The sequence below is a fragment of the Notechis scutatus genome, chromosome 4 (genome assembly GCF_049901735.1).
Source record: "Notechis scutatus isolate UNSWTSFEM ecotype Mainland chromosome 4, rNotScu1.2, whole genome shotgun sequence".
Classification (NCBI taxonomy): Eukaryota; Metazoa; Chordata; class Lepidosauria; order Squamata; family Elapidae; genus Notechis; species Notechis scutatus.
This window is the reverse complement of record NC_142012.1, coordinates 111,389,271-111,461,359: the sequence shown is the minus strand read 5'-3', so window position 1 is coordinate 111,461,359 and position 72,089 is coordinate 111,389,271. Positions and strand designations below refer to the sequence as shown.

General features: G+C 36.2%; 1 protein-coding gene across 2 annotated transcripts; it reads left to right on the top strand.

Annotated features, from left to right (window-relative positions):
- Positions 1-27,837: 27,837 nt before the first annotated feature.
- WDR11 (WD repeat domain 11) lies at positions 27,838-71,068 on the top strand. Of its 2 annotated transcripts, XM_087964433.1 has the most exons (30): positions 27,838-28,084; positions 29,955-30,066; positions 30,616-30,769; positions 39,532-39,705; positions 41,358-41,544; positions 43,162-43,327; positions 45,265-45,382; positions 45,917-46,112; positions 47,737-47,840; positions 48,459-48,476; positions 49,289-49,459; positions 50,824-50,908; positions 54,660-54,766; positions 56,570-56,645; positions 57,339-57,447; positions 57,721-57,845; positions 58,383-58,530; positions 58,858-58,964; positions 59,522-59,636; positions 60,116-60,287; positions 63,382-63,490; positions 64,052-64,114; positions 64,468-64,533; positions 65,468-65,645; positions 66,437-66,532; positions 66,675-66,840; positions 68,972-69,069; positions 69,405-69,550; positions 70,384-70,464; positions 70,762-71,068. In XM_087964433.1, exons 1-30 carry the CDS (start codon positions 27,999-28,001, stop codon positions 70,913-70,915), a joined length of 3,687 nt encoding a protein of 1,228 aa, XP_087820559.1. In that variant the 5' UTR covers positions 27,838-27,998; the 3' UTR covers positions 70,916-71,068. The 2 variants fall into 2 exon arrangements, with proteins under 2 accessions (XP_087820559.1, XP_087820561.1); XM_087964435.1 differs by lacking the exon at positions 48,459-48,476 and having other exon boundaries at positions 27,897-28,084.
- The last annotated feature ends 1,021 nt before the right edge of the window (positions 71,069-72,089 follow it).

Genomic DNA, 72,089 nt, shown 5'->3' with positions numbered 1-72,089 from the left:
GAAGTCAGAGCTTTCTTTGCCACAGGGCATCCTTTGTGCCCAACCCACCTCCATCAGGAGAGTGAAAAATGTTTTCCTGCCAGTTTTGAAGTAAGATTGAATTGCCAATTTGCTGGTTTATCTGTGTACATGAAGCCAATTTTGTTCACATTTTATTTGTTTCAGTGATGCTTGTCATGTATGAAACATTTTTCTTATGTCTGTTCCCTGTTTGAATGTTAAGTCTGAAAGAATTTATGTAAATGTTTCCCTCTAGTACACTCATGGTTTGATTCAACATTGAAACTGCACCGAAAAAGCAAGTTTTATGTTTACTGCTAAAAATTAATGTAGAAATAAAGAATCTCTCAAGAACCATCACAACTGCCATGAACAAAAATGTTCTATACTTACAAATATCTGTCAGGAGGATATGGGGAGAAAGTCAATGTGACATTTCTGAAATAATATATTTATTAGTATACTGAAAAATATCATAGGGTTACTAAGGAACTTGTGAAAAATAGTTGGACTTACTGTAATTGATACAATAGACTTTATTATACAAAGGTTAACTGTGTCTTTACTTTACTTTACTCCTACTCACCATTATCCCCAGTGAAAATTGAAGTTGTGATATCTAATAAGAATGGGCAAGGCTCTGATTTTATTCTCCAGAATTCCTTAAATCAAACTGAGAATAGTAGTTATCAATTCTGGCTTTTTTTCCTTACCTGAATTAAGCAAACAACCAAAGAGATTAGTGATTAGCCTTTATTGAATTTATGTTTTCAAAAAGATAATAAAGTAAATCCTAATTATTGTCTGCCACGTGCATAACCACCATGAGTAGTTTGCATTTTTATGGCTTCCGGCGGTGATGCCTTGGTGAAAAGGTGAAGGGAGAGCGGTCTCCGTCTCTGGATCCCATGTTTTCACTTTTGGGGCCTTTCGGGGCATGAGGAGCCTGGAGAGCCAAGCGGACAAGAGGGGAAGCCAGGAAGACGGCAAGGTGAAATGCGATCGCCAGCTGGCAAGAAGGGAACCCCCTGAAAACCCAAAGTGAAAGTGTCTGTCTTTTTATTATGGCAGACCCTGGGCCATGGCTGAACCATGAATGAGGAGGAAATGAGAAGATTATCGACAGAAAGTGTCATTGAAGTTAAAATCCCAAAGTTGCAACTGTGATGATTTGCCAAAAGTAAGTTTTAACTTGTTTCCGAGGAAAAAAGAGCTCTAGTGAGGCGGGGTAACCCCATAGTACAGGCGGCGAGACAGTAAGAAAGAGCTGTGATTCAGCACTTTTTACAAATGGAAAGAGACTGAAGGAGAGGGGGTATAAGTTGGAAGTGAATAGTTCTAGGAAGCTGAAAGGTGGAGATTGAAATAAGACGAGAACTGGTGGGAGAAGAAGAAAATCCAGGGAAGCCAGAGGAGGAGGTGGTGAAAAGAAGATTCAGAAAGGTTATAGGGGAATAATCATTATGACGCTTAGAAGCACATTCAGATCTTCAAATTCTTATCAGAGCTTAATGTTTAACCAAGGTCTGCAGATGTCCCATTGGCATTGTGTGCGTATGAATGTTCTTCACAGGACATTTAAAGCATTCAACCCTCATTCTTGAAGAAAACTCATGTTGCAAATTGGCATAAAATTTTAACGGATGTGAAATATTGATTTGAATTTTCTTCTTAGTTAAATATGCTTATCTCTTTGTTTGATAGCTGAAGAAAATTATTTATTTTTCCTTCAAAAAACATTTTCTCAAAGCATAGAGAATTTTTCAGTATCTGAAGCCGCATATATGTGTACTTCTAGTCAAAGAAGTTGGTAGTGCAAAAAAAAAGTCAAGCAGGGTTGGTATTATGTGTGGAGTTTTGTTCATAATTGCTCAAAGTATGGACAAGATAAAATAGCTTCTGATTTGAAAAGTTCAAAAGAGTAACATTGCACAAAGAGAAATCATGAAATAGTAACCAGAACTCATATTGAAGGTTTCTTCAAATTTGACATATCTTCCATAAAAAGATCTCAGAAGCACAGTTTTATTTATTTATTCATAATTATGTAGCTGGTCATGTCACAGTCAAATGACTCTAAACAGCATACAACATGTATAAATTAATATTAATGTTAGTATTTAAAACTTTAAAATGATTTTAAAAAACTACAAAAAGCAGAAAAAAAGTAATTAGGTGAAGAGGTAGTGTTAATTATGCAGGGGCCAATTCAATAATAAATACCGTACCTTTTTTAAAAAGCAAAATCTTAAAATTATAATCCTATGCAAATTGATCTTGAACAGGGATGTCAAAGTCACGATGACACAGCATCGTCACATGAAGTATCGCAACTTTTTCCCCCTTCGCTAAACTGGGAATGGGCATGGCCAGTGCGTGACACATCTGGGCCATGAACTGCAAATTTGACATCCCTGATCTAAAACCAGATATCTTTACATCCTATGTATTATATATTTTTTAAAAAATTACAGTTGACATATAAAACTAATACAATATATTGAAAGAAAAAGAAAAAATGGAAAGTGCAGAAGAAAAGTGAGATACTGAAGTAGTTGCATTGTTATTAATTCATAGCTTCTTAGCTTCATGTTTGTTCTCTAAAACTTATGGTTACTTTTAAGATTTTTAATAATAATTCTTTTTATATATTAATAGTTTTTAGTCTTACTATGCATTGCATAACAAAAGTCACTTGTTTCTGAGATGGGCAGGAGTATGAATTTGACCAGTAGTAAATAAATGGAAACCAGTATAAGCAATTTAACAACTTATCACCTCTTAAATACAACAAAAAAAATTCTCATACCATATCTCATCTCTTATCTATACACAGATCCTTAAAATTCCTCATTCAGTCCTGGTCATCAAAAATCTATTAAGATTACCAGAAAGAGCAATATAATTTACTTGATTAAGTAAATCTACTTTATATTCTTTTAACAATCTTAACATTTAATCCGTTAAAATACCATCCTAGAGCTTGTCTTATTTTCATTTTTCTTCGTCATTCTCATAAAATTGTTCAGTACTTTAACAGTTCTTTTTTAAATCAAATATAAGGAAATTATCCAACTCACTCTTTTATTTTGCTACTTGTATTTTCCTTTTAATTATTAAGATATGAACCAGTTTCATTTGCTTCGTTTTATGTTAGTAAGTCAAATTTAAGTGTGCTCCTTTAATTATAAATTTTATTTATTCTGGTTCCCTCTAGTAATCAAACATTCAAATTCCCAACCCATCATGTTCTCTTCTTAGAATTCAAACAGCATTTTCCCATGGAAATCCATCTCGACTTTTAGTGTATTTATAAATTTCCAAAATCAATGTTGTAATCATCCTCTTGCTGTTTAAACCAATAACGTTTTTTTAAAAAATGTTCTTAAACTTTAACTGTGCGCTTGTTGTAAATCCCTTGGCACACTCAACCCACAAGCTGATTGTAGAAACCTCAATTTCTGTAGTTTACTTAAAAGCAGGGATAGGATTCTATCGGTTTGGACCCGTTCAGGTGAATTGGATGTTAAAGTTACATCTGAGTCACCAAACCGGTATTTCAACTGACTGGCTGGCCCCACCCACCTCACCCCACCAGGAGCCTCCAAATGGCCCATTTTTGATGGAGGTAAGTGCAGGGTCTATGCGGAGGCTCTTGGAGGGGGAAGACGGGCCTTCCAGAAGTCCAGAAATGGGCCTGTTTCCAGCTTCCAGAGGGCCTCCAGAGCCCAGGGGAAGCCATTTTCTCCCTCCCAGAGGCCCAGCGGAGGCCTCTTGACCCTTGGGAGGGTGAACAATGGCCTTCCTGGAAAATCAGAAGTCACAAACGGGCCTGTTTCTGGCTTCCAATGGTCCTCCAGAGCCCAGGAGAGGCTATTTTCACCCTCTCAGAAACTTGGGGGAAGCCTCCAGACCCTTGGGAGGACAAAAACGGCTTCCCCCAGGCTCTGGAGGCTCACTGGAAGCCATAAGTTCTGGAAGGCCATGCCCACCATGGCCACGCCCACCCAGCAACTGGGCAGCAAACTGGTTGCTGGGAGTTTTGAATCCAACCTCTGCTTAAAAGCAGATGTCTGCAGTGCAAGTGGCACAATTCCATGATCTTTCCTTTATCTCCTTGATCAGCAGAAATCAGTCTGGCTGCCCCTCTAACTGCAATGATGTCCTTATTTCTTCAGAAATGTCTGCTTTGCTTTGCTTTGCTCATTGGAAATCCACCTCTAGACTATCCCAGGCTTGATATAATTTCAGTCAGAGCTGTTGGAAGATGGATTCCTTCAGTAACAACCTGCTTGGTGTCCCTGAAATTGAAACTCAGATACAGTTGGCTGACCATGAATGTGAGGTGTATGCTTGATTGCCCTTTCATTAGACAAGAATGGTACCTTTCAGTTAGCACTGCTAACAATTCCATGGAAATGTCTTGTTTTTATAGCAATTTGTGATAACTATATAAAAAGAACACAAAATAGAGAATGCATTATTGTTTACAGAGTGGAAAAATCTTTGAACTAGGCGGAACTATGATGATAAAATCCTTAAAATCAATATCAAATAATATAGGAAAGTAATTCTTTAATTAAAGTTCAAAAATTTGAATGTTTCCTTAATGTTTTCTTTTAAAATTAAACATTCCAAGAAGGGTGAAATATTAGAATGAGAAGTCACCATGGAATAATAGGGCTGGAACTCTGAAAAAGAGTCCAAAAAGAAGACAATTATATGATACCTGCATACCAACACCAAGAAAACTGCCTAGCCATGGCTGTGAAGTAGCCAGAAGTTGAACTTGGCTTGGAATCACTGCATCTGAACATAAGTAAAACAAATAGTAGATTGCTTAACATTTCCAGCTCTAATCATGTTTCTATTCCAATTCTCCATTTGTTCTGTTACTAATAAAAGAGGTCACTTCCCCAAACTTCTTGGACATGGTAAAACAACTGAGCATACATTGTTTAACCAATTAGGGAAAACTGTATTGATTAATCAATTAGTTAAATTGGTATCCAGCTGAGAATAGAAGTGTGAGATGGAAAGGCTGCATTCCATTCTAAAAATACTGCACAAGAACTGTTATAAAAAACAGTTATAATGTGTAAACTGATCTTAAGATTGCAATTGTAAAGTCCTACTGAACTCAGATCAACCTGCAAGTATGCAGGATTGAGTTGCTACATATGATGTACAATATGCATGTAATAAATGGTTGGTGACTGTGGACTATTTTTCTAAGCAAATTTGCTTTCTCTTTGGTTATTAGCTGGATTATCCTCATTCTCAGTTATTGCATTAATCAATCTCAGTGGGTACTTATGAGGCTGTACACTAAAATTTCACAGATTTAGAAGAGCACTCTTAGCTATTAATCATGTTGGTTAAGAGAGAAACTGAAAACATGTCATACCTCAAGATCAGTTTTCCTCACTTGAGGAAAAGGGCATATCCAGGGGTGGGTTTCTACCAGTTCTGTCCACCTCTGTAGAACCGGTAGCTCTGAAGAGCAGTTTAAAAAGCAGGAAAAAAGTCCTTTTTCAAAGGCTGCTTCTCTGCACGCAGCATGCTGATGATGATTTATAGAATAGAATAGAATAGAATAGAATAGAATAGAATAGAATAGAATAGAATAGAATAGAATAGAATAGAATAGAATAGAATAGAATACCTTTATTGTCATTGCATTCTATAAATACAATGAAATTTGAAAGCTACTCCAGCAAAGTGCCCCAAACACCACATCACAATCACACTACAGAGTATTTAAACATTAAAATAATAATAATTAAAAACCTAGTCTAAAACCTATCTAAAACATATAGTAAGTTAGATAGTTTTAAAATGCCAGTATATACATAGGGCTAAATCACATATGCATTGTTTGATTCAAGACAATTATTGCCTTGGAAAAGAAACTGTTTCTGTCTATTAGTCCTCATTTTAAGAAACCTATAATGTCTCCCTGATGGTAACAGTTCGAAATATGAATGTCCAGGATGAGAATGGTCTGTGGAGATTTTTAGTGCTCTAGAGAAGAGTCTGGTCTTCGCAATCTCTTCCAAAGAAGAAAGAGAGCAATCAATGATTTTTTGTGCTGTGTTTATAACTCTCTGGAGCATCTTCTTATCCACTTTGTATCCAGCATACCACACCATTACAGAGTATGCCAAAATGCTCTCGATGGTAGAACAGTAAAAAGTAACCAGCAACTTTTCACCCAGACCACTCTTTTTCAGCAGCCTCAGAAAGTGCAGGTGGGGTTGGGCCTTCTTTGCAATGGCCATAGTGTGGACTGACCAAGTAAGGTACGGCAGCTTCAGCCTAGTGTTATAAAGGAAGCATCCCAAGTTCCATTCTTGCACTTCCAAATTTGAGTACAATAGCAAAACTTATTGTCCTCTCTGACCCAACAAATTTTGCACAGACAGGAAGCTAAGTCCACCTATGCTCAAGATTCCAGTATATGTGTTTATCAAAAGTTAGAAGACACATGTAGAAGTGCTTGCCTGTGCTAACAAACAGCTGAAGCAAGCGGAGCTAGTTCAGACTAATTTGCTGAAGGAAACCAAGCCTAACCAGGATCATAGCAGTGGGTTAAAAATATCTTCTTATAGTTAGCAAGTAATGTAAGAAGGACAAAACGCTACTGAACAATGTTGTTCCTAGAATTCAAATTCATCTGAATCCTTACTACAAATAAATACCTGGTGTTGAACCTGGCTTGTATTTTAAGTTTATTTACTCCTGTGGATACTATGCTTCTAGTGACCTTGCTTCTGTGTTCTGAACTTGGACTGGTGATAAAACTACAAGATGTGGTTGATAGATTTATTGCAACACTATCCCACGTAATAAGTTACTGTTTCTAGCTGCTTGCTGCTTTTAAAACCATGTTTCCTAGAAAGAACCTTTAAAAATGATAATGCAAAAGTTTAAAGTCATTGTACAGCTTTAGTCAAATTTGGATGTAAACAGTTGCTGTGATTCTTTCATAATGTCTTTTTTTACCCTTTGCTATAAATTTATCAGATATTTTCATCACTGAGTACCCTGCTATGCTTAACGATCATGGTTTCAACTTTATAATTCTTGAAATCTTTAGGAAATATGATTGTTATTGTTATAAAGTAAATATGATTGTTATTGTTATAAAGTGGTAAATTGTATCTTAGATAATTAATACTGCTGCATATTCTGAGAATTTCTCACTATCAAGAAGTACTTATGGTTAAAGTTATGATTCACAAACATTCTAGGAGAACTTTAAGACATGTAGACTTCAACTCCCCAAATTCCCCAACCTGCAATAATAATGTATGCTTTCAGAAAAGAAGCACCCAACCGAAAAATTTGTATTATCAACATTACATTGAAGTCATAAATCTAAATCATATTGCATAGTTTCTTATGTTTTACCTTTGATGGTAGATCTCTATTTGCACAATTAGGTAACTACTGGAAGCAATCGGTATTATGCTCTGCTTTGGAATGTTTATGATATACACCAAATTCAGGCTTCCAGCTTCAATCTTGTTTTTGTTTTTAAACTAAAGCCTTGGTACATGTAAGTTGACATTTTACTTAGCATCTTTACCCACTCATCCATAACTGTAGGACAAACATACTTGATAACTTTTTGCTCCATATCCTTTCAATATGGTCTTCATCTTGTCTCCACACAATAAGTAAAAAGAGTTAAATCTCCTTTAGCTATTTTGATTTTAAGGTTATTTTTACCTTGAGTAAGTTATAAATATTGATCCCTTCAGAATATATAACATCTGAAACCCTTTGATGATTGTCCTGTCATCCTAATGGATTACTTTAGGTGAACTAGGCCCCTCCCTTGCTTCCAATGAACTCTGGGGTGCTGCCGTTTCTTTTTTACTCAGGAGTTCAGGCTATTGAATGCCAGTACCACTCTACTGGAAACTCCCAGGAGCCTGACAGAAAACTGATCAGCAGCAAGCATGAATTTTTTTAAAACCTGCCTTTTGCAAAGCCAAAATTCACCCTTTTAAGACACAGCTGACCCAGTCACCGATAATTTCTTTGGCATTTGGTTGAGAGAGCATGAAACACTTGTGAAGTAGGCTTGGACTTGGCTGTTTTAAAAAAGTCATTAAAACTGCATTCTTTTACTGCTTCTCAACTAAATGACATGGTTATTTCTTTGGTCATGGTTATGGTTATCAGATTTGGGGTGCAAAAGTCTGGATGATACTGCAAGGCAGCAAAAAAAATTCAGAAAATTCTCACTCTTTGCTACCAAATAGATCATATGGACTGAAGAATCTGTATAGAGCAGAATTAGTTGACCTTGTTTGCTCTAGGCTGGCAATGAGGAGGCTATGCATATATCTTGAAAAGCCAGGCTGAGCCTTACTAAATAAAGCAAATAACCTCTAGTCTGTCTCCCATAAGAAAGCAGCAAGAGGCCAAGCTGGATATTGACAGCCAGAGGCTGAGGTCTTGAATTTGCTATAGAGAGTCCACTCAGAACTGACTATGTTTACCAATCAAAAGGCTCTGGAATATTCAGCCGGTCACCCAGCAGTTTATATGAAGTCATTCTGAATGAGGACTGAATGAAAGCATTTTTTTTTGCCTTCATTGGGAGATGGACTATTTAATATTTGCAAATTCTTAATTAGATTGGCTAGGGATGGTGTGAAAGTGCCTTAGATTTCTCTCTCACACATTCATAGTCTGTCACACACACAATCTTTCCTTTTTCCCTTGAGCTATTTGCTAATGCATCTCAGCTGGTTGCTTACAATGTAATTAACATCCACATTAGTTTTGTAGTCTACTAAAAGCTTTGAGAAATAATAACACTTCAGCTAAGAGGGAAGAAAAATCTGCCTGAGAAAAAGGAGGAAACCAGAAGCCAGTTTCACCCACTGTGGTCAGATGAGAGTTTTCTAGGTACAAAATAAAAAGATAAGCAGGAGGGAAATGAGGCAGAGAAACATAACCCCAAGCTTCTCCTTACTAATTAAATCAAGTAAAAACTTTTTATTTGGTTATGTTTAGTTTTCCTATTCAGAAACTGTTAAAACATGCTCCACGTTCATCAAGAATACAAGGCCATCAGAATGAACAACAAGGTATTTTATTTAGTATTTAGTATTTATTTGATTTGTCAATCACTTACAAGATACATATATAAGGATAAATATAGTTTTGAATACATGAGATAGATACTTATAAGAAAAATAAAAAACAATAGGACAGGGATGGTAGGCATGATTGGTGCGCTTATGAACAGGCCTCTTAGGAAGGGGTCGAGGTCAATAGTAGACAGTCTAAGGTTAAAGTTTTTGGGGTTTGGGGAAGAAACTACAGAGTCAGGTAGAGTATTCCAAACATTGACCACTCTGTTGCTGAAGTCGTATTTTCTGCAGTCAAGTTTGGTGCGCTTAACCTTGAGTTTGTATCTATTGTGTGCTCTTGTATTGTTATGATTAAAGCTGAAATATTCATTTGCAGGTAGGACATTGCAATGTATGATTTTATATAGATTGGACCGGAGGCAGCGTAGTTCTAGGTTTTCTAGGTCTAGAGTTTCAAGTCTGGTGGCATAAGGTATTCTGCAATGACTAGAGGAATGGAAAACTCTTCTTGTGAAATATTTCTGGACTTTTTCAATTGTGTTAATATCAGATACATGATATGGGTTCCAGACTGATGAGCTGTATTCAAGTATAGGTCTAGCAAATGTTTTGTATGCTCTAGTTAGTAGTGTGATATTACCAGAGAAGAAGCTACGTAGGATTAGATTAATAACTCTTAATGCCTTTTTGGCTATGTAGTTACAGTGGGCTCTAGCACTTAGATAATTTGAGATGAGTACTCCAAGGTCCTAGACAAAGTTTGGATTCTCAGCAAGGTCTTGACTATTTATCTTGTATTTTATTTTCTGATTTTTTCTGCCAATATGTAAGACAGAGCATTTATTTGTTGAGATTTGAAGTTGCCATTTGATTGGCCATTCTGATACATAGTCAAGGTCTTTTTGGAGGGTAGTAGTATTGTCTGTGGTATTGAATAGCTTTACATCATCAGTGAAGAGAACTCAGTTGCTCTTAATATGATCACAGAGGTCATTTATGTAGAGTATGAAGAGAGTTGGTCCTAAAACACTGCCTTGGGGGACACCACTGTTGACAGGTACAGAATTTGATAGGACGCTCCCAATTTTGACTATTTATTTATTTATTTATTTATTTATTTATTTATTTGATTTGCCAATTGTTTACAAGATAATAAGTATAAGTGTATACATAGTTGTGAATACATGAAATGGGTACATATAAGAAAAATAAAAGAAGAATAAGAGAAACAATAGGACAGAGACGGTAGGCACATTGGTGCGCTTATGCACGCCCCCTACAGACCTCTTAGGAAAGGGGTGAGGTCAATAGTAGACAGTCTAAGGTTAAAGTTTTTGGGGTTTGGGGAAGAAACTACAGAGTCGGGTAGAGTATTCCGGACATTGACCACTCTATTGCTGAAGTCGTATTTCCCGCAATCAAGTTTGGTGCGGTTAACTTTGAGTTTGTATCTATTGTGTGCTCTTGTGTTGTTATGGTTGAAGCTGAAGTATTCATTGACAGGTAGGACATTGCATTGTATGATTTTATATACCATGCTTAAATCAGACCGAAGACGGCGTAATTCAAGGTTTTCTAGTTCTAGAATTTCAAGTCTGGTGGCATAAGGTATTCTACAATGAGTAGAGGAGTGGAGAACTCTTCTTGTGAAATATTTCTGGACTTTCTCAATTGTGCTAATATCAGATACGTAATGTGGGTTCCAGACTGATGAGCTGTATTCGAGTATTGGTCTAGCAAATGTTTTGTATGCTCTAGTTAGTAGTGTGATATTACCAGAGAAAAAGCTACGTAGGATTAGGTTAACAACTCTTAATGCCTTTTTGGCTATGTAGTTGCAGTGGGCTCTAGCACTTAGATCATTAGAGGTGAGTATTCCAAGGTCCTTTACAGAGCTTGGGTCATCAACAAGATCTTGACTATTCAGCTTGTATTTTATTTTCTGATTTTTTTTGCCAATATGTAAGACAGAGCATTTATTTTTTGAGATTTGAAGTTGCCATTTGTTTGACCATTCTGATACATAGTCAAGATCTTTTGGTAGGGTAGCAGTATTGTCTGTGGTATTGAACAGCTTTACATCATCAGCGAAAAGAACGCAGTTGCTCTTAATATGATCACAGAGGTCATTTATGTAGAGTATGAAGAGAGTTGGTCCTAGAACACTGCCTTGGGGGACACCACTATTGACAGGTACAGAATTTGATAGGACGCTCCCAATTTTGACCATTTGTTGTCTGTTTGCCAGGAATGCTTCTATCCAGTTATGCAGTTGTCCAGAGATACCATAGGATTTTATTTTTAGGAGTAGTTTGTCGTGTACCACTGAATCAAAGGCTTTACAGAAGTCTGTAGATTGCGTCTATTGCTTTGCCCTGATCGAGTTGTGTCGTCCATATGTTTTTGCAGTGTAAGAGTTGCAGATTACAGGATAGTTTTTTTCTGAAACCAAATTGTTTATTGGAGAGTAGGTTGTTTGTCTCTAAGTGGAGGATTATGGATTGGTTAATAATTGATTCCATGACTTTACAGGTGACGCAGCATAAGGAGATTGGTCTGTAATTTTCAACTAGGCTGGGGTCTCCCTTTTTGAAAATGGGGATGATTGAGGCTTGTGACCATAGGTTAGGCAAGGAGCTGGTCCTGAAAGATTTTTCAAAGATTATGCTTAGAGGTTTGGCTATGGCAGTGGATAGCTTTTTTAAGAAGGAGGCACATATTTGTTGTCTGTTTGACAGGAATGCTTCTATCCAGTTATGTAGGTGTCCAGAGAGACCATAAGATTTTAGTTTTAGTAATAGTTTGTCATGTACCACTGAATTAAAGGCTTTATAGAAGTCTATGTAGATTGTGTCTATTGCTTTGCCCTGATCGAATTGTATAGTCCATATGTTTTTGCAGAGTAAGAGTTGCAGATTACAGCATAGTTTTTTCTGAAACCAAATTGTTTATTAGAGAGTAGGTTGTTTGTCTCTAAGTGGAGGATAATGGATTGGTTAATAATTGATTCCATGATTTTACAGGTTGCACAATTTGGGAAAAGAAATAGAGAACAAAAGGAAAGAAGGTTAGAGCGGCATCCCAAATCTTCTGTGCTCTTTTCCCTCCATTGTTGAGAGATGTGGAAAAATACAGAAGCAGAGAAGGCCTGGTTGGCTGCAACCAGGAAGTCAGCTTCCATATCTGAAATACTGATGGAAGAGCTTAAATCTATCAGAAAAAGTACTGAAACATGAGTTCTGAAAGAATTCAAGTTCTTATGGCTTCCTTAGGAACAGCTGAAAGAGACATAAGTGTGCATGTGATCTAATTGCTACATATCCATAATATGATACATAGCAGTTCTCCTCCTCTTTAAAAACTATTAAAGTGCAATTCACAGAATCTCCATGAAATACACTCAGACATAGTATACAGCTGCTACCATGATTGAAGGATCTTTCTCCATTAGCTATAGTAGGATTGGTGAAGGCAAACAAAGTAGAGATATCTAATAGTTGCTTTTCTTAATTTGTCCCAGATCAAAACTCCAGAGTTTGGAAGTTGAAAAAACATCCTTTTAAAAGTTGTTGGTGTTGAAGAGTTCTGATAGCAATAGCAATATGCACTTAGACTTATATATGGCTTCACAGTGCTTTACAGTGTTGTCTAAGTGGTTTACAGAGTCAGCATATTGTTCCCAACAATCTGGGTCCTCATTTTACTGACCTCAGAAGGATGGAAGACTGAGTCAGCCTTGAGTCGGAGAGAGTTGAACTGCCAAATTGCTGGCAGCCAGCAGTCAGCAGTAGCTTGCAGTACTGCATTCTAACTACTGCACCACCATGGCTCTGATGAATTGGTTACATCAAAAGATGTGTCTTATTTTAGGGTGAAAAGGTCCATGAATTTGAGACACAGCTGATATAAGAAAGGAACATTTGTGCTAAAAAGTTAGCTAGGGCAGCCCTAATCTCAGAGGCACCATAATGTTAACTATCTAACTTATTAAAAATGGATAGAAATGGGATCATTATAGTATTTATTTTGCCTCACTACATTTTTACTCTTCAAAGTGGCTATAAAAATAGCAATTTTGCAACTACAATAGCAATATTAATTATATATGGCAAATCTCTATTCACCACTGTCCTTATGGTTTCAGAATCAGGGATAACCCTACTTATAGTAACTTTTACTATAGTGGGGCAATAGTCTTGAATGGCATAGGTCAGGGCTGTCCAACCTGAGGTCCATGGGCCTCATGACGATGTGAGTTTGACACCCCTGGCATAGGCTGAAGGAGGAGGCAGAAGCAAGGCATTAGAGAATATATTATGTGATAGATAGCAGGGCTATTCATGCTTTTTCAAGTCTCAGAAGCTGTTTGTAACCCCACACCAACTTCCTAGACCCCCTGATCAAGAAGTTGGGGCTTCTGAAAGTTAGCTAACAAGTCAAGAGACTAAGGGTAAAAATGTTGAATACATTTAGCCATTTGCTCCAGTTTCACCTTTCAGGTGACATCCACAGCAATATTTCTAAATGATTAAGTGGGAAAGGAGAGGAAGTGGGGGGGGGGGGGAGAGACTCTTGCAGATAAGGTTTTTTTCCCCTAGACTACAGAAAAAAATTCAAGCTATCACAGAATTCCATGAAAACCTCAACATCCTAAACTAACCACCTTCCTTCAGATTTGATGGAAGATACTTTCCCTCCAATACCTCTGCATATGAAATTGTGAGACATCATCTTGTCCATCATCTCAAGAAGTGACATGTGCAATTACTATATCTCAATCTGTTAACTGAAATCCTAACCAGGTGTTCACTTGCTTTTGTGAGTAAACATCATGTGAAGGAAAAAGAGGCAAGTTTCTTACGGTGAGCAGAAAGATCTGCAAGAGAAGGAGATGGTCTTATACCTACCTATTCAGCAGCTGCATGTTAAAAGTTTCTTCTATGACTAAGAATATGCTGTAATTACATAGAGGCTTCTAACCAGCAGAACGTGAGTAGTAATTCTTTTCTCTATATGGCAAAGCTAGTGTCCCAAAAATATTTAGACTGAAGATTATGCAACATTCTTGCTTTTCTAAACAGCTTTGGTGTCCACATTTCTGCTAAATGTATGCCTAGTTTTTCAGATAATACAAAATTCTGCAACAAGCTATGGTTTAAGGAAGGAGAAGAGAGCTCTGTTCCCTTCATCAGTTCAGTGGTGAGTATTGTTGCTGCACTTAATACTGGGAAGGAAAAGCAAAAAAGATCAACAGATATCAGTTGGTCATCTCTGCTGTTTCTCCACTGATGTCATGGAGAGCACCACTGGTAGAATGTCTCATTGAAAACTATGTAACTAACAACCATGTGCTTCTAGAACTAGGTGCCAAATTCTGATATAAATTCTGATATTTGCTATTATTTAGAGTTTTACACACAAAACCAGTAGCCCTAAGAGAATATTTTGTCTTAATGCATTATATTTTAAAGACCAAAATCATGACAAGTGTTTTAAACTTGGTTCTAAATAGTTAAATTGGGAGTAGTATAGATTTTTTATATCTAACTCATACACGTGGGTACTGATCTTATTTATTTCAAATAGCTAATCAAGCTACTGCTGTTGATAAAGTTATCCGTCATGTCATTTTCATTCGGCAGATCCTACAGAAAATGCCTTGACATGCTTTGTTCTTCAATTATGATGGCACTTGAAAGGTTGATTTGAAATTGATTTTCTATCCATACACTTTTGTTTCCTTCTCTATACACCAGTTTTGTTAGTAACAAATATGTCAAATTCTTATCTTTGGTTTAGTAACATTATGGCATCTGAAAATATACAGAGATCCTACACTTACTGTTTGCCTTAAGTTATTTGAAATATTTAGAAGTCTACTTGACAAAATGAAAAGAAAATTGTAGTGTTCTTTATTAGATTTGACTAAAATCTATTTGTCATTTTGACCTCTAGCTTAAATATTAGAGAAATGTAACCATAAATCCCAGTAGTCAGAAATCTTGACAAATTTCCTCGGCTGCAGTTATACCAATCAAGAAAGAATTAAAACAGCTGAGATAAACTCTGGATGCATTTGAAAGTGGAATCAGTATTGTGAAGATATATTTGCCTGGCCTTGTGGAACAAATACATAAATAAATCTGAGTGATTGCTACTGAGGAAAAACTGTCAAGCCACACCTTCACCTTTAAAAATTTGTGAAAGTAAACACTATATCAAGTGAGATTTGGGAGGCTGGTTGAATCAAGAGTTCCCACAAAGTATCTTCCAAAAACATACAAAGCTGCATTGTACAAACATAAATATCGCTTTTTAAATTATTTTGGCTACACAGGAGCTGAAATAGAGAAATCAATAAGTTCAGCCACTAAACATAAGAAATTGCATGAGAACATGCAGTTCCAAAACTGGTGCAGTATAAAAATTCTTTATAGAAAAGTGCTCAACTACTCAAATAACAGGGCTATAGAGATATATGAAAAAAGTCAATGACATCTTAGCAACAGACTCATTTCTCCCAATATATTAAGAATTTGTGGTGGGAACTTGTTTTCTACCTGCATAGATTGGAGAAATTGATATATGAAATGAAGATAATGAGAAAGAGCTCTCATTATACCATTCCACAACTACCACAGAAATAAAAACAATCACTTGACACTAAAATGTTTTTTCCCCAAGTTTCTGAGGAAAGCTTGGCATTGATGAGATGTTTAATAACATGATTAATATTATATTCATGTCATTGTAGGGACTGGAATGAAAGTGCTCAACCTTTAAATTTTATTTTAGTAATTAAACAGGTGTATTAAGGATAATATACCAATTTTCCTTCCTAGATCCATAGAAAAGCATACTGTGAAATGTTTTCAATTCATTTTCTGAAGATCTTCTGAACTACAAAGAAAAGATGGAAAGCTGATTGCAACATGTAGGTTCCAAATTGTCCATCCCTGCCTTAGAATAACAGTGAAGAAACTTATATTGTAGTCAGACATTTTCAAGTACTAATCACACATTATGTCTGGGTCCAACATACCTGGAAGCACCTTGTTAAGGAAGGATGATATTCTAGGATTCATTTTTATCTTCCAATTCTCTACCTTGCAAAGCTTAATGAAAAAAAGATACCAAATTGCATCACAATTTTGCCAGTATTATTACATGAGAGGTCTTTGTAAACATCAATTTTGATGAAAGCTGTTCTGTGGTGCACATGCCTTTGGTATAAAATTATTTACTGATGTTTATTTTTGTCCCTCTTTGAACCACTTTAGTGGCCTACAAAGCATAAAATGCTATTCTATAACTGCATTGAAAATCAAGTTTGTCACTGTTTCCAATTCTTCGTTTACCTTCATACAGTAGGTTTCTGTCAAATGTAATGTTCCTTGCACTGCTCTCTCTCCTCATCACTGGCCATTGGAGTTAGATTGTAAATCAAAGTTTGTGAAATGGTATATAATTAATGGGTGTACTGGAGTTGTCATACCTAGGAAGAGTGAAAAACAGCTAAAATAAGGATGGGAATTTTCCAATTTATACATCAGATTTCTCATCCAGGCCTAAAGAAAAAGTGAAGACACAGCAGAAGGACCTGAGATGCTTTCAGGACATTCCTTTATTCATGGTCTCAACTTCGCCAGCAAGAAAGACCAATGCTAAACCTATCTGGCTCACTTCAAGGTTTGTATGGTTTCCTGATGTAGTTTTTCATTATAGATTTCTTTATTCATATTTTTAAGTCTGTTTAAAATGAATGACATAGGAAATCATAGTCTTCCAGTCTCTGATGCATTAGCTTTAGAGTATTGTACCACAAGTTGACTTAATTAATGGTTCACTGAACCCACTGACTCCAATGCACATTGTATGTGAGTATGCACACTGTTTAACAACTACATGGACAGAAGTTTAACTGTATTTGAAGCAGTATTTTATAATATAGCTAAGGTTATTTGCTTTATTTTTTGTATTATTATATCTTCAGTATGGTTGATTCAGCCCTAGATCTTGCCAGATATGGTTCCTGAAGCTCTGTTGTTCTTGAATTTATGTCTGCTTCACAACAGATAACAGCTAGACATGACTATTCACAGACCAGCCAACTGGGACATGATTAGTACAGGACAAAATTGTAGCTTAATGCAACCTGAACAGCAGGATGTTTATTTTGTAAGAACTGAATAACATTCTACAAATGAGCCTGATCTGCCCTAAGGCTATTACATATGATAGAAGCAAAAGTCAGTTGTACTTTTGTAAATTATCTATGGTTTATTTCCCATTTTTCCCTCATGTGTTTTTGAAAGAAAAGCATTGTTTCTATTTTTTTAATGTTTAGGAGAGGAAGGCTGCATTAAGTAACAAGCAGAAATTTTATATTACTTTAATAATGATTTTATATGTTGATGGAATAATTGCTGTTCTGCTTTTTTTTTCTTTTTTGAAATTCTGTCTAAACGTCTCCACAAAGAGGTCTGTTAAATTCAGTAGATGGTAATGTTATTCAGCTTAGGAATGGATACAATTTACTATTTTGATACTATAAGAGTTAAACCCTCATTTTTATATTTGTTATAATCCTAATGATTCCAGATTTTATTACATAATATATATTATATTTCCAGATATAACTTTATTTTGTCCTTTTAAATATTTATGCAATACTTTCTGATTCATTGAGGTCACTTATGGTTTGGGAATTGGGTATGAACTTATGGAATTCAGAAGTATGCCTTTTTATAGGATTTAGGTGGACAGAATAAATCTCAATAAATTGAAATTTTATCCTGATTTAATGGAATATTGTTATCAATGCATTCTAGATATAGTTGCATAGTCCCTAAAAATAAGAGAGAGAGATTCCTGTAGTTCAACTTAGTATCTTGGAAACAAAGTTGTCTCAGATTCCTTTCTATACCAGCCACAATTATTTCTAGTCAGACATAACCAGTTGCTAGCTAGTCTATACACAACATAGTATAGACTCCATATTGTACATTAGATGACTGAAACTTTCAAGATAATTCAAAAACTAATATGTTTATACAAAATGGGCAGTTGTTCTACGGGTGGGCTTCAAAAATTTCATCAACCGGTTCTCTGCCCGGTTGCTGGGTGGGCGTGGCCATGATGGGCATAGCCTAGTTGGCCTCCTGCACCATGGCAGGGGGGATTGTTTTCACATTCCCCAGGCTCTGGAGGCTTTCTTCGAGCCTCTGGGAGGGCAAAAAGGGTCTCGCCCTGGTTCTGGAGGCCCTCTGGAGGCCAGAAATGGGTCTGTTTTTAGATTTCTGGAACTTCCGGGAGGCCCAGGTGGGAGAGATGAGGTGGGCGGGGCCAGCTAGGGGTGGGATTTGGTGGTTCACCAAACTGGCCATAACATTAGCTATGGGTTCACCCAAACCCGTGTGAACCTGCAGCAGCCCACCCCTGAGTTGTTCCTTTGGTGAAGCAAAAAGATTATATTATATTAGGCAAGTATATTATATTATGAAGCAAATAGTGTATTCTGTACAGAAATATAAAGCATAGCTACAAATTTACCCAAACACTAAGTCAATTCAGTTCCACCATTTTCTAAGCATTTTCTATAAGCTTTTCTTGCTTATATTTCTATGGAGTCAAGGACATATACTGAATTTAATAAACAGATTATTTCAACTTCTTATGAACTTAAAGGGGAAATGTCTTCTGTTATTTTATCTTTACATGTTGACTTCAACATTCATTTAATCTACAAAAATGAAGCAAAATTATAAAAGCAGCATGAGACAAAATTATATCTAAAACTGAAGGTTTAGAGGGTGGTGTTAGAAAACATATTTGCTAGGAATGTCAGAAACATGAAGTTATCCAGTAGCAGGCAATTTTTTTCCCCTAAAGAAAGGTTGTTCATAACTTGTTTATCAGTGCAAAGAAACCTGCCTCTCTATTTATTTATTTATTTATTTATTTATTTATTTATTTATTTATTTATTTGATTTGATTTGCCAATTGTTTACAAGATAATAAGTATAAGTGTATACATAGTTGTGAATACATGAAATGGGTACATATAAGAAAAGTAAAAGAAGAATAAGAGAAACAATAGGACAGGGACGGTAGGCACGTTGGTGCGCTTTATGCACGCCCCTACAGACCTCTTAGGAAAGGGGTGAGGTCAATAGTAGACAGTCTAAGGTTAAAGTTTTTGGGGTTTGGGGAAGAAACTACAGAGTCGGGTAGAGTATTCCAGACATTGACCACTCTATTGCTGAAGTCATATTTCCTGCAATCAAGTTTGGTGCGGTTAACATTGAGTTTGTATCTATTGTGTGCTCTTGTGTTGTTATGGTTGAAGCTGAAGTATTCATTGACAGGTAGGACATTGCAATGTATGATTTTATATACCATGCTTAAATCAGACCGAAGACGGCGTAATTCAAGGTTTTCTAGTTCTAGAATTTCAAGTCTGGTACTGCCACCCACTTTTCTCACCTCAGCAAGTAGGGGCAGCAAGACCTATCAGAGGCATCTGATTGACTAGAGTGAAGCCAGCTGGTCTTTCAGGTACTCTGATTTTATACTGTGAAAGACTTTAAAGATCAAAGTGGGGCCTTTGAACTGAACACAGGTGAGGGCAGTCAAGATAAGTATGAAGGTTTACAGACAATGTGGGATAAAGCAATATCTTGAACAGGATTTCACAGGGCAAGAAGCAGGGAGCTATGCTATGTTTGCTATGTTCTGTCGTAGGCAGAAAAAACAATTGTGATGTATTTTTTAAAATGTGCTTGCATGCAACAACTCAGTTTCTCTTGATACAGAATATAGATATGTATGTGCGCATATACATATACACACATACATGTATGTATGTATGTATGTATGTATGTATGTATGTATGTATATATACAGATAACACACATCTATATTCAGATACACACACCTTTGTAAAGCAGGTTGGTTAGATTCTGTAAAAACAGGGCTCGACACTGGCACTGGCCACATTTGAATTTAAGACATCAGTTTTTTCCAGGAACTTAACATTGAAGCATCCAGTTGCAGGTTTGCTGCTTTCTTTAAAACAATTATTTAAATTTCTGGGTCTCCTGTCTGATGTATTTTCTCAGTCTTGCACGTACACTGTGTAGGATGGGAAATAATTTATTAGGAAAGGGTTAGTGGTCTATGTGTATAATAGATTGTCCTGCATTCATGGTGATTGTATTACTGTAAATTCTTTTTCAGCAGTAGAAAACAATGTTTCTGCTCCCTCTGCTGATCAAGTGCAGGTACTTTTTGTTTCTTTTGGAACAAGACTTTGGAACATGCCCTTTTACAACTGATTCCCAGTCTTACTCTAATCTAGTAGATTAAAAATCCATCCTTACTTGCAGATTGATTACGAGGCCAGAGTTTGTTTTAAAAATCATGGAGCTGTCAAAAATACAACCCAATCAAGGGAGATATTTCCAAAGGTCTTAAGGGTTATATGTGCCTTCTTATTTCTCACATTTGTCCATTGTACTTTAGTTCTTCCTACAAATAAAGCTGCACCTGCTGCTATCTCCAAACATCATATGGCTCAACAAGAAATACATAAAAACCTATTGCATTTAGGGTTATAATTTCTAGAGGGATGATTTACTTGTGGTGATAAGTATAATGAGGGCGACAATAACAATAACTTTTTTTTCTGTTCAATTATCACTTTTGGCTCCTACTTGTGACTTCTACCCATAAGGAAACATGAATTATTATGCAATTTACAAAGGCACTGAACTGATAGTATTTCTAAGCTCACTTCCATAACCTGCTTGCAGTTCATTTATCTTTTGGCAAGAACATGAGCACATGTTTTATCTTTCTGTTTTTCCATCCACCCACCCACCTGGAAGTGCGCCATTTTATTTGAAGGAATGACTTCCCACTTACATCTATATTCCTTTCTGTGGGGATGTTACAAGTCTCCTCTTCTAAGGAGGTCCATCTACTGTAGTGGAGGGGTGTCAAACTCATGGTGTCACATGATGTATCATGACTTTTTCCCCCTTTGCTAAAATGGGTGTGAGCATGGCCAGCACATGACGCATCCGATCCACAGTCCATGAGTTTGACAGCCCTGATCTAATGGGATCAAGAAAAGGGACTATTATTGTATTAACTCCCTCCCTATGGAACATCATTCCTGTGGCAATAAGATTAGTTCCCACCTTGATACTGTTTTGAAAGGCCTTGAAGACATGATTTTGCCAGTGTGACTGGAAAACCCAGTCATCAACTGACTGTTGGGGAGGGGTGTGGAGGTTTATTAATTTTTGTATTAGGTTTTTATTTTATTTTATTAAGCCACCCAAAATCATCATGAATGAATTGGGTGGACATATAAAGTCTATTCATTTTTATTTTATCCATGTGAAAAGACATTTTTTCCCAATTTTGGCAAGTATGCAATCTGTTTGCAATGCTTCAGTTTGTTGTAGGTAATTCATCCAGTGGTAGTATTCATTTTTTTTTTTTTTTACTACTGGTTCTCTGGGTATGGCTTGGTGGGCGTGGCAGGGGAAGGATATTGTAAAATCTCCTGTCAGAGGTGGCATTTGCCAGTTCTCTGAACTACTCAAAATGTCTGCTACTGGTTCTCCAGAACTGTTCAGAACCTGCTGAATACCACATCTGAATTTATCCATCCTAATTAGATATTGTGCATTGTAGCAACCATACCTCCTTTTCTACAACTACTGATAGCTGCCATTCATGATAATTCATCCAAGGCTTCTGGGCTGCCTGTTCTTTTCAGAAGGAATCTTCTTGTGTAATGGAAGGCCATTTTGTGACACAATCCTCAGTCCTTATGTGGGTTGCTTATATATATGAAAACATTGGCTTTTTGGAATAGAATACACATTTTGCATTATTATTGGAAGGGGAGAATAAAATTGGAAGTAAAGAAGCACTTTTTTAAAGCTGACCTACTTTAAGCTAGCTCTTGCATTGTGCTGGAAATTGTACTGGGAATACTTTTTTTACTAGGCAATAAACATGGTTTTAAGCCATCTACCAGAAACGACTACAAATTACTTCAATTTTTTCATTCCTGTGATAAATTTTGTAGTCATTCTCATCTTAAAGGCTGCTATTACTAGATGGCATGCTATTAGCAATATTATAAATCACTTCTTATGTTAAAAAAACACCCTACCACAATTGAAGGTCAGTTTTATTATGTTTAATTGGGATTCCAAACATGTGATTGATTCCTGAAACATAAAGAAAATAGACAAATTGGAAATTGCACCATAAGGTTATAAATTCTTGCAAAGAAAGAAAAAATTACCAACTAATTTCTTTGCACATAATTCACCTTAATATGTTGTTATGATTGGTCTAATGATAAGGTGGCTCAATTTATGCAAGCTGAACATTTTGATTCTCTTTTTTTGGTAAAATGTAACATTAAAAATGATACAAGAATTTTAATGAATATCTAATTATTGTTAGAAATTACTAATCATTTTCCAGAAATGAATATGTGCCATTTATTAATTTGTTACATTTGTAACCTCCTTATTTTCAGGAGTTTTTAGCAGGAAATTCAGCACTTTTATTCTATTCCACTTCCTTTCGTTTAAAACGAACATAGTCCATTTTTTCATGGTTTTGAATATTGATAGTATATGTCAGGGGTGTCAAACTCAAGGCCTGTGGGCTGGATCTGGCCTTTAATGTGGCCAGATTCGAACCATGGGGTTGTCGCTTCATCCTAGTCTACCTGCATAGCTTTGGCCCAGTCTACCCAATGCGAAGGGAAAACATCGGACCAGCCTGGCTTTTACCCAATGCAAAAAGGAAACATGCCAGTCACACCTACCCAGTTGGCCATGCCCGCCCACCCTCAAGGTCAAGCAGAGCCCTGATGTGGCCCTCAATGAAATTGAGTTTGACACCCATGGTATGTATGTATGTATGTATGTATGTATGTATGTATGTATGTATGTATATATATGTATGTATGTATGTATGTATGTATGTATGTATGTATGTATGTATGCAACTTTTCTGAATTTAAGCTAAGAATAAGAAGTGAACATAGACATTTTGTAGGCTCTGCAGTGATACTGTGGTAACCTTGAATAGTGTGGCTTTACAGAGGGTTATGACATCTTCAACTTGATCCAGAGAATTCCCCCCCCCCCACTTTGTATATCTGAACCAGAGGTGGTATTCAGCCAGTTCTGGAGAACCAGTAGTGGAAATTTTGAGTAGTTCAGAAAACTGGTAAATACAACCTCTGGTTGGCCCTGCCCCCATCTATTTACTGCCTCCCGAGTCCCAGCTGATCGAAGTCCCAGCTGATTAGCTGAGTCTTCTTTTGTTGCCCTGCACAAGAGAACAGAGCTGGAAAGCAGGTTAGTGGGGTGGGGAGGGAATGGAGATTTTGCAGTATCTTCCCCCTGGAATGGGGTGGAAATAGGGATTTTGCAATATCCTTCCTCTGCCACACCCACCAAGGCATGCCACACCCACCAAGCCACACTATGTCCACCAAGCCATGCCCACTGAACTAGTAATAAAAAAACTTGAATACCACCACTGATCTGAACTAAATTAAGGAAGAATTAACTGAAGAATTGTCCAATCTAGTCAAAAGCTTGCCACAACATGCACATTCCCATCCACATGGCTTTTTTTTTTTTTTTTTTTTTTAGCGTATGGAACATGTTAGCCAGGGATCGCTGACATGGCTGGCTGCCTCTCTGAAAGGAAATTTTTCAGACAGTGTTATCTTTATCCGCAGGATGCCTGAATGCTGGTGGACAATCAGGGCAGGCCCCTTTCTTTTCCTCAAGTGGTTTATTCACTCACAGAAATCGAGCCGCTGACCTCAGCAGTGCTCAGGCCCAGCATCTTACCCCATGCACCACTGTGGCCTCCACATGGCTATCCGCTTACTAATGGCACAAATTAGTGTTGTATAGATAATCCTTGATTTACAACTGTAATGGAGCTTGCCCATCATGGTTGTAGCTTGTGATGAACATAAACCGGGTCACCCACCAACCTGATTTGGCAATCATTTTTGTAGCAGTGATTAAGTGAATGCCATGGTTGTTAAACAAACCTATGTTTCTTTATGGGTGCAATTTTGGCAAAAACTGGAAGTAAATGCTGGTTTTCAGTAAAAACATCACAAAATATGATTATGTGTCTATGAGACGCTGCAAATGGCTTACTTGCTGAGCACTCAAAGTGCTGTCATATGATCATAGGGGTGGTCAAATGAGAAGTTCAAATCCAGAACATAAGTACCCTAAGGGAGTCCTTTGTAACTTTGAATGATTACTAAGCAACCAATCATAAGTCATAAGATTACCTCTTTGCTGCATCAAAAGAAAATCTGAGCAACACACAACCCATCATGCCATGATGTATTGCTGAGGTGGTATTCAGCAGTTCTCACCAGTTCTGGAAAATTGGTAGCAGAAATTTTGAGTAGTTCAGAGAACTGGCAAATACCACCTCTGACTGGAGATTTTACAGTATCCTTTCCCTGCCACACCCACCAAGCCATTCCCACAGAACCAGTAGCAAAAAAAATTGAACCCCACCACTGATGTATTGGTATCTTTCCAAAGTTCATATAGACTTAGAGTTTCCATGTTTTTTAAAAAAGTTGTGACAACATAACAGTTTCTCCATAAGAGGCTAGTGCTCTCCTGTGAATGTTAGCAATATTCTTCTTCCATGTAGTTAGAATAACTTGGAAAATCTTTCTGTAAGGGTATCTTTTGCTTTTTTTATGGAAGCCTCCTATTTAACAGTCTTTCGTGGAGAACCAAATTCTCACCTTTGATGAAGGGTTTTAAATTAACATGGATTACTTTCTTTTTGAATTGCCTTTCATTACTATGGCTACATACCTGTGTTAAAAGTGGAAAGACACCTTGCACAAAACAAATGCCTATGTTATACAGTGCATAACCCTTCTCAGAAGCTTATATAACAAAGTCAACACAAAGAGCTGTGTACCTCTAGACAATAACATGTTGTCTAGGAAACAGAATAATCCTTTTTTTTTGGAAAATGTGTTTGTTTCTTTCCATCTAAAGGATTAAACCTGCCAATTACAGTGTAGCAGTGTAGTATAATTCTCCAAATGACTAAATTTTACAAAATTGCTGTCACCTTATTTTACACTAGTCTATTGAAGTCCAACAAAACAGAACAGTCATCTTTGTACACAGCTTATTGAAACAAGACCATACACAGAAGATCAGACTCTAGCTTTCCACTAATTATTCATAGCACTGGCACACCGAAGCAGGAGACTTCCTCCAAATCTTCCATAAAAAACTTCTATAACTTTCATCTGTCTTATCTTTTCATAATCTTTAGTCAAAGGTCAAACCAGCCTTTTCCTATTAGGAACAGATGACCTAATGTTAATTTTGAACTGGCTTTCAAATCATACAAACCTTGTCAAGTTCCGAAAACCTGGCAGAAACTAAACAGAAAATTATTTTTTTAGAGTTTAGATATAAGTTTCTTACTTAACTTTTTCTATCAAACACAAAGTTAATATGACAATTACATTCACACTATACTTGATCTTAGTCTAAACCAGAGGTCTTCAAACTTGACAGCTTTAAGACTTGTGGACTTCAACTCCCAGAATCCCTCCTCCAGGCATGTTAGCTCATGAATTCTGGGAGTTGAAATCCACAAGACTTTAGACCAAGGGTCTTCAAACTTGCCAAGTTTGAAGACCCTTGGTCTAAATGCTGAAAAGTGATAATAATGGCAGCTGACAGACCATATGATGAATGGTTGCAGGAACTGGGCATATCTAGTTTACTGAAAAGAAGGACCAGGGAAGACATAAGAGCAGTGTTCCAATATATGAGGGGCTGCTACAGAGAGGAAAGGGTCAAGCAATTTTTCAAGGCACCCAAAGATCAGACAAGGAATAATGGATGAAACTGAATAAAGAGAGATTCAATCTGGAAAAAAGGAGAAATTTTCTGACAGTGAGAACAATCAACCAATGGAACAGTTTGCCTCCAAAAGTTGTGGGAGCTTCATCACTGGAAGCTTTCAAGGAGACTGGACTGCCATCTGTCAAAAATGGTGTAGAGTCTGCTTGGGTTAGGGGTTGGACTAGATGATCTACAAGACCCCTTCCAACTCTATTAATCTGTATCTGTATTATTGTTGATAATCACTCAATCCTCCAATGCCAATCACAGAAAAATGGCAAATATGTAAAAAGTTCTCAGTTCAGAGTAAGGGTAATAAGATTAAACTGTGAATTGATTGTGCATTTTAAGGATACCATGCAGAAATGCTTGTGACATTAAATTCTTTTTAAAAAACATTTTCAACTAATAACAATATTCATTTTAATATAAAATACCATTAATCTTATCCTCATGATACTTCTCATGACATTATACATCATCAAGTTTGGGTGACATAATCAAGGATATTGTAGGGATTGTGAAAATGAATTGTGTGTGTCTTGAAGCTACAAGTTGCGTACCCTTCTTATGGAAGAACAGATTTTAACACACATTTTCTGTTTAAAAACACAAATATAGGTTTAGCCCACACCAGCAAACATTTGTTTTCATGCTTTGCAAAATCTGTCTTTGCTTTGGCAAACTGAGAATCTGCAGTATGTCAAGCTGCATTAGAAGCCAGTGGGAGTTTACAAGCTTTTTTGTCAATATTTGCTTCAGCAAGCAATCATTTCAGGGGCTTAAATTTTCAGTATTTGCATAATAGTCTTAATATGAAGACTTTTCACTGCCAGGTGGAAATTCCTGGAGTCTGTTCTTTTTTCCTCATGTGCAATATTTTACTTATTTTATACTTATTTCATAGTTTCTTCTGTAAAATATGTATATATTAAACTGTAAAGAATCTTAAATATATATAACAGCAGAATATATCAATTGAATGGAATTGTGATTCAAGGAGTCCAAATAATAAATATGATCCTTCTTAATATATATTGCCTCCCCATCACCACCATCTATTTTACCTCACTATGAAGATGCAAATTATGTATAATTTATGGCTGTTTACTTGTAATATGTATACATACATATGAAACCACAAAAAAAAAAGACATTGAACAGCATAAAAATAACCATTTGTATTAAGTAGCATTCCATTCCACCAGACACAGAACTTTCAATTGGTGATTAGTAAACTTTTTTGGGAAATGATTTTCAGATAAAAGTAGTATTTCTCTTTTGGGAGAAAAAAAGATGAAAGCCAATAAACGCATCTTTTTATATATACTTGTTGAAGACAGTTTGTGTTTATTAGTTTGGATTAATAAAATAGTTAACAAATCCATTGCTTTTCTCTCAGGTAAAGAATTAACAAGACAGTTCTATGTAATTAATTTCAAAATATGTTCATTGGGATTTATTATAATTTGTGATGATATGAATTTTAACCTGAGTTTGCCTATATTGGATTCTCCCAATATAGAGGCAATAATAATATTAATTGTACAGGTATTGCAAATCATGTATTCCTTTTTTTCCTCCCTTGAATAACGGAAAGCAAGGTTTATCCTATTACTTCACAAGCACAATCCATCAACAGAAACAAGAGAAACACAAACTGAAGGCTTGGGAAGAGCTCTTTCACTGAGCATGCGTAAAAGAATCGATTCAGGCGCCCGGCCTGCCTCTCGCTGGTTTCGTTTTGTTTGGTTTCGTTTTTGTGAGCGCCGGTGGAACCAAACTTCTTGAGCGAGCGGGGCAAGTCGGACCAGTTAGGGACGAGGATTAGTGGCGCCCCAACCGAGAAGAGTGTATTTCCTGGATTTCAGCCGTCGGCCGTTTTAGCTCACTCGTCCTTTTGTTTTTTTCCTCGGTCATGCAGCCTTACATGGTAAACATCAAACTTTCATCTCGGACCCTCACTGGGGCCCTTAACCCTCAGAATAGAGGAGCGGCAGACTGGTAAGTAGAAAAAAAATAGTGGACGTCGGGAGAATGGACGGTAATTTTAGGGTATGCGTGCTGATGAACTGGGAGCGGAACTGGGTAGAAGATTAATTTTTGAAGAGTTAAGAAGCAGATTATGAATTCTTATTATCATCATCATCAAAGAAGTCCCATAAAGCTTAGTGGGATGCACTTCCAAAGATCTATCTCCCTGCATTTAGGAATTATTGCACCTGTAATATAGGGGAGACGTGACCTGTTGGAAACGTGACCAAAATGTTAAGTGTTATGTCTATGGAGATTCTCAGTTATCGAGGTCATGGTTGTCGCAAAGATGCTTTTTCAAGAGACAACTAGACGTTCTGGTTGTCTGCACGGATTGCAAATCCTTCCCTTCCCCACCATCCAGTCAGAGCTGAAGAAGCTTCTTGGATGAGAAGTAAAACGTCTTCAAAGAAAAACCAGAACGTCCAGTTGCCTCTTGAAAAAGCAGCCTTGGGTTGAATATTATGGTTATTGAAGGCGATGCAAGAAGAAAGCCACCTGAATGATTTCATAAGCCTATTTTGAAGTGAGACATGCTTAAACTACACAGCACAAATGTCTGTGCTATGATATGAATGCTTAAACTAGTTAGACAGTGGAGACAGTGGACAGACATGGACATTAGTGCTGTTAGAAGCTTTCCATGTGTAGCAAAAGAAAAAGCATCCTATGCCTTAAGTTGGAGTGAAAACAGAGAAATGTGCAATGGCAGCTGAGAGGTAGATCAAAATCTAGGGGAGGAGAATATTGGCCTTCACCAAAAGTTTTGCTATTTGCAGTGTTATATAGTTCCTTTCTGGTGGGGAAGGGGGAGACATTGTGAAGATATCATTTTAATTTGGAATATTTATATTGCAGTCTATTAACGTGAGGTGGGCTTAAAATTCTTGGTAAAAACTAGTGTGTAAATGTATTTGATAATGATAATGCATGGTAATTACTTATTTATTTCTTATTTATTACTTATTTCCAATATTATATATTATCCCAAACCCAGACGTTGGGTACTGCATATCAACAAGAGATTAAAAACAAAAGAAGAATTAAAAACTACCTCAATTCAAAACAACTACATTGTTATTATATAGGTTCATTCCTAATATTGTTGAACAAATATACTGCTTTATTTACATATACACATATGTATATTTATAGTAATTTTCTTTAGTTTGCTTCACATCTAAGCTTGGTTAAATTCTGCTCCAGAATGTAAGATACCTTAAAAATGCCTTTATAAGAAAAACAGTATCCTTAAGTTTGTAAGTCCTGCAATTAAAAGTGAAAGAGGGAAGGAGACTTTGGATAGGATATTGCAAGAACTGGTTTGGGGACTCTAAAATAGTTGGGATTATTTTTGATGACACCAGTTATGAAATTTTGCAAAAATGGTAACCATTGGTTAAAGTACAGTATAGTGAAACATACATAGTAAGATGATGGAGAAATAAAAGATTTTGTTCAATTACTATGAAACAAATGGCACAAGAATGAGAAGAATGTTGATGAATAAGAACTATAGCTAATATACTTTTCCAGTTATTTTACCAGGATGTTTTCTGAGTCTGGAAAAGATGTATTTGAATCACATTAAGAGTTATGCAAGAACTCAATACAATACAATATTCTTTATTGGCCAAGTGTGATTGGATACACAAGCAATTTATCTCCGGTGCATACACTGTCAGTGTAAATTCAAATGATTAATGATTCAACATTTTAATAACAAACAAGTAGATTTTTTAATTTGTCTTCTCTGCCATTTCAGCAACATAGATTTCTATGAAGATTCAGCAAAATGATTTTTTGTGTGTATTTAATATTACAATTACTATTTATGTAGGGGCTGGCAAGGATTGATTGCATATGGATGCCATTCTCTCATTCTGGTGATAGACTCCAAAACAGCTCAGACCTTACAGGTTTTGGAAAAGCACAAGGCTGCTGTGGTCAAGGTAATTGAAAAGAATCATTAGAATGCTGGAAAAAAAGGTTCTTATACCAGCAAAATTAGCTAAGATTTTTCATAAAAATGATTTATGATGTTTTAACCCCATTTGCCTTTTACTATTTAACAAGTGTCCTTTCATAAATTGTATTTTACAGTCTGATTTCTTTAGAGGAATATTCTTGATTCTAGTCAGCCATTCTATTGAAACTTGATACCTTATTTCCACTGTTCAGATTTCTCTTTTCCAATATATAAACATTATGTAGTTCTACAATATACCTAAATTTCTGTGGATTATTTGGCAAAGAGAGAAAGTTATACAAAAATTTATTAAAATTTCAATTTTAGCAGGCATAGGTTTTTTGAGTTGAGGACTAATATAGATATTTAGACTGATATTTTATTTTTCAATTTATTATATTTTCTGCATTAAAAATTATAAATGCCATAAATCAGTCTGTTTCAATTTGTAATGAACTTCACTATCTGAGATCCAATAACAAATGCTTTTAAGTGTTTTAAATGACTACTAACTTTACTTACCTGTCTTAAGGTTAAATGGGCTAAAGAAAACTACCATCACAATATTGGATCACCTTATGCTTTGCGTTTGGCTACTGCTGATGCCAGTGGAAAGATAATTGTTTGGGATGTAGCTACAGGAACTGCTCGCTGTGAGATCCAAGAGCATACAAAACCAATTCAAGGTAAGAAAATTTCCATATTGCATCATGTTCCAATAATGAATAATTATACTACTAAGAAAAATATAATGTTAAATAGTTGATGTTTAAACTGTCATTTTTCCATCACACTGCTTCGAGAGTCCAGCATTGGGATATGACTCCACTCTCTGATGTCATAGAGCTGAGTCTGCCACTATAAAAAGCCAGCCTCTGCTGAGAGCCCCAGCTTTTTGACTCAGCTCTTTTGACATGAAGAGCTATTGTCTCTGGAGCTAAAAGATAGCGATCTTCTTCTTAGCTACAAAAAAAAAGAAAAAAGCAAACAAGATAAAATCAGCGCAGCTCCCGGGAACCCGGTAGAGCTGCGCTCACAGAGAGTAGGGACTCGTTCTCCTGCGCTGGTTAGCTGTCCCAGCATGGCGGTTACCATTTACAGGATACTACGAGGCTTGCCGCTTGCCATTCTTTGATGCACGGCTCACATACAAGCCTCCAAGCCTGGAGACCAACCATGTGGGTATTCTGCGGGGTGCATCTCCCGGAGCACAATTTGGGCCTCAGGTAGTAGGAGGAATCGACGGGCCTCCCACACGGTCCCTCAGCGAGCTAGGCCCAATCCCTATCATGCCTCCCAGCTGACATTCTGGAAGCAGAGAGGGGCAATTTCCCAACAGGAAGGCAGTCTAAGACCTGCAACTCAAGATCCAGGCCTGCAACTGTCATTCCTCAAAAGCCTTCTACCACGTGGCTGGCAGCCATTTTAGGATCAAGTTCTTTCGGGTGCCATTTTGATTGGGCCTCAAAGCAGTGATCCCTTCTGTCTGGCCTCTATCTCAGAAGACACCCTGTGGAGGAACTGACAGCACCTCTGGTGTTGTTAATTGAGAAATGGAGAATGATTGGGCCCAGCCAGGACCATCAGGCTAGCAGGTTACCCAAGGCCCAGAAGTGTCAAGAAGGCCTCTCAAGAGAAAGCATTCAAGAGTCCTTTCAGACAATAGGGAAGCAGCAGTGAAGATCAGGGCCAAGAAAACTTCAAAGTCAGAACTCAGAGCTGAAAAGCGGAGACACGCATTGGAAAAACACTTTGCCAAAAATTTCCACCAATTAAAGGAATAGGGCCTTTCACAGTCAGGAGACTCTCAGACCTATACTGATCAGGCCCCAGGAACTGTAGGGTCAGAAGGTAGTTTAGCAAGCCACTTTCAGGCATGGTCCCCTGAGAGGCATGATGAGGCCTCCATTCCCCAAGTCTTTAGCAGGACTGGGCCTAGCTTCAGGCCTGCTAATTGGGATACTGGAATTTACAACCCTCAGGGTTTTTTGCCCCAAGGGGGATATAAGCCCAGGGTGGAAGCTTCCTTTACTGTGGCAGGGCTTCGACCTATGGTTTCCCCTCAAGACAATAGGTTCCAAGATATACAATCTATGGTCTCTGTGGCAGTCAGACAGGGCATCATTGAGGGGTTCCAGCATCTCCGATCAGCAAGCCCTCCCCCCAGTATCCTTCCTACCTTCTACCAGGGAAACCACCTTCCTCAGAGGGTAACTTCCAAACCCCTGGATTTCATGTATCTCCCATCTACCTAACTGGGAGGACAGGAAGAGAGAGGCTCCTCATACCCCTCAGAGCACAGCAGATGTTCTGGGTTAGAGGAGAAGGAAGGGGAATTCAAGGACCCCTATCTTTCGAAGAAGAAAGTAGACTGGAGCAGCCCACAACAGAGGCTGTCTTCAGACCTTCTTTATTTAGGCCCCTTCTTCAAAAGGCTTTAGTTATTGCGCAACTAAGCCTGGAGGAGGTGGCATCTGAACCCCAGTGGACCTCACTGCCCAAGGGGACTCTTTATTCTCCAAGCCCATAGTGCAAATGAGGTGTTCCCCTTGCCACTCTTATTTTTGGACTGTGGTGAAAGCCTCCACCAAGGCCTCATTCTTTAGGAGGTCAGCCATCGTTGGTTACATCAACTTCAAGACCAACTACCCAGCACTGACGTCAGGGCCCACCAAGACCTCAACAAAATAATTGCTGCTGCTGAATTCACAGTCGACACTATGCTAAGCTCTGCTAGATTCGCGTCAAAGCGATGGCTTCCTCTGTATCTGCAAGGCGCCTCCTCTGGATGTGCAACTCATAGACCGACTTCCAGTGCAAGTGGAAATTGGCTGCTGCCTCATGCTCCGGGAGAACTTTTTCGGAACTGCCTTGGAATCGTACCTGGTGGATAAAAGAAAGGTGCTGTTGTCAACCAGCAAAAGGTCGGAATTCTGGCAAACGCCATACTCCAGGCCCCCCGCCTTCCATCTGGACGCCAACCCACATTTCCATTGCACCCAGAAAACATTCCCGCCTCGCCAGGAATAACACCTGGACTGTGCGGCCAGACAACAGTTCTCTGGTAAGCAGCCCTTTTGAGGGGCAGGAGGTCTTTCATTCAGATGCTCTAAGTAACTGCATCCACTCCGGAGGTTGCCTGACCTTTTTTGCATCCAGATGGAAGGAATCAACAACGGACGCCTGGATTGTCAGGTTGGTGTCATCTGGCCTTCACCTCGAGTTTCTCTCCCCTCCGACGTTTTGTGTTTGCTGTCCTATCTCTCAGGACTGATCCATACGGGCCCTCATGGAATCGGCCATCCAACACCTGGTGGACATCAGAGCCATAGAGATGATCCCTAAGGATGAGCGGAGGTTGGGTTTCTACTCCCGCCTCTTTGTTATCTTAAAGGCCTCGGGAGAGTGGAAAGCAATCTTCGATCACAGATTCATTCCCTACAGGCACTTGAAGATGGAGACGCTACACTCTAGTCTTCAGAGTGTCCGAGAGGGCAATCTCCTCTCTTCCATAGATCTCACGGAGACTTACCTCCATATTCCAATCTGGCCCCCTCATCACCAGTTCCTCTGCTTCTGTTATGGCAGTAAGCACTTTCAATACCTGTGTAAGGCATCCAGAAAGTATCCATGATATCAATCACTCTGAGACATTTTCTCTCCAATTGATTTATTTAGAAACAGACATGGTATGTCTAAAGCAATTTCCCAAAGTGAAAAATTTTTGCACGTTACACAGAATCCACCTTCTCTCCTCCCTTCTCTCCTTCCACTTCTACACTTCATAAATCATGAGAACCAATTAACTGCAACTGTGAGGTCTGATCTTTGTGTTTTCCAAGACAACAGGGTAGTGTTGCATTTGGACCCTTCCTTTGTGCCAAAAATTAATTCTTGGCTCCATAGGGCTCAAGAAATTGTACTACCTGACTTTTGTCCCAAGCCCCAACATGTCTTGGAACATAAGTAGCACACATTGGATGTGAAAAGGGTGCTCCAGATTTATTTAAAACGCACAACACCTTTTCACAAAACTGAGGCAATGTTTGTGTCTTTTCAACCTGTCTCTTTGGGGTCTAAGGCCTCTTCCCTCATGAGAAGCAGGTGGATTAGGGCGGTCATTTCGACCTCCTATGAGATCTTGGGCCTGCCAGCTCCCAAGAAACTGATAGCATACTCTACTTGGAGTGCGGTGATTTTGGCGGCTTGGGCGACCCAGGCACCTATCGAGATTTGTAAGGCGGCTACCTGGACTTCACCTTGTCCATTTATCCGGAGCTATCGGCTGGATTCCTTTGTATCTGCAAAAGCAGCATTCGGACGAAGGGTACTACAGAGGGTGCTTCCAGTGTCAGATTGATTGGACCAGGCGGAGGCTCTCCCTGGGGCATACAGGCTTTGGTATGTCCCAATGCTGGACTCTCGAAGCAGTGTGGTAGAGAAGGGGCGTTGGTAGACTTACCAGTGAACACCCTTTCTAGACACGCTTCAAGAGAGTCCAGCCCCTCCCTGTGACCGTCTGGTCGCCCTTGAGTGGGGGTTGGTTATTCTCATTGTGTTTGTGTTTTATTCCAGAGACAATCTAAGTCTGTCAAGATTCTTCGCCAGAAAAGCTGGGGCTGTCAGCAGAGGCTCACTTTTTATAGTGGCAGACTCAGCTCTATGACATCAGATGGTGGAGTCATATCCCAATGCTGGACTCTCTTACAGCGTGTCTAGAAAGGGCGTTCACTGGTAAGTCTACCAATGCCCCTTTCATCAAAAATGTTACTTATGCAAATTCTTTCTAGTGTAGGAGATATACTTGGTCTAAGGCCCCTGGTTTTTTGTTCTAGAAACTTTAAAAAAAACTTTAAAACAACTCACATATCACACTTTTTGTGGTTTTATTTCATATTGTAAAAGGTTTTTAAAACTTTATGTAAAATATACTTGGAAAATAATTATCTTCACAGCGAGTAGTATGTTATTCAAGTTGCAATCTTGAACACTCTTATCTGGAAGTAATACCTGCTAAAATAAACTTCTGAAATTATACTTGTATAATTTATAACTTTCAAATTATTAAACCTACTGAAAATGTATGTAGACATAAATGCTATTTTTTAAGAAGAAAATATGCTTGCATTATAACTAGGTTATGATCAAGGTTATGAATGTACCTTAAACCGGGGCTTCGATGACATTTGCTCTAAAATACGCACAGCCATTTCCATCCCTTTTGTGGGGGGGTGCGTCTTATAGACCAAAAAATATGGTATATGGCAAGTAATGTCACATAGTTTGGGCAACCTAAACATGTTACTGTTTCCATAAGGCTGCTTAGTGTTTAGATAACAGTGAATTACCTGAGTACTAAGGTGATTATTTTATGCTATAAATCAGTAATAGTGGGTGGACACTGACATCAATAACCCACACGTGTTCCGTACATTCTGAGATTCATTTATTGGATTAGCATACCTTATAGCGTTGCTTAGACCAGGGGTCGCCAACCTTTTGGATCGCAGGGACCACCAAACTCATAATTTTAAATCCCGGGGATCACTAATATGAATTTTGACTAACGGTGGCTTGCTGACGTTGGTGGGGGAGAGAGGGAGAGAGAGAGAGATCTGATCTAACCTCTGTCTCTGTCTCATACACACACACACACACACAAACACAGAGGCAGGGGTGGGATTTAAATTTCTTAACCGGTTCTTGGGCGTGACCTAATTTGTGGGTGTGGCTCAGTGGTCATGTGACTGGCTGGGCATGGCTTGTATGTAAATATTATAAATATTTATGTAAATATTGAATTGTTTTATTTAAAAAAGAGCAACTTTTACCCAAAATCAGGCAAAGCAGGCAGGCAGATTGAGTTGCCCACAACATCACAGATTCACTTAGAGATCTGTGTTTCTGTCATCTGGTATCTGAGTCTGTACTGAATAATAGAACCATCAGTCCTAAGGGAGGTTTGGCTCTGCTTAAAAGCAGAGCCGAAGATCTAAAGATTAGATAGAAAGCAAGAAATCCAATAGTTTCCTGCTTTCTAGCTAATCTAAATTTTCCGGCATAGCAGAACAGCTGATGGTCAAAAAAAAAAAGAAAAGGAAAAATAGCAACTTAGCAGGCAAGTTTGCCAGGTAAGGGGTGAGTGGGCGGGAAGGGTTCCCACGGGCCATGTGGGTGAGGCAGACTTGTGTTCCTATGCAGCCTGAATTAATTGCTTTGGGGGGGTACTCTGGCGGTGACATTTCTCTGTGGACCACCAAAATCTTCTTGCGGACCACCAGTGGGCCACTGCCCACTGGCGACCACTGGCTTAGATAATTCAAATCTTGAAAGGATGGGAACTGGAGCTGATGAGAGGAATTGTAAATTTAAAAAAATCAGCATGGTTTAGTGATTAAGGTGCTGGACTAGAAATAATGAGACTCATGTTTTACTGTCAGACCTGAAAACTAATTGGCTAACTCCCCCCCCCCCCAGTTTAATGTACCTCATATGGCTATAATTTGAGTGGAAATTGGAAGACCAAATACTATGTATGCCATTGAGTCCTGAATAAATGGTGGAATATAAATTAAAATGTATGCATGCTTACAATTTTGGTAACCTCTACATTTAATGATGATTTCATATGCTGGATTACCTCTTGTTTGTACTATTCTGAAAAGATATGAGGTATGAGGTAAGATTCAAGTAATCTGAAATGTAATTGGTATTTTTAAAACATTACTTCATTTTAAAATTACATTTGTTATTCCCAAATGCAGATCCAGCCATTTCATTACTGAATTAGTAAGATTAATTATTGAAAACAATGATTAGATGGAACTCTAGTCTAGCAACAGAACGTATGGAAAATACCTACATTTTTGTATCTAACACTTCTCATAAAGATGCCAAAGCATCATTGTCTAGCATCCAAGTAAAATTATGGAATGAGTTCTGGGCTAATTCTCCCTTCTTACTCAGGAATAGAATAAAGATATTTATTTTCAGCCAGATCTTTTGGACTGAATTACTACAGTACTAATAATCATAACTTTTGATGTTTTTATCAACTGATTAACAACTACTAAGTTTATATGTCTTTAGATAAAATATGATATATTCAAATTCTCTTTTAAAGCAGAGATTGAGAGCAACCTGAATAAAAAATAATTGGATTGTACATTATTTTCTTTAAACAATGCTGTACATTTTCAATGTTAATGCCCTCTAATATTTGTCAGCTCTCTTGTGACAGTTTTTTCTTATTGCAAACTGTGCATCTCCTGCTGTTTTCAGTGCTATCCCCATTCCTCATTAGCTTCACAGTTATAAATGTGTTTTATTCCTGAAGTAAAATTCACAGCATCTGGGTGAAATGAAATTTTCAAGATGAGCTTCATGAATAATGGATCATTTGTTTGCTAAGAAACTTTTAATGGCCTAAAATGACCTAACTATTTTTTCCTTTAATGACATTGCATAAGATGCTGTAATTGCATTTTGAAATTGATTTTGATTTCTCCCTGTGATAAAATGGAAATGAGATGGTTACAATTCATAACTTAAATATAAAATACTCAGAAATTGGGTGACAGGTTTTTAAACTTGGGTTCATTATAGTTTCTCTCTCTCTCTCTCTCTCTCTCACACACACACACACACACACACACACACACACACTGCATTTAATGACATATCAAGGCGATTCTTCCAATTATCTACAGTTTGAGGAAGACAGATTTTAAAAAATTCAGGCAAAAGTTGAAAACTACATCTGACAGAGAATGAAAAATGAATTACCGAAACCACGGGAAAAACTATCCTAATGAAAATGAAGAATGCAAAAACCTTTAAAGAGTTGTGAGTTGTGAACTCACCGACACACAGAGAAGCAAAATGGAAGTATCTAGTACATAGGAAATGGAATCCAATTTATTACTCAATTTATTCAGTTTGGTCCAATGTTCCGATTCAATTCATAATGTAATTTTGTCTTCTAAAATATTAGCTAGACTCCCTACTTTGCTATCATCTGCAAAATTGATATGTGTTCCTTCTACTCCATTCCCTTTGTCATTAATAAACATATTGGATAATAGTTACCCAAAGACAGAACTTCCAAGGGATCTCACTTCATACAGAACATTTTTATATTGTTTCTTGGAATATTTGGCAATATCTTTGTGCAATATGTATTATCAAGGTGTATGGACAAAATGTTGTAGACCTCTGCAAATTTTGGAGTTTGTATATAAACAATGCTGGCAATATTGCAAAAATGGTTTGGTCGGTGTTCTGACCCAAGCTTTGTTCAAATTAAACACAAACTGTGTATAAAAGCAAACCTTTTTTAATGCGGCGCTGGGAATTCAGTGCATTCCCAGCCAAGAGACATTTAAACCTAATTGGCCGATATCAAAAGCAAGCCCTTTCAAGGTTGCAAAAGGCTGCCAAGAACATAAGACTAATTACTGATTAAATATCCACTGACAGAAGTTTCAAAAACAAACCGGAATAAGCAGGGCTTCAACGAGGATTCTGAGTCTAAAGAACTTCTTTTCTTTCTGCAAAGAACACCTCCCCGAGGGCTGGTTTTATCTCTTATGGGAGGGGCCATCACCTTCCAGCCTTACTCCCAAGTCACCCTTGCTGCTTCAGCTGCTCTTTCCTTTGAAGAGCTCTGCGTGCATGCGCACTGGGCACAGGCTCCCCAGTGTGCTGTGCATCACTGCTGCCAGACTCCACAAACTCCGAAGGCAGCACCCCACTCTCTGATAGTCCTGGCCCCATCCCTGTAACGCACGCAGGCCCCTTGTCTGTGTCCTTGCTATCAGAGACCTCTGCCGTCCGCACCTGCTACCGGCGAGCCACAACAGTCGGCTTGTCATTGCAAGGCTTATTCAAATAATAATAACATACAATGTTTGTTTACCATATATTATAAACAATGATGTTAAATAATTCACTGTATTTTTTATTTAAGTGAAACCTTGCTTTATTAATAGATATGGTCTAGAATCAGATTGGTCTAGTGGTTAAAGCATCAGAGTAGAAATCAAATCCCTGAATTCTAGTCCTGCCTTAGGCATGAAAGCTGGATTGGTGTCTTTGGGCCAGTCATTTTCTCTCAGCCTTATTCAACTCACAGGGTTGTTGCTGTGGGGAAACCAGGAGAAAGAATAGGTATTTTGGCTGCCTTGAGGTATTTATAAAAATATTAAAGTTGTGATTAGCATTAGATCCTCCCATGCTAGATAACATCGCTAGCAAGGATCTCCAGCATTTTCGGCATCTTGGCCAAATACTTCAGTATCGTCCCATGTGATGTTTAGAGCCTTTAAGTCTTCTATGAATGTATTTTGCCAATTTACTATGTGGGCTTTTTCTTGGTTGGAGATAAAATAAATAAAATTCATTGATATTATTTAGTTAATGACTGATAAGTCTGCTTCCTTTTTGGCAGACATGCAATGGTTATGGAATCAGGATGCATCTCGAGATTTGCTTCTTGCTGTTCATCCTCCCAATTACATTGTGTTATGGAACGCTGATACTGGCACCAAATTATGGAAGAAAAGTTACGCAGAAAACATTCTTTCTTTTTCATTTGATCCTTTTGATCCTTCAAATTTAACATGTAAGTATGATATCAGAGAACTAGTGGTCTTCTAGCCCATAAGTATGACTATTGCTACTAAACAGATTTGCCCCTGAAAATAATTGTCAGTTGCATAGAATTTTAAATAATTAGGCCGAAAGCAATAATATTTAATGAATCTGATACGGCATTTTTAGAAATAGCTTGGAAACTAATTGTGATTTGAGGGTTGCTAGTTTAAAACATGTTAAGTAAATGCTAGCACTCTAATTATTTCAATTTGTTTGACAAAATGTTGTTAAACAAAAGGATATGTTTTTCAGATTCTAAAGCACACAAATAAATTATAAGAACAAGAGCTATTTGAATTTGCAATGCTCTATCAAAAAAACATAAATGCTATATAATGACCACATTTCCAAACTGCTCAGATAGTACACATTTACACCTGTGGTTGGGTGTTTTGTACAGTTGTGTTATTTTATAATGAAAAGTGTTATTTATTTGATTCATACCTTTCTGCTTTGGAAAGTACTCAAAGTTGCTATTTAAAAAAAATAGAATATAAAAATATAAATGACAAAATAAATACAGAAGAATCTCTATTTAGTATGTTTACTCAGTACCTCCACATGAACCAAGTATGGTTCCAAGTATGTAGTGTACTTATAATAAGTATATTGCAAGTTATGCAGTTAACAGACATAATATTCTTCCGATTAAAATCGAATTTGATTTTTTTGGAAATCGCCCCCCTTCCCCCCTTCTTCTCCTCCTTCCCCTCCCCTCGAAGGCCCCTGAGTCAGGAGTTGCTACCACCGGTGCGGCTCCAGTCCCGTGTTGCCTCGGGAAGGGAAAGGCAAAAAGGAAGAGCTGCGGCGGCGCTTTGCAACAGCAGCAGCGGCACCGGAGGCTCAGGCACAGCAGCTCCCGGTTTTGCCTTTCCCTTCCCAAGGCAACGCGGGACTGGAGTCGCGCGGAGCGCGCTGGTGGTAGCAACTCCTGACAGCCCCAGCCGGACACCTGAGTGGAGCCTGGGCGGTGCGAGCGGAGGCCACTGAGCGGCAGGAAAAGGGAGCTGGGCAGCCACGGACCATCTGTCTCTCCGTGCAGCATGCCACCGCCCGGCCCTGGCAAGGGAAAGCAGCGGGTGCTCCCGGCGGCGGCCTTGGCCCCGCCCCGCAGGTAAGCGGCTGCCCAGCTCTGGAGCTGATCCACACGTGACCGGCTGGAAAGGAAGGCTGTGTAGTGTTGGTGTTGTGTGCGCGATTTCTTGGCTCACGGCGCGGGGTCTCTTTTGGCCGGTCCCAATTTTTTTTCAGAAGGGAATATCATGCCCTCTGTTAAGAATATCTGAAGGTTTTAAGAAGATAATGGTTTGTTTACACTGCTTAACTTTATAACAAATACAACGTACCGGAAAGAAAATTCTTGGTACTCATACACTAAATAAAAACCAGATAAATTTAACAATTGAGGCTGTTTGGCCCATAATCAGTGAAAACAAAACAGTCTTCTGGATGGGTTTTTTTTTTTTTTTTTTTTGCCAAGAATGCTCCTTTTAGCTGTCTGCCATCTATGTCAGCATTGCATGAAATCATTTTAATTTGATCTCTAATAGTATAGTAACCATGAAATTACATGATTTAACTACTTTGTGTATTTACTACTATTATCTTCTCTTCACACAGTGCTTACAAGTGAGGGAATAGTGTTTGTTTCAGACTTCTCTCCTTCTAAAGCTCCTATCAGTTCAGGAAAAAAAGTGTACATTTCTAGCCCTCATTCTAGTCCTGTTTATAATAAGTTGGTATCTGCCACAGGAGCTAAAAAAGCTCTGGACAAAGTAAAAATTCTCATCACTAATGAAAAACCAAGGTATGTATTAACTATGATTTATCCTAATGTTCTCAAGAATTATTCTATTAAATCTGTGTTACATGATAATCATCCCTTAACAGTTATAAACTTGATCATTGCATTTTCCCCTGGCAAACAGTGAATACTGTATATAGTTTATTTCTTTCTCATTCCAAATAGTTTTCTTCAAATACTTAAACAAATGTATTAGTTTCTATTGTAATGTGTTCTTAACAAGCAAACATTAATGCCGAAGTAGAATAAATACTTATAATGTTCCTTCATTTTTCAATAGCTTTTATGGAAACTTCAACTTACTTTCTTATGTTTATTTAAATTCTAGGGATTATGATGTACAGAATTGTCAAAAATGAAACTAGGATTATCAGTGCATTCTTTGTAGCTTAATAAATGGTACAGACATTTTTTGTGGTATTTTCAAATTTAAACTCTTAAGCTTTTAGTAGTTCTCTTAGTCTGTGTCTTCCAGTTGATTTACCAAATCAATTTTGGATTGGTCAAGGTGGAGAAAAATTATGTACTGCTGGAAAGCATTGGGAAATAAGGGAGTTGTCCCTTTCCAACTTCTAATTCACTAATGCAAGGCAATCAATCAAAATAGGGATTACTTCGATAAAATCTGCAACCCTATATTAGTCCATATTTACTATCATATTAATTTATATGTGTATTTTACCTGGACTTATATAAAATGAATATCACTAGCCAGCAGTCAAAACATCAAACAATAGATTCATTTTGGCCTAGTCAGAACTCATGAACAAAGTGGAATATAAATTTCCTTTCATCAGTTCAGAAATGAAAGTTACAATGCTGCAGTATATGTTCGTTACTTGCTTTATCAATTAGCAAAATGGAACTGTGCACTTTGATATAGCCCAAAGACTAATCAATCTATACACACACACACACACTCGCACACATATACACACGCACACAAAAGGCAAGAATAAAAAACAGTCATGGTAGCTGTCTACAATGCAATTTTATATACATGTACAATTAAATATTTATTTATTTTTATGGTTTTATTTATTAAATTTTTATGCCACCCATGACTCCTACAAAGCGACTCCTGGGCGGCTTACAAATTATCAAAACAGGTGAAAAATAATTAAAAGATTAAAACAAACCAATATTGAAATATTACTAAAAACTGCTAAAACTATGCCAAAAGAGCCAAAAGACTCAAGAAGATGGGGATGAGATCTTCTACCCCATCAGCTACCTCTACCAGTGAGCAATATCTTTAGAACTCCAGGCTAACTGCCAAAGTCAGGTTTTGATACTTTTCCAGAAGGCCAAAAGGGAGGAGACAGTTCTCACCTCTGGTAGAAGAAAGTTCCATCGGGATGGGGCCACAACAGAAAAGGCTCTTTTCCTTGATCCCGCCTGCTTCAAAACCTTAGCAGGCAAGATCCACAGCAGGCCTCTTCTGCTGGCACAAGTGGGGTAGGCTTGTCTTATGGGGGAGAGGCGGCTCGTCAGATACCCGAAATGCATATGTAATTTGGTTATGGATTTAATTTTAATTATTTGATTATTAATTGCTTGATAAAACATAGCCCACTCTCAATTAAAAGCATTTAATAAGTGTATTTGTGGTCTGTTTAGTGCTGAATCAGTAACATTGAATGACTGCCTTCAGCTATCCTACCTACCTTCCAAGCGAAATTACATGTTATTACTGTACCCAAGAGAAATCTTGGTTCTGGATCTTGAAGTCAATCAGACAGTAGGTGTAATAGCAATTGAAAGAACAGGAGTGCCTTTTCTACAGGTAATAATATCACTTACTGTTAAGCATACCTTAGAAAAAAGTTTTAAATTTCATTTTCTTCTTTCTTTAACACGTAAAAATTCTAATTCAAAAGAAATCTAGTTTCATCAAACCTGGTGTTGGTTTGATATATTAAGTGCAATCTAACTTCTTTTCAGAAAGCTTCTTCCAAAAACATATGTTGCTTGCTTTGTATTTTCTGTGGAAAGCACATGCCTTTGAATCAGGCAACTGCCTGGAATCAATTTGCCTGCAAATTGAAATTCAAACCTTTATTGTCAATGCACAACATGTGTACAATGAGATTGGATGAGCCTCCCTGCAGTTTTTCTGGCAAAAGTGGTTTGTCATTGCCGCCTTCTTAGGACTGAGAGACAACGGCAAACCACTTAAGTCACACTGCTGGCTTTGTGCCTAAGGCATGACTATAACTCACATTCTCTTTCTATGTATATAGAAACCCAGTTTGGTTTTAAAATCCCAAAGCAATTTTAATTATGTTTTCTGCTTTGATTGTGCTGTGTTTCCTATAGTGGGAAAAAAGTTGGATATATTTTCACAGCGGTAAACTGAGTAAATCTACTATACTGTATAATATAGAATTTTCTCACACTAAATATTGTTATTGTTTAATTGAATGTATAATTTTACAGTGTGTTATTGTTAGCATTTTAAGTTGCAACTGATAGTTTAACAATTGTTCAAAGATATGACAGCCTTAGAAAGAGGCTGTCTTGAAAAGAGGCTTGCAACTTGAAAAGCACTTATGGCCTTCATAAAATCCCCCACCCTCTCTGTGGTCACAAGATTGCACTTTTGGATGCTTAGTGATCAGTGTGCACTTACGATCAGTTGCAAAGCTGTCTGCAATGATTTCATTGCCATTTGCAGCCTTCCCTTCTGGCTTGCTCAGAAAGTCAGTGTTGCAAGCTGCTTATCATCTTTGAGTATGAAAGGGTTGCCTGCCAGGAAGGAATTGCAGCTGGGCAGGAATTTCAGCTTCATGTAGAGTTGAGGTTGCCCTACCACTACAGGCAGTCCTTTGAAATCTGGAATGTGAGCCTCCTTTCTGCAACCCTCCTCCTCCACAGATGGAGTGAAATTCCTTGGAAGGGCTGCAGAAAAGGAGCTCAGATCCTGAAGTTCTGACTTCCATTTCTGCAGCACTCCAAAGGAACCGCCTTCTTATACATAGAGGAGAAAGGCAACTCCCTCAAAGAACTGCAGAAATGGAGGTCAGATCCCAAAGATCTGAACTTCATTTCTGCAGCCTTTGAAGGAGTTGTCTGTGCACAGAAGGGAGGCAAATTCAATTCCTTTTGGTATGGAGAAGGGAATTGCTCCAGTGGGCTGCAGGAACAGAGCTGGGAAGTTCAAGACAAGAGATCCATCTCTCTACTCTGCTGGAGGACTTCATCTCCTTTCCGGGCATGGAAGACAACTGCTCTAGCAGGCTGGAGAAACAGAGATCAGATCCTGAAAAATCCAGCTCTGTTCCTACAATCTACTGCAGCAGTTCCCTTCTCCATATCGAAGGGATTGAATTCAATATCAGCAGGAATCCCCTTCACTGTGTCTGCTTAATGACCCAGCACATCTTTTAACGAATACAATCAAGAAGAATGGGATTGTGGTTGCTGAACAAAGCAATCATATAGGTATCTTGCTTAATGATCACTGCACTCCGTGTCTGAGATTCCAGTCCCGATTGTGTCTGTAAATCAAGGACTACCTGTAATTTTATATCATTCACATTAAAAGGATTTTCCTCCTTTGCCAACTCCTAAACTATGTATATTGTGGTTCTACTATTAAGGAAATAACCTGATAAAATGGTATTGTTCATTTCATACAACTATGACAATTCCTTCTCATTAATGTCCATTAAATTTATATTAAGAGTGTTACTTTCAGTTACTTTTTATATCTTTGTCTAGGTAATTCCTTGTTGCCAGCGTGATGGATTGTTCTGCCTACATGAAAATGGCTGTATAACTCTGAGAGTTCGCAGATCTACCACTAATTTAAGTGCTGTACCAAATGAAGAGTCAGCAGGTAAGTCCCATTCATATGCTTGCATCAGAAACTAGAAATTTACATTTTAACTGAAAGTTGTTTTCACTGTTATTCAGATTACATGATTGTTTAGATTGCAGCTGAAATTAAAAATTAAACAATTAGTACAATTGTAGTGTGATGATATTTCATTATTTAATACAGCTGATAATCCAATATCATAAAGCTTTGTGTTATATAGAAACAGATATAGAAACAGATGGATTTGGACAGTGATCAAAGAGCACAGCCTATATATTCTGCAATAATGTACATTGTATGTTCCTATACTTAAGTCTCTAGCAACCATTTACTGAGTCTTCTTTTATGTTCAGTTATTCTCCATAATGTAGTGTATGGTAAATTAACTTCCTCTGCTAGAAAATATCCAACCTCTGACATCAATATTACAAAATAGTTTGAGTTCATGTTACATTAATCTTATTGTAAAAAACAAAAGACTAACATGAATGCATTTAATTCTAAAAACTGATAACCACAAATGTCTGGTATCTTACATTTTAACATTTACAGATCCTAACCCCATTCAGGAACTCATCTATGACTTACGAAGTCAGTGTGATGCCATTAGGGTTACCAAGACTGTTCGCCCATTTAGTATGGTGAGCTGTCCAGTAAATGAAAATTCTGTAGCTCTTATAGTCAGTGATGGAAGAGTTATGATATGGGAGCTGAAGTCCACTATTTCAAGTCAAAGTATACGTACCAGGTAACTTGGTGTCATTTTTATCGCTCTGTATGTGTGTATGTGGACCAAGGCAGTCATAAAATGGATCCTACTTGATAAAAAGTGTCCACGAAAGAGACCTAAAACAAGATGGATCTATGACATCAGCAAGTATTGCGGCCCAATTGGCAAAAGAAATCATTTGGGTTAGAAACATGCGGAAGAGGCCTTTATATTGCAGTGGATGGACAATGGCTAAAATGATCATGATAATGATGTTTTCTGGCGTAAATATTCAAAATCATAGCCCATTTGTGATACACCTTCATAGAGCCAGAAAGTATGAAATTTAATACAAATGCAATCTTCAAAAAGTAATATGAACCGCAGCTAACAACCTCATGAAGATAATGTATAATAAAACTTGCACATGATTTATATGAACTCTAGCTATACCAAGGTTATAGTTCCATTGCTACTTGATGTTACTTGAATCCCTTTATACTTAAATACTTTATTCAATGGTCACCGTTTTAAATGTTTCCCCTCCCACTTACCCAGATCAGAGCTTCTCAAACCTGTTTGTCTTTGTACTTCAACTTCAGAAAAATTCTTAATACTTGAAGCAGAATTTTTTGCTATATTGGGTTTTAGGTTGTGTCAGATGACAAACATTTGGAGCCAAAGTAATATAAGAAGCATTAAGAAAATCATATAAATAAAACCATTGGCAGCGTTTTGGACTTGGTTTGCTTCATGCTGAGAATATACATGATCTAATGAGTTGACAGCAACTTGATAGCATGCAATCAAGTCAATCAGTGCAAAGCTTGTAATCCCCAAAGTAGTTTGAATACCATCCAAATCTAATAAGATATTAATAAAGCAACGTACATTTTGCCAAAGATTCTGTAATTTCTATTATTGTTGGCAGAAAATCAAGGCTACTTTATCCTGTTTACCAGTCCTCATATACAATTTCATTTGGGTTGTATTTGTTAGTTGTGCTAGAAGATAATTCAATGCATGCTGAAGTAATGTTATAAGCTTATTTTAGATAACTAGTAATCAAAAGAAAGTGAATTGGTTTAGCATTAATAAGCTGGTAGCTTCTGCCATATCCTTGCAATATATTGTTTTAGCCAGCATATATTAAATTTAATGCATTAGAAAGGAATTAATGTGTTTTATGTATCTGCAAATTTATGGAGTAAATATATTAAATGGCAAATTTTATCAAATTTCACTAGTTTTTGTTTATCTCCTCAATATATTTCACTGTTGACACTGTTAACAGTTGCTAAAACACTCACTGTTATTCCTAGCACATGTTGGAGTAGATAATACCTGAAATATTATACATGAATTTTAGTCAATGGATTAAGAAAGTATTATTCTTTAACAGTTCTTGAAAAGTAATTACTTTATCCCAGCCATGAATAATAGTAATAGAGATATTTTTATTGGATTTAAAAAAAATACATGCAGGGAACTATTAGAGAAAAGATTAAATATATTATTTAAAACTTTCATTGTAACCAGTGAAAATCAAGGCTACTTCATCCTGTTTACCAGTCCTCATATACAATTTCATTTGGGTTGTATTTGTTAGTTGTCCTAGAAGATAATTCAATGCATGCTGAAATTTTCTTATTGCTATTTTTAGCCATTCCAACATATCACCCTTGTATTCACCTATTTCATTCTGTGGAATTCCTGTTGGGACCTTGCAGAATAAGCTTCCAGATCTGTCACTGGATAATATGATAAGTAAGTATTTAAGTGTTTATCAACTTCTGGAGAAAAACAAATATGGAACTATGAATAAATAGCTGATACACATGCACATGTGTGAATACATTTAACTTTTCTCACAAATAAAAATATTGAAACTATTTTTTAAAAATGCACAACTTTTTTCCTTAAAAGATGTGATTGTGAAGTATAATTGAATAATTTACTATGTAATGCATGAACTAATAGCCAAATTATTATTTTTAATTACTAATAGCTCATTTAAATAAGTTGATTTACTTTAGTCATTACCTCTTCTATAAAAAGAAATAAACACCTGGGAAGCACAAGGTATCAAGTTTTTAAAATATACAGTATAAAGAAACGTTTATTTCTATATACTGTGTACTTTAAAAACTTGATACCTTGTGCTTCCCAGATGGAATATTTTAAATTATTATTAAGCAATCATAATTACAAAAACTTTTGTGGCACCTTTCATTGCAAAATCCTTTATGGATAAAGCCCACAAGGGCAAATGCAAGAAGTCTTGGATCCCGATGATAGAAATACAGGATGACACCCATATATAAATATTCATAATGATAAATCTACAAAAACTTGCTCACACTAAATATTTTCTTATATTTACAGAGTCAAGACTGTTGAAAGGTATTGCTTCTCTTGCAATTTCTAAGAATTTTTCTGTATTTTCTTCTCTCAATTATATTCAGGTCTCTTTCTCTCATCCTTTAATAACAAAATGTTGGATCACAGCAATACAATAAAAAGATGTGAGAGAATTAATAGTTGGATATATTCAAGGTTAAATTGTCAGGAAATGAAACATGAATTATACTGTGTGGGTGATTTTGATTAAACATGTGCATTGTTAAATAGACGAATGCATAATTCTCACAGAAATTAATTCAGGTTGTTCTTAGATAATGCTAATATATAAAAGTAACCTTTCAGTTCAAGTGGATTCCTGCTTGTTGAATGCAGAAGCAATTACCTATTAAAACCATTACTGTAATAGAAATATTTTTTCTGTACATGTGTATGTACACACACACTCACACTCACACACACACACACACCATATTTTCCTGAAGATAAGACTCTTAATTTTTGCTCCAAAAAACGTATTATAGCTTATTTACCAGTTAGGGGAAAATATGATATAAATGCATCCTGGCTGAGGATCTTAACTGTGCTTATTGTTGGGATAAGGCTTATATTACGAGCATTCAAAAAAATCATGCCATGGCTTATTTCAGTTTGGATTTTATTTTCAGGGAAACACAGTATGTATGTATGTATATATGTATACATACACCCACACACATGTGTACACATGCACACCCCCCCACATTAATTGCATGTGTGCATGCACGCGCGTGCACACACACACACACACACACACACACACACACACACATAATGTCAGAAACAACAACTTTGTTTTCTGTTCCATAATAAAGGTGCACTGTCTACCGAAGATCAAGCAAAAAGTTATTGTTTGCAAGAAGTGCATTTGAAGTTCATTTTAACAGGACTCCTTTCGGGACTTCCTTTGCCTCCATTTGCTATTCGCATGTGTCCACCTCTTACCACCAAAAATATTAAGCAATATCAGCCCCTGCTTGCTGTGGGTAAGTATTGTCTAAGCAGTAAAGTTCAATATATTGTTCAGTTTGACTATGAAATAATAGCTTTGTGTAATAAACTCAGTGCAGTTTCAGAAAATATTTCTATAGAAAATAGCATGTCACTAAACTGCTGTAAACCCACTTTCAAAATTTCATGAAAATGTAATATTACTTCCTTTTGGTTTTAGGTTTTTCTGCCTCATATTTTAGAAATTGCAACTGCTAACATATTTTTCAGACTGAAATAAATATGACCAATTATCTCTTTAATTTTTGCTATAAAACACTGTCTCAGAAAAATGTGCTTATGTTTGGATATATTTTCCTAAAAAAATATTATTCACTGCCCAATAAGAATTTTCTAGGTCACATATAAAAATACTTAAATACTATAGAATTGTTCCATAGATAATTTTTTATATAATTGAACAAATACTGAAATAGCCTATTAATATTCAAATGCCTAAGAAGAATTCTGTAGACATTAAAATACAGTATAACAGTTTATAAAGTAACATAATTTAAGAGAACTGTGAACATCTGACAGGAGAATGTAGGGAAAATAGGAACCAAGAATATTGGATAATAAGAAAGAAGAGAAGTCTGGATAGTGGACATTGTAGTAACTGAACACACCAGAATAGAACTGGAGAAAATTACAAAATATAAATGCCCCAAAATAGAAGTGTAATTACTTTCACAAAAAAAAGAAAAGATAATACCAATAGTAATAGGCACCTTGAGTGCAATTCCAAATCATATCGAACACCTCTTGAATTCTATAACATTGACAAAATCACTATCAGTCAATTGCAAAAGGCAACTTTACTTGGAACAGCTTACATCCTGAGATGACACCCCTAACACCATCAAAGAACAACATATGCCTATCCCAGGACCTTGGAAAGGACTCAATAGAGGGATAAAAATGCCAAATCCAGTCTAAACAACTGACTAGCTGCATGAAAGGATTATCAAAGGTGGATAAAAATGCTAAATCTAAAATCTGGCTTACTGCATGAAGAACCATAATAATTCAAACAATATTTGCCTGGCCCAGGTCCCTGGAAAGTTAGACAGTCATTATCTTTGAATACTTTCCTGATCCTTGATTAAATAGAAATTAGGAGCATTAAGGATATCTCTTTCCTCAGCAGCCATCTGGGTTTCTATATAGAGGATTTGCATCAACTTTGTAAACTGACATTGCTAATTTGCTATGGATAATAGCTTACATGTTCATTGTTGCTGTAGTGTAGAAGAATCAGGAAAATTAATTGAAAGACTCATTTTTATTCGCAAAGTTGGTTGTAAAACACTAATATAAATTGTTATTTTTATACATAATTAAAAATGATTCTTTGCAGGAACAAGCAATGGGTCGGTCTTGGTGTATAATCTTACTAGTGGATACCTATATAAAGAATTAAGCATTCATTCCTGTGAAGTCAAGTGAGTTACTTTTAATTGTTTTTGATCCTGGAAGGGGTTGGGAAATAAAATAAAATATTTAATACAAACATTTGACATTTTCTGAGATGATAGTCCATTGGTAAAATAATGTCACTTCCTTAAATAGAATCATGATTGATTCATTGTAAATATGGTTTTGTATAATAAACATTTGAATTGGTAACTACTATGCATATTGTTTGAACCTGAACATAAAATTTGCCTTTTTTTAGTACATTGCAATATAGACAGACCTGCCTGGTTCAAATAAGGTTCAAACCATTTATGAGAGGGAGTTTTTTTTAAGTTGTACCTCATTAAAAAAAATCTCATTCCCAATACCTAGCCGAACTTGGGATCATGAATAGAGCATCATTCAGGAGTTAGGAGAAAAAAGATTGCTTAACATTTCCCTGTGTTTGTTTGCTTAAAATCATTCTGTCTTTCCTGTAGGAGAAAATAGAGTGCCTATTTTTTTTTAATTAGATCAGGAGTATACATCAAACTGAGATGATAGCTTTCTAATTCCGTTTGGAGTTTCTGATATTCTTTATTTATGAAAGTTTTTAAAAGCATCAGATAGAATAATTAAATGAGACAAACTTGACTGTGTTCCAAAAAGCCTGTTTCATTCAAAATTATTTTCTCCATTAGATTTCTTTTTAAGACATTTCTGCTATTATGCCTTAGATTCATGATGGTGAATGTGTCGCACATGTGCTGGAAGTGGCACGCAGAGCCATCTCTCCAGGCATACCCAGCCGTTGCCCGTTGCTCTTCTGAGTTCCAGCACGTGCATGTGCACCAGCCAGTTAGTCTTCGTGCACGTGGGAAACCAAAAGAACAGCACCCTGGCCTACATGCGCGCGGCAGCCAGTTGGTCTTTGCGCACACAGGAGTGTCAGAAACTAGAAGACCAAGGGGCCAGCGTGCATGTGTGTTCTGGTTTCTGGCCCTCCTGTGAGCACACGCCGGGGACCTGTTCTTCCAGTTTTTGGCACGCACGTGTGCGCTGTCCCATTTTGGCACTCAGTGCCTTAGATGGTAGCTAGTTTTAATTAGGGAAATGCAGTCTCGCCATCTGTCAGATTATAAATCTTCAAAAATACCTGAACTAAGAAACAGTTTACATTCATAAGCAGCAACATGATCTTGAATGTAATAATGCATCTCTGCCATCTTCAGAATTGGGTCAGTGAAAGGAAAAAGAGAAGGAAAACCCAAGTTATTAACTTTATGAAGAAATCAGGCATTTTTCCTCTTTTTCCATTGGTTCCTTGCAAATTATGTAACCATAATAATAAACGTTACAACTTGAATAAGATTTGAATTTTTCCTTCCTGCTTTCCATCTTTCCTAATCCTTTCTTGATTATGCATTAATTGTACTGTGCAAAATGTTACTGTATGTTTCTACTCCTAGAGGTTTTTCTGGCTGAAGGCCAATGTCTGATAAACCAAGCAAAACTATTTGAATCACCTTTTTCCCCAGTGAATTGCTTATCTGATTTGGGAATCACCATAATATTTCAGCTTTATGTTTTTTCTAAATATGACAGTGATAAATATTACTTCAAACATCTGTTGCCTGTGCAGAGATATTACAGTTTGCTCCAATATTTTAAGTATGTTTGAAAGCATTTCATATAATACATGACACTTATCTGTAGCACGTGCCAAGCCAAATTAGAGGTTGTATTTAAGTACTAAGGATGACAAAAATGCAAGAAGTAGATGAAAAATTAATATGTACTTTGTGCCAAGAACGTATAGAAGATTCCTATGTATGTATGTCACATTTTAACTATTGAATCCTTTGTGATCTTAGAGCTAAGAAGGGGGGAAAGAAAGGACTAGAACACAACTTCTGCAGCAGCCCATATACAGAGATAAGCAAGGATAAACCAGACAAAACGATCAGGCTGAAAACAATTCCCTAATCAAGAAAGTGCCAAAGTGAAAACCACACCCTCACCAAAACTGACAGAGCAAGCTATCTAAACAGGGAACAAATCCCACACTTACTCTGACTGATGATATTACCTAGCTGGGTAATGAAACAACCAAGCTCAGAAATAAACTTTTATGGAGGATTTGCGTTGCCCATAGAGATCACTGGGGAAAGTAGCCATTCTGTGTTACTTTTAAGTTTTATATAATTTCTGTACTCTGCAATCTTCTAATTGTTACTGGCATTGTATGTTGGGTATATTCAGGTTCTGTTTCCAGCATCCCACAGTCACATGACTTTGATTTTTAATGTTTTTGTCCATTTCTGGTATTTGTTTCTGGTTTCTGGCAAAAAACACCCATTTGATAAAATGGATTTGCTGAATGGTGACCATGTTTGTTTAACAACCATTGTATTTGCTTAGTGATTGCAGCTAAAAAATAGTAAAATCAGGGATTATCATGTGGTGACCCACTTAACACATGCAATGACTTACAATTGTGATTCCAGGATCGGTTATTGTCCTAGTTTGAGGATTAACTATACTAAAATGACTTAGCAGTTTTGAGCTACTGGGTGAATATTACAAAAGAATTTGATTTCTTCACTGTTTCTTTACTGCAGCTAGAAAGAAACTCATGAAATAGATTGCCTTGAATTATTCAGAGATTTTAAAGCTCTGAGACTCCTTATTTCTGTTCTATAAATCCACTGCAAAGGTTATTAATAAAGTTCATGAGTGTTACATTTTAAGCAGAGAGTTGTAATCTATAAAACAAGTGTAGTGTGACCCTTAATTGCATTAAATGTCAGTTTATATGCCAGTATACTTGAAATTTGGAGGTTGAAAATTGACTGCTTCCAAACACTTCCAATATAATTGGAATACTTATTATGATACAAAGCTTCAAATTTAGTTTTTGCATTCTCCATTTACATGAAAATACAGATTTGTGTTCAGTGGTACATGCTGCATGTTTAGCTTTTAATCAAATTAGATCTATAGGCCTGTGAAAAAATATTTCACAGAGAAATAGAGCTTGCTTTTTATTGTAGCCTGCGGGAGATCTTGAATAACTTTGCAGATATGGTTTTTTAATTTACTAGAAATAATACTAGAAATAGTCATTTTTTCAAAACTGTACATGAACTACAGCATTTATTTTTGCAAGAAAATTATACATATGCAAATGTTAGTTTGCTTCCATCCATGTATTCCATGTATTTATCTGTAGATTTATATTATTGAGACTTCATATTTTTAATGGAAAATATATACAACAGTGCTGAATGTAAAGTAACATTAATAATCCGTGCCTTATATCTTCTTATAATACTTTAAATTATTGCTAGGTTAACTGCTGTGTTACTGCTAGTAATAATGCAGCTTATTTAAAGGATTATTCATTATCAATCTCTTGGTATTGAGACATTTTTTAATATCATTCTCCACTCTCAATTTATACAGAACAACTTTAAAGTAATGGGAGTTCCTTTTTTTAAACTTGGAATTTTGGGCTAATTTTTAATGACTTGGAATTTAAGCTGTTGAAAATATTCTGTGTTACTGATTTTCACAACTTTTGTATATGTTAATATTTTTGTATGGTGAATCTACTGTGGTCCATGGTATGGTAAGATTATTATTTTTTCATTTCAAGAGAAATGTTGACTGTTGTAAAGTGTATTTATTCCCCTTCCAATGCATGTTGAGTATTTTTGTTCCTTGTCCCATAAAATTATACTATTTCCTATACTTCAAAATGCCTGTATAATATACTTCAATATTATTTCTTGATAGGGGTATTGAATGGACAGGCTTGAATGGTTTCCTTTCATTTGCTACATCTACACCTAATAATTTGGGATTAGTGAGAAACGAATTGCAAGTGGTTGATCTTCCCACAGGTAAATGCTTTGCAAAGTATAATATTTGATAAGATAGAGGAATGTACTAGCTGTGCAGAATGCATTTGTACTGAATTCTGTCTGATGGATTTAAAGCTATTACAATGGGGGGTATGAAATATATGAGATGAATGGCTAATTCGTTTTTTTAAAAACAGATTTAAAAACTTAAGATAACTATAGCTCAGAAAGTTCAATATATTTGACATTCATATTTTGTGTTCAAAACATAAATTGACAGATTTTGCCAGTATCTGCAAAACTGTTGAACACTTGTTACATGAAAAGCACTTTGGCTTCCTCTGAGAATACACATTCAAAACTAATTTTAAAAGCTTGCTAGTTCAGTCCTTCTTAGACTTAATAAATGTATTGTTACAACAATATTACATTTTAAATACCCAATTCTTCTTTGTACATATTAGTAATGATGCTGTAGGTACTGCTAAGCTTTATATCTCCCATTGATTACAGATATTATCAGTGAGAGATAAAGACGTTTCCATATGTGGATGCACATGTGGAAATGTGTAATTGCTTGGACCTCAACAGTAGAAAGATCAGTGACTTAACTTTGAAATATTTGGTTTGCTCAGTGCATTCCCCACTTCACCACTGGTCTTTGTGTCTGAATTAGGATTCAGACCTTGATCTTATGCTTAAATGATGTGACTTTTACACTATGCCATAATGGTTTCCATATACTATTAGCTTAGGCTTATATAGTGCCTTTCTCTCTCTCTTTTTTAAAGAAGCAAGAAGCAAATACTAAGAATGTGACTATAATGCCACATTATAGTCAGCAAAGTTTTCAAATGGATAAAGTTTTAAATACATTTAGATGAGTTTAAAATGTATTTGGCTGGAATTTAATATTCCTCCATAGTAACTGCTGCATTGTCTGATGATCTCACTAATTAACGAAAATTGCTACCAAAATAAAATACTGATAGAGTTTTTTGTTATATCTGGTCCACAATATTTTAAACACAGTTTTATATTACACAGTACTGGTGGGAAAGAAAGATGGATCACAAAAGATAATAATTCTAGTTTAGTGTATCCATTGTCTCCTAAATAAGCATGGGAGAATCATTATACAGTTTTTGGTGTATGACTTAGTGGCTATTAATTTCAAATTCTTTGCAGAACATTCTGAAAGAAGTGATTGAAACTCATTGTAAACTGGGATACATAAATATCAATGAGAGAAAGTGGTTGCTGTTCAGTATAATGAATGTAACGAATGCAGCAACATTTACATGAAGAGAACCTCTGCTAGCTGTCTGGATCATTTTTAGATAATATGTAACTTTTTGCGGAAGTTGTTATGTCATGAACAAATGTAGTTTGTATGAATAAGACATTTAAGAGACTTTCAGCATTGGAAACTTGATGGAATCAATACAATCAGAATAGAGCTTGGAGGTCTTCTAGTCCAATCCCCTGCTCAAGCAGGAGACCCTATACCATTTCAGACGAGTGGCTGAATTGAACAGAGGATTAGTCCAAGTTCACAGAGAAATTGTTTGCATTTACTATAATTTACACTGAGCTTTTAAAATTAGGGAAAAAAATACATGTGAAAAATGGGATGGCTTGGAACCAAAAGTTTAACAGTATCTCATGTTCATTATCTCAGTGTGGCATTTATTTATAATACAGAAAACGTAATGTACGGAACTTGGAAACTAATGTAAAGTAGGGAATATGCAATGGAATTAAAGTAAGAATTTGCAAGATCAGCCATGACAGGTTTGCTTGTATTGGATAGTTTACATATGTTGTGCATCATCTTCTTAGGTAGGAGCATTGCCTTTCGTGGGGAGCGAGGCAACGATGAACCAGCAATTGAAATGATAAAGGTGTCCCATTTGAAGTAAGCAAGTCACTGTAGTGGGTTATGTTAAGATTCCTGTAGAAAGTTACTCTAATTATTTACATGTTTATATAGAATCTGTTGTTTACCCTCTTTGAATGGATTTATTTCAAGCAAATAAATTTGAATATTCAAGTGAAAAACTAATGCATATAACAGTGCTGTCTATCATTCAAATATTGAGTGGTTTGTTAGTGTAGAGCATATAGGATTATTCTTATTCTTCTGTTCCCCTTTCTTTAGAACTATTTCCTATTGCTTTCTTCAATAATATGACACTGAAAATATTCTGTTTCAAAGCAATACTAGAATTTATCCAGAAATCTATGCCTTGTTTTCTTCATTTCCCATATTAATATGTATTAGATGTAAGGATTTCATAAGTAGTTTTTCATAAATGCTATGCTATTGTTAATTTTATCTCTTTAAAGAAGTAAATTTAAGCTTCTTTGGGCCTTTACCAGCAGTGTCATAGGATTTAGTTATTAACACCAGTGTTGTATTGGTAAATTATTTAGGTTACTTATCTTACAACCCACTTAAAACCAATTCTGGGCAGCTCCAAATAAAAAATTATTAAAATTATATAAGGACTTTTACAAAGCCATTAAGTACATATTCTAGGACAGTACCTAAAACAAGATGAAGTATAGTCATACTTGTGATGAAATTTTCTTACGTATTTCTTTTTAGGCAGTATTTGGCAGTTGTATTCAAAGATAAACCTTTGGAATTATGGGACATCAGGACATGTACTCTTCTCAGAGAAATGTCTAAAAACTTCCCTACAATTACTGCTTTGGTGAGATATAAATTTTATCTAACTTCTCTCATATGTATGTATGTATATATGTATATAAATGTTAGCTATTCTTGCATGAGTTGAAGTTTGTTTAAAAAATTCTTACAATCCATTTGGATAAATACACATATTATTTACCTTTTAAAATTCAGATTATTAGAAAAACTATAGTAGTGACTTGTCCATTATTCATTTTTTTCTCCAAATACATTTGAGTGAATTTTTTATTAATAAATCTTTATATGTGGAAAGTTCTGGATTTTCTTCTGTTAGGAATGGTCCCCTTCTCATAATCTGAAGAGTTTAAGAAAGAAGCAGCTTGCAGTCCGTGAGGCGATGGCGAGGCAAACAGTGGTATCAGATACAGAGCAGAGCAGTCTGGAGTCTTCAATGATCAGGTATCAATACCAGTCTAAACGAAAATTCATATTAAGTATTTCTCAGAGATGTCATCTACTCAAGATTATTCCCCATTAGCATTTATGTCACTAATTCTGGACTATGAAAATAAAAAGTTTAGCTGGACTGTAATTTAAATCAGCTACCAACTTGATAATGTTGCAGCATTGGGACAGCAACAGAAAGAATAAAATGCAAAAATGTGTTGTACAGTGCTGTAGTAAAATACATCTTTTGTCTATTCCATATAAGGGTACAATTTAATACTGAAATATAATTTTATCAAACCACTTTTTAAAAAAACATTACAGATTTTATTTGATATATTTTTACTTATTTCTTTCAAATAAATATGGCTGTCTAGCTTACACATGATAGTCCTAGGTGGCTTACAGCAATATGTCATAATATTTCTTTATGTTAAATTGCTTAATACAGGATTACTTTCCTGTGATACATATTTTAAGCATTTGTGCACATGCACCTATATTACAGATATAGACTGAATGAAACACTTGCTGCTTTCTCTTTTAAAGCTTGTTGCAGGAAGCAGAGAGTAAATCTGAATTAAGTCAGAACATTTCTGCTCGGGAGCACTTTGTTTTTACAGATACTGATGGACAAGTTTATCACTTGACAGTGGAAGGGAATTCTGTCAAAGACAGTGCGAAGATTCCTCCTGATGTAAGTTCATCGCTGAATGTCTGCTTTCAATAGTTATAGTTTTAAAAAGTTTGCAGTAGATGTAATGAAAGTTCCTACTTTCTTTACCTTCTGTCTATCTACTGATGAAAGAGAAAAAGAAGGAACGTTCTGCAATATCTCGTTTTTGACATACAAATAAAAATAATTCAGCCTTCCATAAATTAATGTTATTAAATGATTATCCAATTGACTTATATGTTTAAATAATGATGGGTGTGTAAGAGGCAAGTCACCTCCTCTAAGTTTATGTATATTTCAAATTACAATTTAACTGATTTTTAATCTTTGCTTTTTAATTTTTTGTAGGGAAGTATGGGCAGTATTACATGCATTGCCTGGAAGGGTGATACCTTAGTTCTGGGAGATGTTGATGGCAATTTGAACTTCTGGGATTTAAAAGCTAGGGTATCCAGGTAATTTGCTTAAAATTCCATAAAACCAAAATCATAAATGATTTGTATCTTGTGACTGACTTCTTCATAGTGATCAACATAGTACAGGTTTTGTTGAACTACAACTATTAGTTTATTGTTCATAAGTTACAATGATACCAAAAACCAAAACAAAAAACTAAATGACCAGTCTTCCCACTTATAACCATCAAGGCATCCCCACATTCATGTGATCAAAATCTGGGTCCTTGACAACTGGTATATTTATGACTGTTGCAGCATTCTAGGATCACGTAATCACCATTAGCCACCTTCCCAGCCAGCTTCTGACAAGCAAAGAAGTGGCAGATCAATGATACCCATATAGATGGTGAGGGTTATAAGTCAAAACCTGGGCATTTTACAGCCTGTGGGCTATATCCATCCTTTTGGCTATCCCTGTCTGGCCTGTAACAGTGGTGGCGGGCGGTGGGAATCAATAGCAGCCCCTGTTTCTTATGTAGCCCCTTGGCAAAATGAATTGCCTACCCCTGATTTAAGCAGTTTTCCCCATCTGTTCCTTGTTCATCGTCTCCCAGGGGCATCCCCACCCACCGAGGCTGGGTGAGAAAGATTCGCTTTGCTCCTGGGAAAGGAAACCAAAAGCTGATAGCAATATACAATGATGGGGCTGAGGTTTGGGATACAAAGGAGGTAAGGTATCAATTCAGTTGATATTTTTTTCCCCTCTGAATTTGTTCTATATAGTAAAAAAAAATTTTTAATTAACTAGAAGACATAGGTGTCACTTAGACTGTTAAGGCCTTCTTAGATTCAGTAAATCTCTTGACTGCATTTAGAAATCAAATTAAGGATAGTATATTCATTTTCAAGTTATCATAGCATTATTTCCAATGGATAAAGTGCTGGAGACCCAAATTCAGTCCGCAATTAAAGGGTTGTTGTCGAGAAAAGTAACATGAATCAATGTAAGTTTGAACTCCTGCAGAATAAACCAATAAAATCCATCCATCACAACAAATACAGGATATTTGTTCATAAATTATAAAACAGAAATTAATACTAGTAATTAATTTGTATACAGAATAGCAATCCACAAAATTCTTTTTAGCTTATGTTTACATGAAGTATCAAATAAACATTTTAAAGCTAAGATTTGCTGTATCCTTTAGGTCCAGATGGTCAGCAGTTTAAGAAGTGGCAGAAATGTCAGTTTCCGTATACTTGATGTTGACTGGTGCACATCAGACAAAGTGATCTTAGCTTCAGATGATGGTTGTATCAGAGTGCTAGAAATGACCATGAAGCCTGCGTGCTTTAGAATGGATGAACAAGAATTATCAGGTAAGGTAAAGGTCCAATCTATCCCCATACATCCCCCCCCTTTTTGTGTGTGGAATTGCATTGTACAGTATTGCTGGAGTAAAATGGGAATGTTTCAGTCAGCATTGGAGTGGGGCAGAGTTATTTTATTTATAGATATGGCATGAATTTCAAATTGTAGGTGTAAGAACTGGGGTGATTTTAACTTACACCATAAGAACAATGTGGAATTGTAGAGAAAACTCAGAATTTTAGACATAGAGTACTTGAATTGCCAAAAAGCAAAGAAGTAAAGCCTGTTTTTTAAAGTCTACTTTTAGTGCAGAATATAATAAAAAGACTGTCTTTTTGCCAGTCCCCAGGCTCACAAGCTAAATAAGTCATAATTTCAAAGGATTAATTTTCCGGTTCCTGCTCACAAAATATTGACTGCAAAAAAATCATATATTCGTATGTTGAATTGGATATAAAGATCCCAATTTGCAAACAGAAATTCATGGCTCTTGATCTTTTTTCTTTTCCTAAACTCATGGGGAACTCACAGTCTGCCTGCTATTGCTATATTCCTATTCTCAGCAACCCCAGCAGCATGACTGATTGTGATAATGGATGCTGCAGGTGGTAGTTCATCCCTTTCCGAGTCACAATTCTCTACACGGGTTGCATTCTTTGCAATACCTTGCATGTTATTCTGGAAAATCCATTAGCTTTGCAGTAGGAAAAGAAGGCTAGAAAATCTTCTGTAATTCAAGGCAATCCCAGTGTGCTTCAGTTGAGCAACAATAATTCTACCTCTAATATTTTTATCAATGAAGTTTGTATTTCCACTTTTAATTATCAAAAAATCAATGACCTTTTATCATTTTTTAATTCTCATATTATATGCAAATTACAAAAGTGTACATAATGTCCAACTTTAAAATAAACTCTAGTTTTCTATTTGGTACAGAAAGATAATATATAATTTCTGCAAAATTTCTACTTGCAGTCTATAAATCTAAAATACTGCTTTCTGCTTTTTATTATGCCATTTGATTACCAGAGTGAATCTATAAATTACGCCTATTGTTCATAGGATTACTCATATCCAGGCCTTATAATATTAAAATTTTAATTTATTGCCAGATATTTTTGTGAAACATTATATTATCTATGTAGGGAGGATTTTCCCTTTCCACGTGATAAAATCTCTAGCACTGATTTACCATATAAGTGTATGATTGACTTTTATTTTTACTGCTGAAGAAAACAGAACAGAGAATCCAGTGGCTTGTAGATACATCTGTCTAGAATTTTGTATAAAGTAAATGGCACTGACTGCTTTAATAAAATAGTAGGATGCACTAAAGAAAACATTTTATTTCAAGCTCTGAAAACAGACCCACTGAGAATTTTCCAATGGAATATTTCTGATAATTTGCTTCCAACCAAATGATTCTAGTCTCCTGTGTTTCGATGGGGCAAAATTTGAAAGATTTAAGTATAGAAAACAATAGGATCTCTGAAATCAAACAAGAATCCACCCTTTTCTGCTTCATTTTCACCCTAAGTTCACAAGAGTAAAGTGAGTTGACATTCCATGCTTATTGAGGCATGAAATCATCTTTCCAAATTTGTTAAAACCCATGTAGAAAACAATTTGCTCCTGCATAATTAACAAACTCCCACCTTTGTTTAACTGCTGTGAAATATAGATTCATGCTGTTTTCAAACACTCTCTTCATAATAATAGAGACTTGATTTTTTTGTTCCTTTTTTGAAAGCAGTAATTTGCATACCTGGCTAAAAACAGTATTTATCTGTCAGTGCAAATGCAACTAAACATAACCTGCATTGGCTTTTCAGCCCTAATTATGTGTTTAGTAACAGTTTCTTTCCCCAACATCTTCCCACATCATCTCTTCCAATCACAGTCTCTAATAATGGAACAGAAAAGGTCTATGCAATTAAATAGCTATACTGATTTAAACAAACAAACAGAAATAGATTAAGCCATGACAGTATAGATCTAGGGCCTCAAAAAGAGGGCCTACAAACCTACTTAACATTTAAATTTGTCTTCTGAATATTGAAATATTTTATATAGTCCTCAATAGGAAAATTTGAAACACTTTAACCCCAACCTGGTATTTGCATAACTAACTATAAGAATCTACATTGTGATACAAACAGAGAAATATATTTAAGCCAAATATTTCCAATAATAATTAGTCCAGTTATATGCATAGTTGAGAGACCAAAGACCAAAATACAGAATTATAACAATAAGCCTGGATCACTCATGAGTTGGAAGTTGGGCTAGAATTTTTTACAGTACATTGGGGATACCCAAAAAATGAAGTGATCCAGACCACACAAAAATAAATGATGCCATGTGTGATAAAAGGTCTGTGATCATGTCTTGTCTTCTTTCCTATTAGCAAAATTCAAATATTACCTTCAGCCGATACAAACTTTCATGGGAACAATTATTTTAGGAGCTTAACCACCAAAAAGAAGCTTTTACATAGATTTCTTCTAAAGGCCATTAAACAGATTCTGACATAACTAAATGTCTTAAATGATTTTAAAAATAAACTTATTTATTAGTTATGTATCATATCTTTGTTGTTATAGCTCTGATTGTTTCTATAAAACTATTTTTATATGAATGTCCACAAAGGAAAATCTGTTCTAAAATATAAACATAATACCAATCCCTTATCCCGAAGAAATACTATTAATACACAAAATCTCTTTCCTCCAAAAAAATAAAAGTATATTCACTTTTTAAGATGTTCAATGAATATTACTTGCCTTTAGTTGCTATTTTCTTTCTTATCCTGAATAGCTAAGAAGTACACACAAATTTAGTAAGAAGTTACTCATTTGCTGTAATCCAGGTGTGTCCAACCTTGACAACTTTAAGACTTGTAAACTTCAACTCCCAGAATTCTCCAGCCACCCCTGCTATAATCATTTGGTCTTGTATGGCAATAGGTTTTGTATTTCATTTTTCAAAAAAGTTCAGTAAAGACAGTTGTTAGTTAAGGGTAGAATAAACATTAATTTTATAATCAGATTGACTTTTATATTGATTTTAGTTATATTTTTCTTTTCCTATTTTTATTTGTAGAACCCGTATGGTGCCCATATCTTCCTCCTCCGCGAGCATCCTTAGCTTTAAAAGCTTTCTTACTTCACCAACCTTGGGATAATAAGTATTCTTTGGATATATCATACATGTAAGACTTACTTTTAGTATAGAGGCCTTTGATTTTAGAAAATAGCAACATATATATAAGGTTTGGGTTCAGCGGCTGAGCGGTAAAGACACTGGGCTTTTCAACCAGAAAGTTGGCAGTTCAAGACCTAAGTACTATGTGACGGAGTGAGTTTCTATTACTTGCTCCAGCTCTTGCCAGCCTAGCATGTAAATGCAACTAGATAAATAGGTACCATTTTTATGGGGAGGTTACAGCATTCTGTGTGCCTTCGTTGTGTAGTCATGCTAGCCATATAACCATAGAAGCTTATTTTAGTCAACGTTGGCTCTTCAGCTGTAATTCAGAGATTAGCAATTCCGCCTAGATTCAGACACAACTGGTAGAGGAAACTGTTACGTTTTTATGTAAAGATAAAGCTTTTCCTTGTGAGTCTGACCAAATTGAACTTAGGAACAGCATGTAAATTTAATTTCAGATTGTCAGCACTTGACTACTGTAGTCGTTAAGGAGTTGAAACATCTTGATGTCACATAAACAATCAATATTTGACTCTTAAATCTTTGTTCATTTGTTCTACAGCAATTATCCAGAGAATGAAAATATTAAAAATATGTTGCAAGAGCAGTTATATTCATTGTCCAAGTAAGCATATTTTGAGTTTCTTATATTATATCTTCAAAATGGATTAATAATTATACTACCAAGCTGCATTAGGTTTTTATTTTCCAACAGTTTAATTCAATAACTTGACATATTTATTAAAGTAGCTTTCTTAGTTTGGTGCAGTAGTATAATACTTTTATATTCAGTAGCATGTAAAGTTAGTAAAGTACAGTTAGGTTGTATTTTTTATTTATTGTTTTAATTCTGTTAAAATGAATGAGAATAGTTTGCTTCTCAGTAAACAGTTGTTTGTCTTTATTTTCAAAACTACTTTTGGTAAAAGGGGAGGTATTGATAATACATGCCTGAAATGGTTTAACTTCTTTTTACAGTGATGTCAAGAAACTTTTGCTTGATCCAGAATTCACTCTTTTGCAGCGTTGCTTATTGGTTTCAAGGTAATATAACATTTCCTAAATAACCTCCAAAAGTTTATTTTAATATTAGTTCTTACATAGTGCTAAGCCTGAATATTTTCTGTTTCAAAATTAGTACACTATTTATGTTTAACAGTGTAGATCAACCAGGATTAGATACAATTAGTGCTGTGTTAATTTTTGTACAGAAATGAAAAAAGTAAGGAAAACTTCATTAGGGTAATATATTGGTTTGTTATAATTATTTACCCCAACCATTGTAAAATTAAGTGTAATAACTATTGTGCAAGAAATGGTTCCCATTTACCTTATTAATTTTGAGGTAATATAACATTGGTTAACAATCCAGTATTTTTTACTATTGCAGATGGATAGGCAAATGTTTATTGGATATTGCTATTTTGATTATCTGGGAAGTACCTTGTCTGGATTTCTGAAGAATGCTTGATCAGTTGCACAGGTTTTTGGAACAGCCTTAGTATCTAATGTAAATTTGGTCATAATCAGATCTTTCCTGATTCTTCTCTTTGATATCCTAGAAGGAGGAAAGCAGACATAGACCTTAGATTCCAGCTTTTGTTTCTTACAGCTTCCGTAACTCCCTCTCCGCATGTTAAATGGTCAAAGATGATGGGAGTTATAGTCTTCAGTTATTTCACCTTAAGTTATACCATTAAGAGTTATATAAAGTCCTGAATCTTCCTGCTTTCAGGAAAATAGTTCAGAGGATTCTCTTCAATCAGGCCTTTTTATATTATATCAGTGATAATTTTAGTATTTTTCCTGATTTTTATATTTTATTTTAATGTATTATGTTAGGTTCCTAAGAATAGAAAATCTGTAAATAAATTTAAAGAAATAATACATCTGAGATTGCAGCATGTTTCATAGGATGTGTGAATGCACTTACTGACTTTAAATCTTAACCATTAATTGAGGTTTTTATTTTTCTCAGGCTGTATGGGGATGAATCTGAACTACACTTTTGGACTGTTGCTGCCCATTATTTGCATACTTATTCCTGTAACAAATCATTAACCATAAAGGCAGAAGATGTAGCTGTTTCTCAAGAAAACTGGATCAGTCTGCTAGATATATGTTACGATATTCTCTGTGAAAATTCCTATTTCCAGGTATTGCTTGATTTTTAAAACAGTAAGTACATTCAAGTCCACAAAATATTCTTTAATAATTTTCACAAGCTTGTTCTCATTTCATTTGAAGCTTTCAGAGGTACAAACACAATCGTTATTTTTAAATGGAGTAGAACTCACGTATCTGCATATATGTTAATATTGCTTGTTGCAATTTGTACAATTTGTACAATCCATTCAATTTTTATGCACAATCATTATCCTAATTAGATTGGCTATGGTGAATTTCAGAAGCTTATAGAGCTTTTCCATCATGATTTCTGTTTATTAATGTGTAAGAAGTAAACAGTTCCATTTCAGTGACAAGCAGAATTCTTCATTTTTTTCAAGCAAAATGAGGCAGCATAATTGGATTATTATACTATTGACTATTAATAAAAACTTATTCTTAGCAGCATTTTTATCATGCGCATATTCTACTTGAATCCATAGCCATAATCTTGGACAAAGTCTCAGTGCCTTATTAATGCTCAACTTAATATTTCATTGGTTCTTATTCCTAATTCCCTTTACAGCTATTTGCTTAATTCTGATACCAATTTTGTTCCATTTGCTTCCCAGTTTATTTTAACTTTCTTACCTTGCATTTTAACATTTTCTTCAAAAGCTTTTCATATGTTTTTATCACCATATTTTTACCTACATACATGAATATGGAACTGAAACAACAATGGAAATTGAACCAAATTTTATTCTATGCCTCAATGCCAATTTACTTTTGATTTTATCCTTTATCAAAAAATGTATTTTTTTTTCTATGATTCCTGCAGAAATTCCAGCTCGAAAGAGTCAATATTCAAGAAGTTAAAAGGTCAAATTATGATCACACAAGGAAATGCACAGATCAACTCTTGCTTTTGGGGCAGGTTTGTGCTGCCAATTTTGGCTTTTTGTATTGATTTAATCTTCTTTGATACATGTATTTTATTAGAAATATAGGAGAAGATTAAGCAATATCGGTGATGTAAATTGTTACACTCTGATAGTTATCTGCTTTCCTCTTTCCAGACTGACAGAGCTGTGCAGTTGCTTTTGGAAACCAGTGCCGAGAATCCTTATTATTATTGTGATTCACTCAAGGCGTGTCTTGTCACCACAGTTACTTCCTCAGGCCCTTCCCAAAGTACCATTAAATTGGTAGCAACAAACATGATTGCAAATGGAAAGCTGGCAGGTATAATTTCCATTCTCCATATTAAATTCAGAGAAGAATGCTTCAAAAGTTTGAGCATGCAGCTATTAAAATAGATGTTATTATTTAGCTCAGAGGAGAATGCTAGACATCACATTGTCTTTACAAAGTACAAGAGACAAAAAGGGACACACGCATTATATTTCATTAATATATATATATATGTATGTATGTATATTTATATTTATATTTATATTTATATTTCTGTATATAGGAACAATTTTACAACATTATCAATCCCTCCTTTAGATTTACTTTAATTTCATCTAATAATGTGCAGGGGAGGCCTATTTTCTCCTTCCTCTGATAAAGATTGATAAACATCTTATTTCTACAGGTCTCTGTTTTATTAGTGCATTAAAAAGAATGGAAGTGAAATAGAGGCAAATTCTGTCCACAGTCAAATACTGTGATTAAATGAATTCTGCTTTGAAATGTTTATATACAGGTAATCCTCGACTTACAACAGTTCACTCAGTCACCGTTCGAAGTTACAACAGCCCTGAAAAAAGTGACTTATCAATGTTTTTCACAACCGTTTCAGCATCCCCCTGATCATGTGATCAGAATTCAGATGCTTGGCAACTGGCATGTATTTATGACAGTTGCAGTGTCCTGGAGTTACGTGATCACCTTTTGTGACTTTCTGAGAAGCAAAGTCAATGGGGAAGCCAGATTCATTTAACAACCGTGTTAATAACTCCACAACTGCAGTGATTCATTTAACAGCTATGGCAGGAAACATCATAAAGTGGGGCAAAACTCACTTAACAAATGTTTCATTTAGAAACATAAATTTTGGGTTGAATTGTGGTTGTAAATTGAGGACTACTTGTATCTCTTGGAGGGTGGGGTTGTCATGTGTTGAAGACCAAAACAGTATTAAATGATTGTGAATATCCTAAAATTGAATCAGAAAGTTATAAATTAGGAAGCTGTTTGTACTTTATCCTCTACAAAAAGCATTAGTCTATCATTTTAAACTGGAAAAGATGTGTGTTGTGGCCTGTCAGCCGCCGGCCCTCCAACAGCCAACACAGATGAGGAGGTGGCATGGGAATCAGGGCCAGCATCAATGCAATCTGAGCGCTCTGGGGGGCAAGAGGCAATGGAGCTGTCAGAGATAAAGACAGAGGTGGAGTGTGGGCTGTCCATTATCCTCTGATGTCAACAGCCCCCAGATCTGGAGGTGGCTGATGAGGAAGAGGAGGAACACCTGGGGTCCAGTGCCTGACACGCTGTTCTGACCCATGCCCTTTTCCAACAAATCCAACAATCCAAAAGGAACAGAAACCTTGTAATGCTTTTATAAAATGATTAGCTGTGATAAGCACAAGCCTTGCCAAACTGTGTAAGACTTGCCAAAAGATAACAGACAAAAAATAATTTGCAAAATAAGAATCTTCAAATACAAACTCAGGATACTGGAATGTCCATGAGGCTGGAGTTTCAAAATGTCTTTGCCTTCTGCAAAGTACGTTCATTCCACAGCTGGCTTTTATCTTCTTGAAGAAGGGGCCATTACATTGCAGCCTTACTCCCGAGTTCCCCGTGTTGTTGTAGCTGTTCTTTCCTCCGAGCAATCCTGAGCACACGTGCATTTAGCACAGGCTCCTCAGAACCTCCTCATCACTGTTGCCAGCCCCCACAATCTCTGAAGGCAGCAGTCCACTCCCTAATGGTCCTGGCACCTGAGTCCTCACTCTCCTCAGCCATCTGCACCTGCTGCCGGCTAACCACAACACACACGGATGCGCAGAAGGCAGAGGAGAGGAGAGCAGTGGAAATCTATGGGCTGATCCTTGGGGATGGAAGAGCCACCGCTGCTGCTAGCGAAGCCCCACCCTAGCTCTGGGGATAAAAGGCAGGAGGCGGAGATGAATAGGTGTGGCCAGACAACTATTCATGTCCCTGCCAGCTGACTTGTTAGCCTGCTGTGTGAGACAGAGAGAGACTTTTTGCTGCTGGCACTCCTAATAAAGGAAAGGAAAATGTATTTAACTACAGAGGGTTTGTTGTGTTTGAGAGCCGGGTCAGAACAATATGATAACTTTTTTAATTTGAACTGTGATTCATTAAGATTTGGTACATTCCTTCTTTACATCCCCCCCAGAGGGTGTCCAGTTACTTTGTTTAATAGATAAAGCTGCTGATGCCTGTCGTTACCTACAAACCTACGGGGAATGGAATCGAGCTGCATGGCTTGCAAAGGTAGGATGTTTACCAATGTGATTCCTGTCCTCTTTGCTTTGCTCCTTGTTAAGAAATAATGGCATGTATAATAAAAGCCGAGAAAAATAGTAGCTGATGTGCTCAAAGGAAGTGTTTATAAATAGCCTTAAGCCGTGAGTGAACTAGAGGTACTGGTGGATATTTATCAATGTCAGTTTTCAAAAATTGCAGGTTGTTTCTCATTATTCTCTAAATAATTAGAAAATAATTTAAAGCAAGTGATATAAATTAAGAGTTATTACATTTAGGTACCTTACAGGCACATGTGACTTGAATGTTCTAGAATGTTTTCAAATATTTTGAATCTTTTCTAGGTTCGCCTGAATGCAGCAGAATGCGCAGATGTTTTGAAGCGTTGGGTGGATCACCTTTGTTCTCCACAAATCAATCAAAAATCCAAGGCAATCCTTGTTCTACTTTCCCTGGGTTGTTTCATGAGAGTGGCTGAGATGTTACATAGGTCAGTTCATATATTCTGTTGACTTAAAAATATTAACCACTTCTCTGTATGCTTTGCACTTTGTAAAAAAAATAAGAGTAAAAAAAAAAATACAATATCAACTAGATGCAACCTCTTGAAAGTCAAAACAGAAGTCATTTAAATATCTGTCTGAATAAAGATGCCTGTTTTTCAGTTCAAATAGATATGTTTCCAGAGAAAAAGTATATTCTATAAAGAATCTGATTTAGGATACCTAACTGTCTGGGACTTAGCTGAGGGAATTCAGTGTATGAATATGATGTTAGGTATTGATTAGTTGCTTAAGGAACAATATCAAAAGTGGTGCCTTGCTTATGTTGCTCAACAACAACAGTAATACCTTTTGATATCATTACATGGAATGAGTCGTAGTATTGCCTATTTCTAGTTTTATTCTGACTGAAAGTCTAGTGCAGAAATATATAAAGAGAAATGGAAATAAAAAATCCTTAGTAGGAAAACTCTTATTTTTATAGGTGCTTGTAGTATATTTTCCAGGTGTCAGTTATTTTTTAGTAAATAATTTACAGAAATAATAGTTGAAAAAATAACTGAAAATGAAATCAAATGACAGAATAGAAGCGATCCAACTCTTATCTCTCTCACCATACATTTTTCCATAATATATTTGAGTAGTAATATATTTATTTGCTTTTATGAATAGAAACACATATATTTTATTCTTATTTACATTTTTGTGACTGAACTTTTGCATCAAAGCTATGTGTCTGTTTCATATATCGGAAGAAGTATTTCTGCACAGTGACAAAAAAAAATTATCTAACGCAATCATTTATTCTTGTTTTCAACAGCATGAGACATTTTGATCGAGCTGCATTGTTTCTTGAGGCATGCCTTAAGTATGGCACTATTGAAGTTAACGAAGATGCAAATATCCTTTTTTAATTATGCATAAATTCAAGCATAGAAATCTACTAATAGTGGAATAGTGGAATTCTTTATTAGGTGCTGTGCATGTAAATCTTTTTTTTTTCATTCTAAGGCAAAAATAAAAAGGATTACATATCTAAAGTGTCTAAGTGATAACAGGCAGTTAAATTGGAAACATTTCAGTGTTAAATATTTTCAGATCTAGTAGCAGGATTAAACACAGCGCCAGGTTTAAGCATTTCATCCAGAAGTCTGATACCTGATTGTTCATTTCTATATTCCTTAACCTGCCTTTCACAGAAGTTAATCCATGCAATATTTGCTGATTATGCGAGAAGCCTGAAATCTCTAGGGTTTAAGCAGGCTGCTATTTTGTTTGCCACAAAAGCAGGAATACCAGGCAAAAATCTGTTGAGTGAACTTGAACAACAGAAGGAAGGGGTCAAAGAATGAGAATGCTTTAGAAGACAGCTAGAAGTTGTGATTTCCCATGGGATGTGTCATTCGTGCAATACTACTTAAGAAACAAAGAAAGGTTTTTTATTTAAAAAACTATCTTTTATCACAATAGAAATATAACTAAAGAATGTCTTGAATTTTGTTTTAACATTGGTAGAGACAGTTTTGGTATTAAGCAATGCTATATTCATCTTGACTAACAACTGTGTTTGTAAAAGCTTTTCAGCAATTGGATATTTATCTTAAAGTATGGTTTAAAATTTGTGAACTAGACTCAGTCCAACATTTTCCTGCCCCTCATGATTTAAGATTGCCTTCACATTTCCCATGAAGTTATACAAATAATACTGGGGGGAAAAAACCTTCACTGCACAAATCCCACAGGTGCATTCCATCATTCTTTGAAACCATTGCATCTGGTTTATCTTTATTGCTTTACCAATACATTACTGATCAAAATTACTTATGGCAGTCAGCACTGCAGCTATACTGATGTTTCATTGTGAAATGTACATCTGCAGGAAAATTCTCTTTCCCCAAAATTATAGTGTAAGGCCATTTTGCAGTTCCCAAACCTAATTGGACCCTGCCAACTGAGGTAAATCTTGGGCAAAACACTTGCAGATTTTCTCCATATATCTCAACTTGTGTTTAATAATAAAATAAATATTGTAAAGTAGGGAATTAGGCAAAAGTCAGGTATGAAATTCCAGGGAATCAATTGGTTGTGCATTTCAATAATAATGTAAAAAAGGCCTATCAAATTCATTCTTTTTCTCCTAACAGGCAGACAAAATCCTGAGGAACGTAGCACTCTCTAATCCTATTATTTAAATGCATTCTGTTTCTGCCTTTGGAATTAACTTGACGGCATCACATGAAGTGATTATTTATCATTTAATTTTCTATGAATTTGTTATATCTCCTTTAAAGCTTTCTAAATAGTGGCCATAATAAAAGAAAACCAAATTCAGATGATTTTGACTTAGTTCCATTTAGTTTTACTCTAATAGCTACTTAATAGATCTTTCTGTTTTAGCTTTTTAATACTTTGTATTGGTTCTTTCCTGTCATTATATCATTTCATAATTTGTGTTTAATTAGATACTTAGGAGATTAAATTTTAAATATAAATTGCCCCTTTTTGGTTGCTGAGATTGTCAAAACC

What these genes read in the sequence shown, in the direction of transcription:
- WDR11 (XM_087964433.1), top strand. Translation starts at nt 27,999, where the DNA reads ATGCAGCCTTACATGGTAAACATCAAACTTTCATCTCGGACCCTCACT. An exon ending in AGGTTTGGGATACAAAGGAG is followed by an intron (nt 59,637 to 60,115) that starts GTAAGGTATCAA and finishes TGTATCCTTTAG; the next exon opens with GTCCAGATGGTCAGCAGTTT. An exon ending in GAAGTTAACGAAGATGCAAA is followed by an intron (nt 70,465 to 70,761) that starts TATCCTTTTTTA and finishes CTGCCTTTCACA; the next exon opens with GAAGTTAATCCATGCAATAT.